Below are 72,089 nucleotides of genomic sequence, written 5' to 3' on the forward strand. Positions count from 1 at the left end.
TTCTACTGGCATTACTTTTAGAGGTAAAAATAGGATAACTTAGTTGGTCCTACCAAGTAAAGCACACCAATTAAAGTCATGCCTTTTTAATTTCCAATCTGTTTCAATTTGCTCTTTTGGGTCAAACCATGAGTTTAAAAGATTGACAATTGATGTGGGAAACATACAGCTTTTCATCTTGAGGAACTCAAGTGGCAGTTTCATCTGAAAGAGGAGTGGCAACCAGCTTGGCATATTGCTTCTCACACTGTCAACTGGATGCCTTTCCATGGCTTCCTACCTCGGAAAACACCTTCCTCACGATAGCATTCAACATCGTGTTTTATGTTTACTTGTCTCATCACACTTTACACTATAATTTCCCCAAGCTGAAAACTTGTTTATGTTCTAGAATGGGTTCTAAAAATATTGTGCAATGATATTAATAACTATAGATTTCTGAAAACTGTGAGATGGGTTCTCCTGGGAAGTTTAAAATTATAGCTAGATAACTCTCAAAGCAAGTCAGTCTGGACACTGGGATCAGAAAACAACTTAAACTTAACAACATTTTTGGAATATTTCTGAACATTTTATTGAAAATTTTTTATAATCAAATAAGTAATACAGCAATCAGTATTTACACATATACAATGTTTAAACCTAGGTAAAAAGTGATATGACAAAGACAATAACTTAGAGCAATTATTACATACAAATGTGAGAAATATATTGAAGAAATGCTGAAATTTAGAATCTTGAAGTCTTAATTGCTTTAAGTGGCCCCAGGAAGATTAGAAAATATTGAGAAGCATTGAAAAAAAAAGAAATCAAGTTACTTACAAAATTTGTTTCTATTTTTACCTGTTTGATGGCCCAAGTAGTTTAAATAGTTTAAAATAGTATAAAATTTATTAAGAAGCTTAGTAGTGTTTCAAATGAATGAGGTAATATTTTAAACTTCTCTCAAAACACCGAATCATACAATAATACTTCAGAGGTTATACATAAGTCTATTAAACAGCTGAAGAGGAAAACATTTTATAGTGAGTAATTATTTATTTAGATTTTTCATCCATATTACTAGGTCAAAACAGTAAATTTGTTTTTCTACTTTGCAAAATGTAGGAGAAAAAGAATTAAAGGATCAAGGGCTCTTGTGAAAAGTTCTGATTGCCTTGATGCTTGTAGAGGAAAATAAAAAAAACCTAAAGGGCTTTTAGTTAGAAATGGTGAATTAATTAAGTGTTTATCTCTTCTCCTTTCACTAACTCTGCCAAAATGGGAGGCAAAGAATAATAAAGATTTTTGCCTAAGAAAAGAAAATGAGTATGGAAACAGTGATGGTACTATCTGGAAGACAGAGCAGATAGGGCAGTGTAGACAGAGCAGAGAGTGGTAGCTGGGTGATCTGACAGGTTGTCCCGAGAGATTGAACTCAAGGGAGGACGAAGCACAGCCCTGAGAACTAGAGCAGCAGAGGAGTCTGAATACAGACAGGATGGATGGGACTACCTGATCACCTTCCTCTTGTACTCATGCGTTCTCTCTCTCTCTCTCTCTCACACACACACACACACACACACACACATACACACACGCACAACCACCTTCACACTCTCTCCAGCAGAAGAAGGGAGGTTGTTCTCAAAAGAAACTGGAACAACACTGGCTCAGTTTCAAAGTCTCCAGGCATAAAACAGGCCTAGGTTAAGACAGGATTGAAATGAATGCAAGTTTCATGATGACCTGTAAAACCTCTGTCCCCTTATCTGCCTCTGTTCTCAAAATGCTAGCAGTCAGAAACAGACCTTTCTATGCAGGAGACCTCAAGATATTAATCTGGATTAACTGAATGGCTCCCAAGAAAAGATCTATGCAAACTGTAAAATTTGGGGTTTTCCTGGGAAAATGCTGCCTCACCAGCCAATCCTTTTACAGTGTAGTTTAAGCATCAATAAGCTCTGACCATACAGGCAGATGTCTCAGCTTGATGATATCCTGCTCTTAAAAATGCAAGAACATCTAAGGATCATTTGATACATTTAAGTCAGGGGCAAAATATCTGGATGGAAAGAAAGAGAAGAATTCAAAGTTCAGAGAAAAAAATTCAAAATAATTTACAGTTATATCTTCAAATGCTTAAGAAAAATATTATTACCAAAAACAAGAACAGAATATTGTGAAAAAGAAACATAAATGAAATAAATAACTTTTGAATGTGAAAACTATAACCTTAATGTAAAATTCAACAGTAAAAAAATGAAAAGGTAAAATTAGAAAATAATCCACTCAGAAAAATGAGAAATTATATTCCATTTATGTATGATATATTGAAGTATATAGATGCAAAAAAGAGAAAATAATCTAAAATATAGAGAAAGACAATTATAAACCAAAACAGAAAAGACATATTTTAATGAACTGTCACCCTTTATTATCTGTGGGATATTGGCTCCAGGACTTCACCTGGGATACCAAAATCAGTGGATACTCAAGTCCTTTGTATAAAAACTTCAGCATATAATTATTTTTCTTATTAACTTGAAAACTTTTAACTTTTCACTTAAAGAAAGAATTTTATTTCTTATCCTTGGCCTATTTAAGTTGTCAGCATGATTATTCTTAAATGTTAGGGCCATTATTAAATAAAATAATATGAATGAAGGCATTGCCATACCATAATAGTTTATATAATAAGCCAAGTGGCTACTAAATAGCTAACAGATGGGTAGCATATATAGCATGGATCCACTGTACAAAGGGATGATTCATATCCCATGAAGGACCACAAGAAATATCATCAGCCTACTTAGAACAATTTGCAATTTAAAACTAAAAAATTGTTTATTTCTGGAACTTCTCATTTAACATTTTTAAATATTTAATATTTTTAGACTATAGCTAACCAAAATTGTGGAAAGCAAAACCTTGGATGAGGGAGAATGACTGTATATCAAAATATTTCATTTATAAATTGTTATTGAAGATGTTATTTCTACTAATGTTTGAAATTAAATGAAGTTTTTAAAAATTTTTTTAGTTGTTGATGGACCTTTATTTTATTTTATTTTATTTATGTGGTGCTGAGAATTGAACCCACTGCCTCACACATGCCACGCAAGCTCTAAGCTCTCTTCCACTGAGCTACAACTCCAGCTTCTTAAAAAAAACTTTCAAGAAGTCATCTGTCTTTCTTCTTTTTGGAGAAAACTTTGCAGAAACAAGAATATGGTCATCTATGTGGCACCTACATTCTTTACTTCTCCTCAACAAGAAGTATACTCTCTTGTCCATCCAACTTACTGACAGATCTCATTTAATAATTCTTATTTCACTTCAATTTTTTAAAAATATATTTTCCCATAGAAATGATGTTAAACATAGTAGTGGGATCACCAAAATATTCCTCAGAACCTTCTTAACCAGAGAATTATTCAGTTTAGTATTCTCAAATTACAGAACACAGTCCACTTGCATGAGAAATCCCAAACATGGGGCTTAGTGGAAAAATGTGTTATGGCTTCCTGCAGTTTAACAGGGGAAAAAAGAGGCTCCAAAGCTTTTTCCTTTTTGTTTTGTCCTGGTGACCTAGATATATCCACTTTTTTTTTTCCTATTACTGCTCTCTTTGCACCTGCTTGCATTTATTTTTTTTTTCTTGGTTTACACAGACACATAACTTACTTCAGTAGCAATAATAATAGCCAGAGCTTTTTGAGCGCTTATTACATACCAGACGCTGGTCTAAGTATCGTATGTGCACTCTCTCATTTAATCCTTATAACGGCACTGTGTGTAAAGCATTATGTTATTTCCATTATACAGTTGAGATAACTGAGGAGCATAGAAGTTAAAAAAAAAAACTTGATAATCATGTCGCTAGTAGAGAGGGGAATAAGAATTTAAACTTAGGCAATTGTACTCTAGAGCTCATCTCTTTTTAAGATGAGCATAGATGATTAAAAAGTACACAGATAGGAAGATATATTGACAGATAGATAACACATGCAAACACACACAAAATTTTACCTCTACAAAAATTGAAAACACGGGCTGGAGTTGTGGCCAAATCGTAGAGCACTTGCCTGGCATGTGTGAAGCACTGTGTTCGATCTTCAGCACTGAATAAAAATAAATAAAATAAAGGTATTGTGTTTATTTACAACTAAATTAAAAACAACCTGATAACAGGTGGAAATAAAACCCAATATAGCTTATTATTATTTTTTTAAATTTAACAGTGCTGGGGAAAAAAGCAAAGCTCCAATATGTCAGCAATAACGTATGCAACTCATCTTCATTTCAAGGAAAATACCTGGTGCTTTGTAATGAGACAACCGCTCTGGGTAGACAAAGATAGAAGTAAATATACTCTAACAGTAAGTTCTGGCCTCAAAGTGGAAACCACTGCAATTTTTTGGGTGGATCTGAAGGGAGCAACCTTTCCTTTTCCCTTCACTGTGGGACCATCTGGTCCATACAGACAACACCCAAAGTCAGCCCTCAACAGACATTGCAAAGGACAAAAAGGAGATTTTGAGAAGCTAAACTTGCCAGGTAGGGAGGATGCCCAGCTTCATGACACTTCTAGGTTGGCAGTGTGAGAAGCAAAAAAGAAGGTAGGAAGATAGAAAAACACCAAATAACACATATTTGCTTCTATCTTTTACAAAAACAATCGACAAATTTTATAAAATAAAATTTGCAAGTATATTCTTTTCTATAGAATTTAACACAGTGAAAATTTCTGAAGTTGTTTAATACTAACGTTACTTCATTGCTTTAATCCATCGCTGATAGCTAGGAACAGAGTCAAATGTCACAGACACCTCTTGAGCTAGTTGTGAGTGACTACATGAGACTAAGCTGTTCTCAGTCCAGAAATTAGAAATCCTTCTCCAGTGTGCATTCTTACATCCTTGCCAAGGAAAAAAAAAGATCCATTTACCCACTAGGAACTGAACAAGGTCACCTTGGCCCAGGTTGTCAGGAACTAAACAGTAACAGACACTTGTCTACAGGAAGATGACAATATTGCCATTAAAGACTTCTAACATTTTTTTAAATAAAAGACAAAGTACCTTGTAGAGATTTAATGAAGATTTGATATATATGAGATAATTTGTCTCATTTAAGATTGCTTTATAATTTTCTTATTGCCAACTAAGCAAATTTGTTAAGGAAAGAGAGAGAAAGTAAATAAATGACTATTCCAAATGCAGACCAGGAGTCAGTTGATTTTTTCTAGGTAGACAGAAAATCAATAGTTGCAATATGAAATAAAACCCAGATGGTGAGCATTGAGGCACAGATGGGACAGGATATGTCTTCATAAGAGATGCCTAGAATATCTAGCTTCTTCCACAATGGCTGATGTTGACCATTGAGGAAGAAGCTAGATATTTATAATGACAAAAAAGCTTTTCATGTGTTGATAAACACCATAGTGGTATCATGAAGATGAATTAGCTTTGTGACCTTGAAAAATTAGTTTCCTCTATAAAATTAAAGAATTGAAAAAAACAACACTATCCAAAGAGTATGATTTTGGAGTTGCAGCTTTGTGGGATATAAATACACACATTTTTTTTTTAAATACAGAGATTTTTAGTCAAATTATGTAACAGTCAGGATTCCTTAACGCTATCAATGACACAATATCTGCTTCAAAGCAATGCAATAAAAAATAGAGTTTATCCTTTCACAACACTGAAAAGTCCAAGGGTCAGGATAAACTTCAACATGGCCAATTCAGTTGTTTGAATGATAACATTAAATCTGTCATAGGCAGAATAACTGTCCCCCAAAGATGTCCATACCCCAGTGACTAGAAATGGTGAGATGTTATCTTACATGGCAAAAAGGACTTCACAGTTGTGATTAAAGTTTGAGATGAGAAATTATCCTGTACCCAATCTAATCATACAAATACTTAGAAGTAGAAGAGAAAGGTATGAGGACCTGAGAGATGCCATGAGAAGAATTCAATGTGCTGTTCTTGGCTTTGAAGATGGAGAAAAGGGTCCATGAGTAAAGGAATGTGTTGGTTCCTAGAAGCACAATCCTCAGCTGAACAGCCAGAAAGTAAGGGAGAGCCTCAGTTCTTTAGCCACAACCCGATTGAGTCAAAAATGACTCCCTCCTGGAGCTTCCAGATAGAAACAAAGCCTCATTGATGCCTTGATTTTAGTTCAGTTACCTGTATCATACTCTGACCTCCAGATCTCTAAGACAATACATTAATGTTTGTTTGTTTTTGGTACTGGGGATTCAATCCAGGGCCACTCCACTGCTGAGCTATTTCCCTGGTCCTTTTTATTTATTTATTTATTTTTTACTTTGAGACAGGGTCTTGCTAAGTTGCTGAAATTTCTGCTAAGTTGCTGAGGCTGGCCTCAGTAATCCTCTTGTCTCCACCTACAGAGTTGCTGGGATTACAAGTGTGTGCCACCACATCCAGCTTTAAATTTGATTTGTTTTAAATTTGATTCTGCTAAAGTTTGTGGTAATTTGCTATAGTGGCAACAGAAGACTAATAATAGCTGGTACTTTTTACTTTTACATTCTGCTTCCTTGTTGTCTCTTTTTGCAAGTCGTGTGGTCCTAGCAAGTCCAATCTACTTCCTATTGTTGGAACATATTTCCTAATAAATTCTGGAAAACTTCCAAGTCTGATTTCCATTCTTTATGAGTGGGTCAGATGCCCTTCCTGGAGTAGTTAATATGGCTGTTGACATAAATCTCATGCCAATTATATACAGCAAGAGAGGGTAGGTGTCATTTCCATGAAATATACCAAGGATATAGGTAGCAGAATTAGTGCTGGCCAACCCAAACAGGTGTCTACTAAAAAAGTCTTTGGAAAGTTCTCTGTTATATGGGTGCAAACAGCTTTCTTTTTATAGCTTTTTCTATCACTATTTCTTTTTTCTTTTTTTTACATACATGACAATAGTGGAATGCATTACACTCATTATTACCCATTTACAGCACAAGTTTTCGTATCTCTGTGTATAAAGTATGTTCACACCAAATTATGCCATTATACATATACTCTTTTGTTGCATTACAATTCTTAATACACATATATACCACAATTTTTCATATCTCTGTTTGTATATAAGGTATGTTGACACCAACTTCAAACCTTCATACATACATTTTGTATAATGATGACCATCACAGTCCACCATCCTTGCTAATCCCCTTCCCCCTCCCTTTCCCTCCCATCCTTATTCCCTATCTAGAAGTTAGCCAATTCCCAATAAACAAATGCCAAATGTTTTCTCTGATATAAGGGGGGTTACTCAAAGTGGGGTAGGGAGGGAGAGCATGGGAGGAAGATTATATCAGGATTTCTTAGAGCCAGGAAATAAACATAATGAAATATCCAAAAAGGAGAATGTATTCTTCCATATTATCTAAATATGTTTCTAATTACTGCTGTAACAAATTACCACACATTTAGTGGCTTAAAACCATACAAATTTATTATCATAGAGCCTTGGAAGTCAGAAGTCCAAAATGGGTCTACAAGATGCCATCTTTTGTAGGATCTAGGGGAAAATCTGTTTCCTTGCTTCTTGGAAGATAGATAACAAAATAATAAACAATAGATTATTATTGCTTCTAGCTTCTTTTCCCTTCTTTCTTTTTCATTTATGCATTTAATGAATTTTACTGAGCATCTATTTGTGTTAGGTGCTGTCCTAGGCATTAGGAATATAAAAATATAAATCATAGCTTCTGCCTCAAACTGCTTACAGTCCATTGAAAATATGTGTGTGTGTGTCTGTGTGTATTTATATGTGTGTGTGTGTGTCCGTATGTGAGTGCAAAAAAGTGGTTTAGCCTGTGTGGCAGGAGCTGGGGAAGAGGTCAGGAAGCTGTAGAGAAACTTTTTGTTGTGTATTCTTAGCCCATGCACCGTTCTCTGGGAACTTTCCATTCTAGGTATGGAGTTAGACATATACCATAATTTCTGCAGTGACTCAGACCTCTGATCACTGGTAATTAGGCATGTTTAGCATCCATGCTAAGGCAGACTTTTTTTTTTTCTCCCAGGAATTTAAATCATCAATCACAGATGCTAAAACATCTCTGTTGGTGCTGGGAAGGAACAGGGAGTTGGGGTAGCTACATCTGTCCTTATATGCTTAAGATATGCAGAAAAGGCTGTGTACAAAGAATAGAATGCATAAATATTATTGTGAGAAAAGAGGAAACCAGGGAACGTGTAGTCTTGAATGATGGAGTTTTTTCACATTCTAGGTCCTCATAACCACTATCCATGGTGCTGGAGCAGGTGCTTTGGAACCCCCTGGTATTTAGTTCCAGTTTGTATGGAGGAGTCCAAAGGGAGTAGCTATGGTGACTGGGTTGGCCATTGTGGGAACTCAGGCAGTGGCTACTTATCAATTATTATGGAAATATTTCAAGATTCCAGCTAATGCTATGGCTGTATCTGAGTAAACCTGCTTGTATATATATAATAAAGCCTCCATTTTCACTAGAAATAGTTGAATGAGTTTCTGTTACTTGCAAACAAATAACCCCCAAGAACAGCAGAGATCTTGAAGAAGAAAAGAATACATTGTACCTTAGGGAGGCATGATGTTGCAAATCACACCTAGGTGAGTCAGGAAAACTGCGAAACACATGTGCCACTAAGAAGGTGAGGGATGCCATTCCTTCAGTAAGAGCAGAGTTATAAAATGACTCATGCCAGCCATTGTATTAGAGGTTGTAGATGTAAAGACAAGCGTAACAGAGTTGGCCAGAGCTGAAATTTATAGCAAAGGACACATATGCACTTATAATTACAATACTAAGGGATGCTATTTGGGGTAGAAAAGTATCTATGGATGATTTATATATATATATATATATTTTCTTGTTCATTTATTTTATTTTTTTACAAAATACATGCAAAGGACAATTTATCCAGACTTTGAGGATCAGGGAAAATTTCCAGGACTGGTTTACATCTAAATTGTAAACTTAGAATAAGTAGCAATTAAGTAAACAAAGATGGCAGGGTGGCAGGGGCTGGTGCAGGGGGAAGGACCTCAGGCAGAACAATATGAAGAGGTAAATTATATTCCTCTGCTTAAGACATTTAGACTGGTGTCTTTTTCCTTTATTGAAATTTAACTTTCACATGGCCCATCTGTTAAGCCAGGAACACAACAGGAGGAGTAGCTGGGGAGGGGAAACATGATAGGCTCAATTTTGGACAAGTCCTGTTTAAACTGTCTGTGAGCATCCACCTGGTTTTCTCAAGAAGACAGCTAAATATTCAAGTAGAAATCCTGGAGAGTGGCCTAGCCTGGAGAAGAGATTTGAGAATAACCAACATATCATGAGTAAAAGCCTGAGTGCATGAGATTGCCTGGACAGTGAATGTAGAGTAGGAAAAATGCCCAGCATATAACTCGAGGGAACAGTGACTGCAGCTAAAGAATCCAGAGGAAAATTCTTTAAATGCAAAGGAAAATCAGAAAAGTGCAATGCTATAAACTCCATGCTAAGAAAACACGTCAATGAAGAGGAATGCTCCAATCTGTCAAATGCCACCAAGGTGATCAAGTAAAATAAAGCCTAAAGGAATCTGCTGAATTTAGCATCAAGGAATTTTTGATCACCTTGAAGGAAACAGTTTAGGTTCTTTATGGAAGCAACAACAACAAAAGCCATACAACAGTTCCAAAACCAGCAGAGCAGAGGTGAGAGCTGAGGATGTGAGTGCCACACATCACTCAGAGAAACCACAGAACAAATGTAAGCACAGTGTTCAATCTATATATGAATGTGTAAATAATTATAAACAGAACTGCTAATAGATCATAATTTTTATATCAAGATAAAAGCAACTTGGTTGAACTCCATAGAAAAGCATGAATCCCTACCACTGAGGTTACCTCTTTTACTGAATAAAAAAATGAGAAATGAGAAAAATTGTACCTTTTCTTTAGTCATCCAATGATTGCTATCTAGGCACATTTGTTAGGCAATTTCCTAATCTTTTAATCTTCATATTTGCATAACACTTTAAAATTCAGAAATGTTTACTCAGCCTCAGAATCTTATCTCCACTATTATTATTTTTCTCCATTTTACACATGGGGAATCTGAGGTCTAGAGAGTTTTAAATGATCTTCATAGATCACTCAACACTTCAAAGAATGGCCAGAATCACTCATTTGATTCAATGAAACACCCCCAAACACCTATTTCAAAGTTGTTTTTCATTATATTTGATTCCTTAAAATCCTTGGGGAGACAGATAGCATGATATTCTTATTCCTCTTCCAAATATGAGAAAACTTATATGTAGGAAGTTCAAGAGATGGAGCCAAAGAATGTGTATTGTAATGGACAAAGGATGGATCTTTCCAGAAAATCAGATGGCCATTCACTTAGGAACAAATTCCATCAAACCACTGATTCTCCATTTGCACGGTTTTTAAATGGAACACGTATCTGCCTTATAGCTGTGAGGATGAACCAAGATGAAAGGTGGAGACATCTAGGTTAGACCAAAACATGAATAATCAACATATATAATCCCCCTTTTCCCTTCTTCTCCACTTAGATCTCACGGGCAGGCTATCTGACTCCAGGATGGCAGTAATAAACTGCGTAACTACCATAATCATTGACCCATTTACTCATTTTTAAATCTATGTGCACTCTAGTTTAATGAGAATCCAAGAGGTTTACTTTGTAGAAATTAAGTTCCTTATCATTTTTTATAAAGTCCCTCCAATTATGTCATTATAGATTTGGAATACTTCTAAAAATTACCTCTTTTGCTTTCTGCAGATATATTCTGAGAAGTAATAGTTCTGTGACTCTTAGGGAATAGAGAATGAAGAACACTTATTTTGTGTTAAATGATGATATTATTAAGATGTAGAAATTGTTTCAGACTTTATAGCTTATATTTTTGGGCATCATATGCAGTTCTGCTTATATGACTAGAAAACATGAAGACTGATGCGAAATACATTCAAAATCCTTTGCAAACTCAGTGTGAGTTTAACTTAAACAATGAAATATATATGTATACACACACGGACACACATATATTGATGTGGTGCTTCAGTGTCTTAAGCATTGGCTACTTGTGGGAATGTATTCTGGCAACAAAGAATAGAGCATCTTAAAATTGATGCCAGTGTTGTATTTCCAAATGGAAAGTGAATGCAACAGAAATTTTTTTTCATATCTTTAATATAGTAGTGTTGCCAGCATCATTATCCACTGGTCATGCTAATCTCAAAATGCACAATATGTTTGTGTGATCTCTACAATCCAAAAAAAAATGTTGAAAGAAGTGATAATATACAGCTTCATTTTAGTATTTATTATCAGATCATTAAAATGTGCATCAGCCTTACAGAATCTCATCTTGAAAACAATATATACTTCTCTTTAATATTGTGCCACACAGTGTGCTGGATGTGGCTCTGGAGAATTCTCTGCACTCCTGAATCTGTAAATACTCATGAGCAGCTTAGCAATGAAACAGAAAAGAGATGTGTAAACAGCTGCTTTATACGCGTTTTCAAAAGACTTTGTGTTCTGAGTCCTAATATTCATGGAATTTGTTTTAAGTTTAGAGAAAGAAAAATGGAATTTAGTACAGCTGTGAGTCAAAAATTAATTCCAAGGACATGGAATAATATTTCCTTTCCTAAAACATCGCAACAAAACATCTCCTTGGTTTGGATGTGTATATTAATTTGAGAGGCCTTGTTTTTCTGGGGTAGAAAAAAATAGCACAGTACATAGTTTTGCATACAATAAACTCATTAGAAAGAAACTAATTAACAAATTAAGTTTTTCCATGATTAAAATCAGTTTACCAGTGTTTGCATCATATCTTAGAAAATTTATTTACTCAGGCTGCCCCTTACTCCCTCCACCCACATTTGAACAGAAGCCTATCACATCCTCATATCTTGCTCCATTAACAGATATTGTAGTTGAGCCATCTCTATTCCTTTTCCTGTTATATTTTCCACATGCTTCCTGATAACTCATACTTTTAAAATAAGTATTGCAATATCATATTTAAATATAAGATTTGATACAAAGGTATAAAATATGGTTTCTAATAGTTCCCTTTTTATTAGTAGATCATATGGATATATAACTTTCTGCCTATTTCACGTTATTTCAAAGCTCGACTTCAATACTTCTGGTATTTAGTGAGCTACTAAGAAAATTCTGGAATATACTTTACAGATATCAATGAGATTTCACAAAACGAAACGTTCTGATTTGTCTAACATTATGATTACATGCTAGAATCATAACACAGACTCAAAAAATATACCAGTTTCTTTTAGTATGGAAGAACTAATGTAATGATTAATTCAATATTGTACCAAGTTGTTGCAAACTGACAAAGGATATTTTTCATAACTTTTATAACCCTTTCTTCTAATGCATGTATTTATTCATAAAAATAGGATATATGCTTCTTTCTTAATCATTCTTTCATTAGTTGATATCCTTGTTTGAAATAAACTACAAATGCCAAAGAATAAAACTTAATGTACCAGCATTATTAATAATAGTACAATAAGACAATTTAGAACTCTAATTATCAGGAATGGTTTAAATAAGTTATACTATATCCATACAATGGAATAGTATATAGTCATTTAATGGATGTTGTAGAAGAATACTTACTGAAATAGAAAATTGGTCCTGCCAAGAAAAGTAGAAGCAGAATACTTGGTATAACTTTATGAAAAAAGTATCCAAGATCTTAGTAGGGGTTATATTTGAATGGCCATATTAGTATGCCATAAGGTTCTGTTCCAATGTGGATGAAAGGATTAAGGTGCAGCCTGAGTAAATAAATTTTCAGAGATGTGATGACTATATGTGATTTTAATCATGCTGACTTTTAAATCTTTTCTTCATGTTTCTCTGCATTGGGTATTTATCATTTTTAAAACTATAAAAATATCCCAAAGATAACATGATTAGATAGAAGAGGGGGAAAATTGAGCACAGAAGCATTGCTCAGTCCATTCCTGCCAGAGAGTATGGTGCTAGGTTCATATTAATCCACCATTCTCTGCCATCAGACTCCATCAGTAAAAAGCTAAGAATAAGAAAGACTGATATTAATGGCAAAAGGTCCAAAAGACATAGAATGGATGACTTTTTTCTCTGGCTCCTCACTATGAACTTATACCAGACACATTCTCAGGTAAAATTATTATTCTTCAACCTATTTGAAAAAAATTTATTATCATTATCTGGTTTTCCCACAAATTCTGGGCTTGACCATTCCCTTTTACTATTAAACATATGCTGGTCAAATAGCTGTGTGACCAGTAGTGTATAATATTGTTATAGAACATACCTAAAAACCACTATCTTGGTTTTCAAGTGGAATGTACCTGAGAGATAGCCATGTGCAATCCCTCATACTTTGTATTTTGCAAAGGCAAAAAGCACTTTTAACTTATTTTGCAAATGAAGAAGACAAGATCATCTCTGTTAACCTTTATCTTTACTTGATATTAAATCATCTGGCACATTTGTCATTTTTCCTGCATTTGGCATTTTCTGCACGTTGTTAATGCTGATTCTATCTGGTCATCTGCCAGAGGGAAATCAGGTGTCAACAGCCACTTCTCCATTCCAGAGTTCCTAAAGGAAATGAAGATACAATTTCTTAGTTCAAAACATTCATTAAAAAGCAACAAATTCTTACAGCATATTTAAAATATCTCTTTAACTTAAGGATACTGAACTTTTCTTTTTTTATAATGGGATTGGATCCCAGGGTAGCTTAACCACTGAGCCACATCTCCAGCACCCACCCCCCCTACCCCTTTTTAAATTTAGAGACAGGATCTCGCTGAGTTGCTTAGAGCCTCACTAACTTGCTGAGGCTGACTTTGAACTCATGATCCTCCTGCCTTGGCCTCCAGAGGCACTGGGATTACGGGTGTGCACCACCACACCCAGCAAGATACTGAACTTATCATATATTTTTTCAGTTTACATGTTATTCCACAATTATGTGATCCAGAGGTAAAGATAGGTCTAGAAGTCAAGAATAATTCTATGACTATTACGGTTTTTATCAAATATGGCAAATACCATGTTAGGAAAAACAGTACAAATTTCTTGCTTTATTTCTAACATGTGATTCTAGAAAACAGTGGAAAAAGTTTAAATGATAGTAAAAATAAAAAATATACTGAAATTAATTACGTGAATGACAAAAAAATAATCTACATAAAGTTGTAACTAAATTGGCTTGAAATATCTCATAGAGACAGAGATATATTTGTGTTAGGGGACCATTACCCTAAGAGTTAAGAGCCACACCTGTTAGGCCCTAAACCAAGAATAACCTTGGGCAAAACTCAGGATCTCTCTGGGATAAGGTTGCTTAGGCATACTTAACATAGGAAATTTGATTAGTATATATTTAATGGTAAAGGAAAGAGTTAAACTCATGATAATAATGAAGAAATGGACTTGGAAATCTAGTGGGTGCATTCTGCTCAAGTTTTTTTGAAAAATACCAGCATGCATGCGCGTGTGTGCGCGCACACACACACATTCTCCAAACATTTCTAAATTTTAAAACATAAAGTTATACTAGAGATGAAAGCTTATATACTGAACTAGCCAACCTTTCTATTTGCAGCCAATTACCACCCCAATATAATGTTTCACTTTATATAAATTCATTTATTCTTTTATTCATTTCAACTATGTGATGATATAACTATAAAATCAACATTTGGTTATTTTGAATAACCCAAAATAGCAAATAATTTAAAAATCACTTCCACTTGACTTTCAAATCTATTACATGCATTGTTTTTTCCAGAAAATTTACCTCATAATTATATTGTGTGAGAATGAAATGAGTTTCTATTTCAAATTCACACACTGAATTCTGGCTGCTAGATGATGAGAAGCAACCCAGGGTTAACATTTGCCATGTTCCATGGATAATTAGAATCAATCGCATGTGCCTTTAACCCTAAATTTTGTATCAACTTTTTTAAATTTTTAATTTTTTAGGTACTGGAGCTTAACCTCAGGGGTGCTTTACCACTGAACTGCATCTCCAGTTCTTTTTAGTTTTTATTTGGGGACGGAGTCTAAGTTGCCCAGGATGGCCTGAAACTTGTGATTCTCCTGCCTCAGGCTCCCGGGTAGCTGGGATTATAGGCATGCACTACCATGCCCAGTTGGTATTAACTCTTTAAAGCACAAGTTGCCATCCACCATTTTAAGTCCTGTGTTGGACCTTATCACAATCTCACCTTTCCTGCACAAAGTCTTCACACTGTATGTATTCTTCTGAAGGATTTGGTTTTCACAACTCTAAGAGCATTATCATCTCAGTTTCTATGAGAGTTACTTCTCACAGTACAAAGATAGGAAAGCCTTTAGGAAAAGAACTCTTACTCATGCTTACAGCGCTTTAAAATTATTATTACAGGAGTATACCTTTTATTTTCTCCCCAACCTTCACCATAACTGGATTCAATTCAGGTAAAGATTTACTTAAAGGCTTCTCTTTTTGCTCAGTGTATTGACCACTTCACTGGTTTTCATTCACTTCAGAACTTCGAATGACTCACATGGTTCACTCTATATATATATTTGCTTTCTTGTCAGCCTTTTTTGCCCCATCTCTAGATTCTTAATGTGATTTATTGTATGTATTTTACATATATATATATATATATATATATATATATATATTTGTTCATGGTGCTGAATTACGTCCCCAGCCCAAAACATGGATCTGGGGATCAAACTCAGGGCCTTGTACATGTTAAGTAGATGCTCTATGCTGAGCTATATTCTCAGCCCTTTTTTATTCTAAAGAGTTCATCTCAACCCATAACTTAAAAATTTTTGGTTTTGTGTATTATAATACTTCAAGGCCCCACTTCCCAGTGCTAGTACAACATATTTTGACCACCAACCTACCACCATCTGGATTTATTAGGCCCTTTGTAGTTTGAAATATTAGTAGGTGATTATTCCACAAAGGCTCAACATCATGTTACTTTGGGCACAATGTTATTAATTACTAAATTTCTGTATATACTCATTCAAATTTCTGGGACTTCCTTCATTTATTTATTCAACAAGTATTAATGAGTATATATTATGGGTCACCAATCTTCTAGCTGTTATGGATACAGTAGTTAATGTAGCAAACTGAATGCCTATTCTTTTGGAGGTTATTTTTTATACATGGACAATAACAACATTAACAAAGACAAAACAGACTGTGAAGAGGGCTGTGAAGAAAACACAATGGAGAAATGGATAGGAAGTGTTTAGGTGAAGATTCAGATCAGGTGATCATGAAGACATCTGAGGAGGTGACATTTGAGTTGACTCCAAAATGACCAAAGGAAATCAAACAAGCAGTCAGACAAATGTGAAGATCTGGCACATTAGCACAGATGGAAGGGCCACATGGAGGTGTGAGTTTGGCATGTCAGTGGTGTGCCCTCTGCTTGAAACACAGTGAGTGAGCAGAAGAGTTGAATGAAATGAGGTTAGGGATAAGGTGAAGTCCAAGTCACACAGAGCATTGTGAGCTATGGAAGGAGACAGCAACAGGAAACCATTAGAGGGCTTTATTTAGCAAAAGCATGTCCTGAATTATATGTTTTAAAAAATCATTTGCTGAATAGAGATGAGACTGTGGAGTGGCAAAGTGAGAGTAGACAAGTTTCTTGTGCACTACAGAACCATGCTTAAGACCATTGGATACTTTCATTCTGTAGTTCCAAATACCACAAGAATTTTTGGATACATGTTATCTGGTTTTTGTTTTTTAATATTAACCTTCAGAACTGATTAAAGATAAAGGAATTATGAAATTAAGGAGATTCCTAGTGCTTTTGCCCAGGCTGCTGAGTGAATGATGGTGTGATGTGCTGTAAGGGAGTTGGCTGTGGGAAAAGAAGGTTGTTGGAAGAGGAAATGCTGTAGCTTGGGTTTTAAGCATCCTCCAAAGGCCCGTGTAAAGGCTTTGTCCCTAGCTTGTCATTATTGGGAGGTAGTAAGACATTTAAAAGGTGAAACCTATTCAGAGTTCTTCAGTCATTGGGGCATGCCCTTGAAGGGGATAGTGGCACTGCAACTCTCTCCCCTCTCTTTCTCTCTGTCTTACATCCTGGCCATGAGCTGAGGTGCTTTGCTGGGTCCTGTGCTTCTGCCATGGTGTGCTGTCGTATGCTCAAAGCAACAGAGCCAATCAGTCATGGGTTGAAAACTCCAAAACTGTGAGCCAAAACAAAGCTTTCCTTTTTATAAGTTTGTATCTCATCTCAGACGTTTGGTATAGTGATGGAAAGCTGACCAACAGAGGCAGGTTTTTGCTTCTTTCTTTGTATTGGTACTGGGGATTAAACTCAGGGGTGCTTTACTACTAAGTTATATCCTCAGTCCATTTTTTTATTTTTTGTTTTGAGACAGAATCTCACTGAGTTGCTAAGGGTCTTAATAAATTGATGAGACTGATCTTGAATTTGCTATCCTCCTGCCTCAGCCTCCTGAGTTGCTGGGGTTACAGGCATGTACCATCATACCCTGCCAGATGTTAACTTTTGGCATACCTATTAAATTTTCAGTAGAACTCTCAAGCACACTGTTGGACTTTGAATCTGGATATTGGGTGACGTCAGGACTAGACATATAAATATGAGAGGACAAATGAGATCATATAAAGAATACATCCAAATCTTCAGTTTTTAAAATGGCATTCAATATTATCTCTTGGCTTCTCCTCACACAAGTGGGAAAAATTGGAAATGATTCTAATCAAGCATCCTGGAAGTGGAGGTGTATGTCAAGAGCCATCTCTCTGAGGTAACTCTTCTCCAAACATGTTTATTTTAAGAGTGGAAAATTCATTATGGCAACTTCATTTTGATTTGCTTCTATGACCAGAAGAAAAGAAACCTTCTCTTTACTCTCAGATTCTGACTTTAAAATCTCTGTAGGAAAACTGTTCATGCAGTAGCTGCAAATATTACTGACATCACAGTATATCATCCAAGGACAAGGGTCAGAAATTCTACAAGCAAACTTATATTCTTGTGAGATTTCCTGGCAGATGTTGTAGATAGAAAAGTTCACTCAGAATTCCAATAAGCAGATAAATATTTGCATGGTTTTATATAGAAAAATATTTATATCTTTAAAATTGCTTCTTTGCTTATCACTAGAGTAGTAGCATCAGGGCCTGGTGCCCAATAAATGTATGATGACATAATAAATATACAGATGATCACTGTCATCCCTTGACACTTTTTAGTAAAGTCTGTCATGTATTGCAGAAATGCATAACTTGGTGCACTACAGAACCATGCTTAAGACCATTGGATACTTTCATCCTGTAGTTCCAAATACCACAAGAATTTTTGGATACATGTTATCTGTTTTTTTAATATTAACCAAGTGAATCTTGCCATATTAAATGTTTTTAGAATATGGAAGTGGAGTTTCATTTTTCTATGCATGATTGTTTAATTCTTATTGATCAAAAATAACTTTGAAAATTCTTATTGACTCTTTCATCATGATTGCAGAGAGTTGGACAAATAAATAAATGTCCAATTCAGTGATTGTATCTAGTGGTAGCTACATTTAAACATTGTTTAAAGTTTGTTTCCTTATGTTTTGTTTTAGTGTGGTAGTAACCCCTTCCTGAGTGGGTCCATTTATAATCCCTGAGGAGATAGTAAACTCTAAAATATATAACTCTTGTAATCAAAGAAAACTGTTCTTGTTTTCTTCTCCAGTCATATGCATTTCCATCACTCATAACACCAAATAACATGCTTTAAAGTTGTGGTGTCTTCACCAGTAGAACTGTTTCTGCCAATTCACTATTCTCTTCTTCTTTTAATGCATATAACTATTAATCTCTTTTTAGTCTAAAAAATTCTAATGCCATAACAATCTCACTCATCAATGTTTCAAATTTTAAGGAAAGCATTCTTGTTATTACTTGACTTATGTGCAACATTTAGTGTCTGGTATTTAACTGCTATTTATTTGCTCTTTGCATTTCAAATTAACTGTACCATTTTTCTTTTCCATTGTCTTAGTAATAATGCTCCAAATGCATTATGGGAAAATAGTCATCTTTATAAGACAATGGAAAATTCCAATTCTTATTACACAAACAGAGAGATTAGTGGATATATTTGGGTAAATAATTAAAATTCATTTATTCATTTAATGCATTTTAAAGTCCTAGTTATTGTGCTATTGGTAGGGATATAAAGATGAATATGATACAGTCTCTGCTCCCAAAAGGCTTAAGTAGTAGAGGAAAGTGGATATACAAGAGTAGGTACACCAAAGTGTCACTGAACTTTAATGGCAATAGGTGGAGGAATGGAGAGAGGGAGAAAGGCATTTTCAATTTAGCTATAATAACCTTCATAGAGAATGTTTTTAAAGGAAAATAAACCACATGATCAATGTAATCCTCATCCCTTTTACTGGATATTTTTATTTTTTGAAAAAGCTATCTTTAACAATATTCTTTTTTCTTTGATGCCAAATCAATTTTTTTTTTTTTTTTTACAAATTGTTGCTTTTATTTGTATAGATACTTGCACTGGATAGATTGGATAAGCCGTTAAAGGGATACAAGGCCACATCACCTTTTGAAACACAAAACTTAAAAAACTTGTGTTTTTATTCACCAGGATATAAATATAAAACTATTGGGTTTTATTGATAATTATGATAAAAGTTAGAACATGGTTTAGATATAGTCTAAGGCTCTTTCCTAGAGGTCTCCCTTTACCCTGTACTGGGGATTGGTTGAATTTAGGGCCTGGCACATGCTAGGCAAAAGCTAAGAGCTCTACCATTGAGCTATATCTCCAGCCCTTTTTATTTTGAGACAGGATCTCATAAAGTTGTCCAAGATGGTCCCAAACTTGTAATCCTCCTGCATCAGGCTTCTGAGTGACTGGGATTGCAGATGTGTACCCCTGCACTCAGTTAGAAGACTAACTGGATTTACATCTTTTCACCATTGTTCTGCCAGATGATTCTTTTATGTAGTTGAATTGAACTCAACAATAATTTGAGTGCTAATCTATAACTATAACTATAACTATATATATATATATATATATATTCGTATGTTTATTTTGGGACCAATGTTAATTTTCCTGCTTTTAGTTTCCATGTAGACCTAACAATTTTCATTAAGGATTTGTCCTTTGACTTTTCTTTTAGAGAAGAAAATAAGTTCACTAAATAATAACAGAAATTAAACAGGATTTCCAAGAAAAGTGAAAGGAGAACAGGTATAAGAAAAAAAAATTTTTAAAGAGACAGAGATAGAGAGAATTTTTTAATATTTATGTTTTAGTTTTTGGTGGACACAACATCTTTATTTTTTATTTTTATGTGGTGCTGAGGATCGAACCCAGCGTCCTGCACATGCCAGGCGAGCACGTTACCGCTTGAACCACATCCCCAGCCCCAGGTATAAGAAAATTTGAAAGTTGATTTTTTTTTTTTTAAAATAAATCCTTGTTACTTATATTGGAATTAACAAAGAATTTTTACATTTTAAACTAAGTTTCAAGGTCACCTCTCTTATCTTTCTCTTATTCCTCAACATAATGTTTTTTGCTCCAATCAGTTCATTTTAAATTGTTCTTGATGAGATCACAACAACGACCTGAAAGCAAGCCCACTTACCTTTTATTTAGAGCTTTTGGCAATATTTGACATCAGTGACAGTACCCACATCCTTGAAACATTGTCACCTTTGCCTCCTGATCCTAGACTTCCTTTCATCTAATTTGGTCACCACTCCTTCAAAAAAACAAAAACAAAAATTAAAAAAACCCTCTGCACTCACTGAGATTAAAGGGGATTAGAGCTCACCCTAATGATCTCATTTTAATGTGATTACATCTGCAGGACCCCATTTGCTATATACGGTTCTGTTCATGAATATGGGAGTTGGGACTTTGACTGCCTTTTGGTGACACAACTCAACTCATAATGTTTAGTAAATAGGAATATAGAAATTTATTGACTTTTTTAAAGTTACATAGTGTTCCAAATACTTCATATGACTTACCTAGTACTCACAATATATCCAATACTATTCACCTTCATTTAATGAAAAAAACTGAGTATGGTGCCTACAGTCACTTAACTAGTAAGTGACATGATAGGGATTCCAAACCAGTTGAGTGAATAAATTAAACAATGATATAATTGCCTATGTGGTTTATAGTAAGCATAGGTTGATTGATGAATGAGGGCTCATAAAACTATTTCAATGACTAGTTGTTGAATGAAAGAATGAATGTGTTTCTAGGTCTTTTAGAAGCTACCTCTTATAACTCTAGGCATTGTTTCAATGACCCTATCCTCTTCCTTAGCTCAGTACTATAGCCATAGTGATCTTTTGTCTCTTTGAATTATTCTCCATCATTCCCTCCCTACCTGTTCACATTTCTTCTGATGCTTAGTAAAAACTATATATCTTCTATATTCCTCTAGCCTTTTAATTTGAGGTTTAAAATTGGTGTCCTTGGCATTTGTTCTTGGCTCTCTAATGCACTCTGCTCTGGCTTCCTGCTGACCGTTTCTAAGCACTAACCTGGTAAGATTGAGCTCCAGCCTTGCTATGTGGCTGGTGCCCAGCTTCTTCGTGAGGTGTTGGTTGAATGGGATAGGCAGATACTGAACCAAATGATCAGGCATTGGGCTTTCTCCATGATCTGGGGGAAGGCATCCGGACTCTACAGAGGGATGGACAGTAATTAAATTTCACAATGATGTTTCAAGAGGACAATACAATTCTTTCATTTAACAAATGCTCATCAAAAGAGACTTGGAAGTCCTCACTCTGGGGATGCAAGCCACTGAAAAACAAGAACCAAGTGGAATCCTCAACTTCATCAAGAGTCAAGAGTACACAAAAGACCACATATTGTATGATTGCTTTTATATGAAGTGTCTCAAGTAGGCAAATCCACAGAGACAGGAAGTAGATTAAAGGTTGCCTAAAGCCTGGGGTTACAGGGAGGAAGAGGATGTACTGCTAATAGGTACTGAGTTTCCTCTGTAGGGTAATAAAAATGTTCTAAAATTAAAAAAAAAAAAAAAGAGTCAAGAGTAGGTTACAGAAGAAGGGGTTGAATTACAGAAAAGCTCAGACACATTCCAAGGACTGCCTTTTTCCCTCACTGAGCTTTAATTGGGCCACTTTTGTGTGAGGGGATTTTTTCCTCTCGGCATTTAAAAGGTGAAATTTGGCCTCTGACATTTGCATAAGAATGGAAGAGATTCTCCTCACACACTTAAAATGCTGATAAAACTAGTAAAATATATATTTTAAGAGTTTATGTCCACCAACCATACACATATTATTTGAACTGAAATATTTGAGCTGAACAGCGTTGGTAGTGAAAGAGAGAGAAGGATTTATGACCATGTGTTCACACACATAAATAATAAAGACCAGGTTGAAGATGACCTGAAACAGTTCTTATAAATCAAGAGAGATATCAAAAATCTGAGGTTTGAGCTATTAGAAATTTTCATTCATGTCTTTTATTGACTCTGAAAATTATTTTGAACATGTTTATTTTTGTTAGCTTTCATTGCTTAATAATTTTGCACTGTGCTATCCATTTACAATATAAATTTTTATATCTTTAAATTAATTAGTTTGTTAACTAGTACATGCACATACTTTAAGGGGATTGATATATTTCTATTATTTGTGTGTGTGTGGTGCTGGGAATCAAACCCAGGGCCTTATGCATGTCAACAAGCACTCTACCAGAGAGCCACATTCCCAGCATGTATTTTTAAATAATGTGTGAATAATACTTTGTCTTCACTATCTTCCAAAAAAAATACAATATTTAATACTTTACAATAGCCATTCAAATGTTTCACAGTCAAATCATAGAGTATGATTACTGGTTTTTTCCTTATTTTATGTGTGCCTGAAGTTATTGATTGCCTTATTTTTTTACATATCCCCCCCTTTTTTAAAATAAATTCTTAGTACAATTATCCTCAAGTTCAATTATATCATAACATTTCTAGTAGCTCATATTATTTCTGGCTTGGAACAAACGTTCTCCTTAAACCTGAGCTGGCTGCTGTTTATGCTGTCTTCTTAGCTGTTCCTTTGCTGTTATCTATGGAGTCCTCTTTGTCTTCTCCTGTATTATTTCCCGTTTCCTTTATTTAGTTTCTTCTCTTTCTGGGTCTGTTCCTTTATTGTTATTGAAGATGTTCTTTAGAACTTTTGTAGGTTGAAAAGAGGTAAAGATTATGAGGATGGGACACTTCACTGTGCCAGTCATATTGCCTAATCTGTATTGGTTGCCCTCCACAACTGGTACACAAATTTTATCTTGGCATCTCCAAGATAGTAAAAAAAAAACATCTGTGAGATTCTCTTGTGTGTATATTCTGCTTTCTATTACATATGTATATATCTCTTAGATCCATAGGGGATTGACTCTATGACTCGCTTCAGGTACCAAAATTCACTGATGTTCACATCCCCTATATAAAATGGTGCCACGCATCTCATATACTTTAAATCGTCTTTGATAGTATTTATCATAACTAATACAATGAATGTGCTATGTAAATAATTGTCATGCTGTATTGTTTAGAGAATAAATGATGAGAAAAAAGTCTGCACGTGTCCAGTACAAATGTATTTTTTAAAAACCATTTTCAGTCTCCAATTGGTTGAAATGTGGAATCCATTCATATGGAGGGCCAACAGTACATGTATCTATATAAACATAGAGAGTGGGGAAGAGTGTTTAATAAATTTTCTAATTCAATTGTGGCAGCTGACAAGTTGGAATTTCTAGCACAAGTCAATGCTGCAGTGTTGAGTTCAGGGGCAGTCTGCAGGCAGAGTTCCTTCCTCTTCTGGGGATCTCAGTATTTTCTCTTCTTCCCCTGACCCCCACCTTTTATTCTTTTCTCCCTCAACCCCTCCTGGATTCTAGCTCCTTACCCTTGGTTCTTATTTACCCCATTAGTAGCTCAGGATCCAGTTTTCTTGTAGCTGCTTAAGTAAGTAGTCTCTACTTGCTTTCCAGATTCCAAATTTTTGTTCCTATTATCTCCTGTCCTGCTCTTTCCTGACACTCACAATTTATATATTTTTAAAAAGTTATTTATAGCAGTTACAGTAAGGTTTTGAGGATGAGTGGAATTGTGTTGAAACAACAATGTAACAGAGAACCTATTCATAGAGATCTAGCATCCAACATATTTTTTTAGTTAGAAGAGAATTTACACATGGAATGTTTAACTGATTCTCTTGTCACCCAAAAGTCATTCACTGAAAATACTGAATATGGATTGGTCTTGTCCCTGACTACTTCTTCATATGCTAAGTGTTGCGTTTAAACTTGTCTTTCCTGGGATTTATGAGGAAATACAATGTGGCAGTAACAATCCTAACAACTTCCGTTACTATAGTGCTTTACAATTTCCAAGACATTTTCATGTATGTTTTCTTTTAGTAAAAGTATGAGAGTATTTTGAAATTATGAAACTACAAGGTAAGAACACTTTTTTATTTCCCATATAATATTTCATATACAAAGTCACTGAGAATCAAGGTGATGGGACAGGAAATCATACTGCTGTTTCTGAGGTTTGACCCTTGGTAAGTTATTTCCAAATGTCAACAGACAGTACTCTGTGCTGTGGTAGGTCATCCAAGGAAGCATGGCTCCCTCCTGTATGTAGATGGGCTGGGTAATTATGGCACCAAGGCTGCCTGCACTGGTCCCTGAAAAGTCACATTTAGTAGAATCTTTAATAAGTATCCTCTTTGTTCAGAAACTATTCAATCTGGAATATGATCTCTCTCTCTCTCTCTCTGACTTTCCACTACTTATGGGAGTAATTTTATCTTTCAGTAAAAAGCCTTCAAGAATATTATGTCCTTGGAGGAAAGTGGGAAGGGGAAAGAAATTCCACATCATGGTGAGTGACTCAAAAATTATAAAAAATTAATATAAAAAAACCTGCAGAAAAGGGATAGAAATGTATGTACAAAACTGCTATTTTCCTTTTTTAAAGTGGGTTTACTTTTCTTTTGTGGGAAATTTTGAAAAGATTGAGAGAAAGACTTTTCTGTTTCTAAGCCACTTTGAGATGTTTGGAGTTCTGAGACTCTGCAGTGGAAAAATATGGGCCTGGAATAATTTTATCTTTCTCATTCTCCACAAAGTCTAACCACAGCATCCTATTGCATTTGAAAGCTCAGACAGAGGAAAGATGTATGTATGGGGCAGGAGGAGCTCTTGACGGCACTTTGTACCTATGTCTACATGAAAAGACATCTGTGTTCTAACCAAGAAAACCCAGAGTCTTCACTATAAGCAGCAGTTGCCACTGGAGTGACTGGTGTCATAGTGCATTGAGGATACCACCGAGGGATATGAAACCACCGTGACATGTGGACAAGTTCCAACTGCTTTCACGAAGCTTATCCAGCCAGTGGCAGGAGCATCATGAGGAGTGAGCAGAGGGTCCTTTCAAAATACTGGACTCACAATCACAATGATCTCAAATTCAGACTGGACATTATTTCCAAATGAGGTCATGCGTGCAGTGGCTGAGCCACACTGACAGGACTGAAAGAAGTCCATTGTATTCCTTTAAACTCTTGCCTTGCCTCTGACCCGTCACTGCTGACAGCCCGAATCAAACTCCCAGCATGTCCCACCTTGACTTCAGAAACCTCTCAAAGGTATTCCCTGTTTCAGTTTCCACAACCCTACCACCTATTCTCCAAAGAGCAACCAGAGTGATATTTTAAAATGCAAATAGCATAATCCTGATCACACCTTCCAGTGTATTCCCATCAAACCTAGAATAAGTCCTAAACCCTCAATACAGCCTGCATAACCCTACATGATCCGAACTTTAACTAACACTACTTCTTTTCAATCAATTTCACTGCATTCCAAGCAGACTAAGAACCATGCTATTCCTTGAAAATGGCAGGGATATCCCATCTCAGGGCCTTTGCACTTGCTGTTAGCTTTGCTTGGAAAACTTTTCTGCTCAGATACTTAAATGGCTTGCTTCCTCCTTTCATCTAGGTCTTTCTTCAAATGTCATATCCACAGATAGGCATTCTTTGAATAATCTACATAAAAGCACATCTTTTTCCTTCAAGATGCATTGATTTTTTTATAGCACACACATAAACATTTATTTGACTTTTTTTTCTTCCTTACAAAAATAAAAGCTTCATGAAGGCAAAGGCTGTATATTTTTCACGGCTAAATCTATTATGCCTAGAACAAAAGCACATGGAATAGCGAGGCACGGGGGTACACTTCTGTAATCCCATCGGCTTGGGAGGCTGAGGCAGGAGGATCACAAGTTCAAAGCCAGCCTCAGCAAAAGCAAGTCGCTAAGCAACTCAGTGAGACCCTGTCTCTAAATAAAATACAAAATAGGGCTGGGGGACTGGAATTGTGGATCAGTAGTAGAGTGTTTGCCTGGCATGTGTGAGGTCTTGGGTTCCATCCTCAACACTACATATAAATAAATAAAATAAAAGATCCATCAACAACTATATATATATATATATATATATATATATATATATATATATAAATTATATATGTATATATATATATAAAATAAAAATTATATATATATATATATATATATATAATTTTTATTTTTTATTTTTTTTAAATAGGTTGGGGATGTGGCTCAGTGGTCAAGTGCCCCTGAGTTCAATCCCTGGTACCCTTCCCCCCAAAATGCATGAATTATAGTAGCTGCTCAAAAAATAATTTGTGAATGAATGAATGATTGATCATTAGATCATTGCACATATGGTATACTACTCATTGATTTATTTCTTGCTAATGTTTTGTAACAAAATCTATAACCCAGAACATGGCAACTTAGGGAGTCACACCCTCTCCTTTTCTATCCCCAGTATCCTGTCCCATCCTCTGGCATTTTGGGGGGCCTCATACACCTGTATGGAAAAATGTAGGTGCATGTCTATGCCCTGGCCATTCTTGCCACCGTTGCAGCAAACACCCTTTTACACACTCCTTTGACTTAGGATTTTTACTCCAGAAGCAAGTCTATTCAGGAAAGAGGACTTATGGGCCAGGAAGTAAACACAACTGGGCAGGCAAATCCAGAGTTCTGGATGTCTGAGGCATGGTCTCTCATAGGGATCATAGCCTGTCATGCACAGATTCTCTGGCATGAGGAGGAGTATGACTGGAGCAGAGTGAGAACTATTAGTCAGTCACTATGGCTATTTAAGTTAAAGTTTGAATTAATAAAAATTTCATGAAACTAAAAATTTATTTCATCAGTTTTAATGATTACATTTGAAATGTTCCATAGCTATATGTGACTAGTGGTAATCCTGTAAGTCACTATCTAATGATAGAACATTTCATCAGAAGTGTTTTGGTTTTTTTTTTCCTGGTGCTTGGGATCAAACCCAGGGCCATGTGCATGCAAGATGCAAGGCAAACACTCTACCAACTGAGCTATATCCCCAGCCCATCTTTCTTTTTCTTTTCCTTTTGGTACTGGGGATTGAACCCAGTGTCATTCTACCAATGAACTATATTCCCAGCCTTTTTAAAAGTATTTTTTTTGAGACAGGGTCTTCCTGAGATGCCCAGGATGGTCCGGAACTTGTGATCCTTCTGCCTCAGCCTCCCCAGTACCTGAAATTATAGCCCAGCACCACCTCATCAGGCACATCCTGAAGTTTCTATTGGTAACCCTGTCTGGAGCAAGGGACCCTCAAACCTCAGTCCAGGTTCAAGAGCCAAACTCCACAACCATTGTTAAATCTATCTGATATATTCAGAAACCATTGAGCACTCACTATGTTCCGTGTGCCATGTGAATTATTGGGAAATCAGAAGTGAACAAGGCACAGTTTTGTCACCAAACAGCCACCAGCACTGTGAGAGAGGTTCTGTGGCCACACAGCTATAGATGCCTGGTGAAATCAGGCGAAGTTCTCACAGCCAAAATCTACCCCGCACTTACAGCTAAGTAACCTTGGGCAAAGCATTTGTGTTCCACTCGGGGAAAGGCAATACAGAAAAAAGAGGATAAAGAAATACAAAGATAATCCAGCAACATTTAAACCAAAGGAGCACTCATCGATTTCAAGATCCAGCATCCCTTATGTTAACAGAAACTTGTGCCTCTTGAATTAGACTGGATGTTAGAAGAGGGTAGAAATGGCCAATAAGTAACTCATTTTACTTCATAAAAAAAAAAATTAAGATTGACTGAAGAGAAAATACAATGTTTTTTTTTAAAAAAACACATCTTTTAAAGTTTCTGTGGTTTGATGTTTATAGAAAAATGACTTATTTGTAATTCAAAATTTCCCAAAGTATATTCTTTCTAAGTTTTCCTCCTTGCTATTGTCTGACCATGACATCTAAAAGCTAAAGACACCTCCCAGAAGCGTTTGAGAAATCAGAACTAAGGAAAAAAGAAGTTTCTTAGCAGCTCCAGGATTGGGGGACTTGGTTAACTTTTCTTGGTATTCAGTTTCATTTATACTCCTAATTAGGGTTAAATTGTTAACTTGATTCTTCATTTCATATAAACTTCTGGTAATCGGCAACTGTCAGTCAGGCAATGTGGAACAAGCTATTCTGAAAGTGTAAGGACACAAGGTCAAATACACATTTTCCCTTGGGATGAATGCCCAGGCCCAGAGAACACCAACCATTGTCAATTGTTGTAAATCGCCTCTCATTATCATAAATGCAATATTTCATCCAAAGATATTGTCTAAATAAACTAAATTGCCATTTATAATCTATTAGCAATTCCACATGTGTTTCACAAAATGGATTTTTACCCTTATCTGATTTAGATTCTAGACTCTGGAATTTCCGTATGCTTCCACTCTCTATGCTATGTATCTGTATCACCTTAAATATTTGTATTAAGTCCACATTCACACTTCTATTATTCCAGAATATTTACTCAATTTCAAAATGTTTATTTTCATAAATTTTAAGCATATTTAATATGCACAGACAATTAAATCCTTTAATATCATTTTCTAATGGGCTGAGTATAATGAGTTTATTCTGTAGGAAAACAAATGGAAACATTATAAACGAGTTTAATTCTATTTATGTGGCCTATAAGGAAGATTTATTTGAGGTGAAGAAAAATTGCCTTTGGAGAATTGGTGACTATGTTCTGTTTTCAGTACAATATCAGAAAGATAATAGTAATAGTTCCATCATGGAGGCCTTTTTTTGGGGAGGAGATTCATAAACTTCCCCAGTTGGGTCCTTCTTCCTTGAATAATGACACAGATCTATAGAATACTATTGTTACTGTCATTTTCTGTTGAGTACATATTTAAATTTCCTTTTAGTCTAACAACAGAGGTTGAATTGACAGCCAAACTGTCACTTGTTCTGAGCACCAATTTATGTGGTTCATAAAAAGTAGTTATGCTCGAAGACAACATATTTCATTGTAACATTAACTCTTATAGGGTAAAAACAAAACTTCAAGATTTTAAAATAAAATATTGGGAATATCCTATTTTCATAGTCTATATCTAGTCATTGGCTAAATCAGTTTCAGGATTTTCTTATTTATTAGCCAGATTTCAATTTCTAAAAACTTCAGACACCTCTATAAATCTGGACATTAAACACATTTTTTAAGAGGAGTTCCAAATATTTTTTTGAAAGAGACTATGTCTTAGTAGAAAACATGTATCAATTTATTCAAGAAATAAATTCTACCTTTATGTCTACCTGATTGAATCATTTGATCAGTTTTTGTACATGTAAAAATCAATTTTGTGCTCATCAGTTCTAGCATTATAGGATTTAAACTTGGTACATTCAAAACTTTGATTCTTTAAGGATTCCATGTTCAAGAAGTATAATGTACTTGCTTACTATTAGTGTTACTCTGATTTAAAGTCTTCTAGTATTATCATTAGAAATTTATGCAACAAGAATCTTCCCAACTCCTTTCTTTTCTTGATATTACACCAATAATTGCTGAACTTCATCTTTTAGTACTCTAGGATTTCAGATGTCCTTAGTTGGTTTCATTTTGTAAAGGGGGCTTGGAGAAAACAAAAATTCCAATAACTATGGAAAATATGAATGAAATAAGGACTATCTCAGATGTTGTAATATATTGGATAGATCCTCCTTGGTAAATAGAAGATGCTTATTATAGTTCAAAGAAGGGAAATATAATACATAGCATTTCCCAAACTTAATTGACATCAGAACCCTTCTTTTAAGATTCTCCTATTAATATCTCAGAATCAGTGCTAAGCGCACAGTATATTCTCAAGAAATGTTTGAATGAATGAGTGAATAAATGAACAAATAAAAAAATGAGTTTGAAAAGTGCTAACTGAAAAGCATGTTATTTTATGAAATTTCCCTAAGGTCAGAGTGCATTTGTAATTTATGTTTTTTAGATACCTGTACCATCTGATATTTTCATGAAACTGATAAACACATGATAAATATTTGCTTTTATTGTTGGTAAAAGAAATCAAGAGATGTGACTTGTTAATAATATTTTTTAAAATGGCCTGTGAGGTGAGCACTACTGCCCTTTAAACCTGTTCTCTCACAAGCTAGTTTTCAAAGGACGATATAGGTGTCTTCACAGTTACTACAGTTGGAAGTGAGCTTGGTCAATGGTATCAAAACGAAAGTGACAATTATAATATCATAGCACACTAGCACACTGTGTATGGTTAATATTTTGACTATCCAAAATATCACAGAAATGTGTGATCACAAAAGGGCTGCAGGAAGGATATGATATGCTGCAACAATCCAATTGAGGCCCTCTTTGTTGGGAAATAGAGAAATCCCTTTGACTTCATGTCCACATTCTCTCTTTGAAGGCAAACATAAGTGAGTGCCAGTTTCAACACCCCACACCACTGCTCTGAGTAGACCACAGAGTAGACCCAAGTGGGTATTTCCTGGCCACCTCTGTCTTTCCAGGAAAATGCCCTGGAGTGCACAGGCTTCATTACGGCCTTGGCAAAACACCAGCATGCACCAGCTGCGTGTGGGACTGCTCAGCCCCCTGCCCAGCAGAAAGGAACAGAAGTCGTCACTCTTCCTCTGCAGGTTTTCATTAACTCTCTTCTAATCTAGAGCATTAATTCTTGGACTTCTGGGAAAACAGAGTTGTCTAATCCTAAAATCTTAAAGGCAAACATCTTTCTTTTCAAATCTACTTCTGGAATTTGTGGGCTTTCAAAAGTAACATTCACAGCATATTTGAAATATCCACTATTTATAGAGGACAAATCAGTGGTGTGAGTTCCATCTATTACCTGTTATCTGAATGCACCAAATTAGAAGGAAAACTAGGGGGGCTGATATGGGGGGCAGGGTGGGAATCTGTTACTTCAGTTAGATTTACAGGGAGTCCTTGTAAACAGGGTGCTAAAAAGTGTGTTGGATTTTTTTTAACCTTTTGTGACACACAACAGAGCTGTGAAATCAGTGAATTAAATAGTTCCAGTCCCCAGGGCACACATGAGCAATAGCATAAAAATAGACAGCACCCATTATAACATTACTGTTATGGAGCAGATGGACAGCTTCGGTTTCAGGCTTTTGTCCTTACTTCAGAATGGGGCAGAACTGGGAAACGACTGTAAATTTTCTCAAAAGAGATGAATAGGAAAGCTGTTAACTTTTTTCTTATTAAAAAAAAAAAGAAACCTGGAAAAATTCCAAATTACACATTTTGCAGCTCTTTGACTGCAGTTCTTTAGCTTTTGCTGCAAAACATCTGTAGGTGGTTAAGCATTTCCCACCCTCATTCCCCAAAATGGAATATCTCATTCCTGGCAAGACATCCAATGCCTGCAAAGACATATGTTTACCAAACCAGTTCACTGCCATATGTGTGCCAGTTTCTCCAGAGCATGCTGCATGTGAGTTGATTGGCTTAGCTTAAGAGATTCAGAAAGGAGAAACAAGCAGCAAACAGATATTGAGAAAGAAGTAAAACATGGGAGGAGAGATCAGGGCTGGGGATAGTGAGGGAGGGAGAGAGTACTTCTCATTTTATTTTTTAAACTTAATCTCTTGATTTTGCAGTAAATATTGATGAGGCATTTTCCAGTCATTTCACAGTAGTTTTTCTACTGCTAGATAATTTTCAAAGGTACTGAATGTCAAGATAATGGGTACAAAATAGGTGAGCCATAAGACTCTGAGAAAATTTGATATCTAGTCTTCTCTAAGTTTTTTCTATGATGAATAACAGGAGATTTCTCTAATAAAACAAATATTAAAAATCATTTGATTTCAAATTTTACTTTCAGATTTAGAACAATTTCAAAATAGAATCTTAAATGTAAGATCACCTAGATCCAATGAGTAATATTATCCATCAATGGAAAAAAAGGACATGATTACTTAGATTTATTGAAATAAATAAAAATTTTAAAATAATTGTACAGAATTAAAAACTCTTTTAGCAAGCAAACAAGGACATTATATATTTTCTTTTTCAAATGTTTTTGTTCTGCACATTAATTAAAATATTTTAATAAAAATATAAAATACAAATGAACAAACTGTTGGTCACAAGTATGATCTAAATGCTAATAGAAAAATACATTAATAATCCCCTGGGACATGTAATAATTTTATTTAAAGTTACTTTAAATAAAAAATATCATGTAAAACATTCAAAAGGACAAAAGTTTGATATGATTATCTGGTATGAAACTGATATGGTTACAGATTCATTCTTGACACAGACTTTTTTCTAATTTTTATACCATTCAGAACTATTTAGAGTCAATGGATAGATCTGGATAAAGCTTTGAAATAGCAGAAATGTAGCACTACCAACAACTCTCATGTATTCCCAGAGAGTTTGCTTTACTTTTTGAAAAGATTCTGCTATTTAATAATTCTGCTATTTTAGATTCTTACTTTTAATCTCACATTGCCATTTCAAAAAAAAAAAAAAAGATCTAGTATTGCTCTGGCATTTTGCAGTGTTGTCATGGATACACAAGGATGGCACATCACTTCTACCAGTAAGCAAATAAGATTCTCAAAGAGCACTTGGTAGGACACACTAACCTTGCAGTATTGTTGGCTACAGAGAACTTAAAGCAAACAGTTTATGGTTTTAAAAGAAGACATACTATTATTTAAAAAAAAAAAGACTAATGGGCAATTTTTGTATGTGTTCAACAATATTGGAGGAATTTAAAATTGTAAACTTCCTTTCATATTGCATATCAATTGTTATATTATTAATAGAAATCATCATGAGGATGATCAGTTCCTGTTTTCTAAGGCAATTGTAGTACTTTACAAGTACTAATTATTTCTAAAAAGGACAATGAAATAATCTTTATGTTATATGAGGGTCTTCCAGCAGGCATTTGAATGATTACATTTTACATCAGACCTTTTAATGGTATTTAAGATTTGTTGTATATTTTTGCTTTGTTTAATTTTATTTTTTGTTTATTTCTATTGCCTTCAAAGCAAATTCTGCTGTACATTTCAGACTAAAAAGTTATTATTTCATTACAAGGAAAATAGGTTTGCTTGATTATAGCAAATCAGTGTCTTATAATGATAAAGGAATGGTGATTAAAACCTTTAAAATTACATTTCAGATGAAAGAAAATACATGGATTATTCAGAATGGGGTATTAGTTCTGTGTATTAAATTTAGCAGCAATAAAATTCTGTTCCACAATTAATTTTACCAACTTATAGAGTAAAAAATAAATTGATAATGTAGATACTTTAAATTTTAAACTTTTTAAAAAACAGGTATACAGAATAAAGTATAATTATTTCTATGTGCATCTTGTGTGAAACCATTAACAACATTCTCACTTGGGAAGTTCTCCTCTAATGCAGTTGGAGGAAAGTTCCAATGCCAGTCATTTTACATGTTTCAAATCTCCACTGAATTTGATTGTTTGAATAAATGGCTATATCAGCAATTGGCAAAATTGTCAAAAAATAAAAACTTATCTAGTGAATTGCATAAGCTTTTAAGAAAAACGAATAAATCCAAACAAACTGGGGGGAAATAACTCCACTTCAAAACAGCCAAGAACAGAAATCAACATATTAGATTTAAAAGTATAAATTTTGTGCAACCTTATGAAATGTTACTCTGAATCTTCCAGCAAAGACTAATTAATATGGAGAAATAAGGAAGAAGATGGGTTAATACCCTCATAAAGGTAAAAACCTAGTTGAATTACAGATTCTAAGTGAAAAGATTTTGCAATAAATCTGTATCTACAAAGAGATTGCATAACAAAATGCAGACTTGTTTCTAGTTATTGCAAATAGAATTTTCTAAATTTAGTCTGTAAAAGGCTGGTTACACTGCAGGCCTACATGAGAACCACTGCAGATCCTTGTGAGGACTATCTTATTTCCATCCTCCAGATACATTTTCCACTTTCTCAACTATTTTAAGTGTCTTAAGTAAGCAGACCTCTAAAATTCAAGTTCAGTGTGCAGAGAGTTAATTTAAATTTGATAACAAATGGCTCTGCTTTTGAAATGAATGTAGCCTGGCAACTTCAACTGGGAACCCTTTGGAGGGCCTCAATTATGTATGCAGCTTCTTTGAGAAATAGTTTCACACATCTGACCCAAGGACCACTATGTTGTTGCCATGAAATAAAACTGTACGTAGGCATTGTTTCATTTCTGCACCCTCTACACACTGCCAGACACCACTCCCTTCCCCCACTCTGCATATGTATGTACACACATACACACACTCACACACACTCCTTTATTTCCATTCTGCTTCTATTTTTTTAGTAGACTGAATGTATCAATATAATTATCATAGGCATAATGGACCCTGATTACTTTTATTCTTTATAAAAATATTCTGATTCTAACTGCCAAACTGTTCTGGTCAAAATCAGAAAGGGGAAACCTAAAAGATAAGTAAGGGGTTAAACCACCCACACCATCTCAATTTTTTTTTCAAAATGGCTGCTTTGTCTGTGTGCATACACCAATAGCAAATGTCCTTCTGTTATTGTACAGCCAATTTGATGTGTCAAGTATTCATATGCTAATAACGGTACAGTTTCTCACTTTTTCACAGATAAATGGTAAAGATTGTTACAGACAGTGAAACACAAGAATAAACAGCTTTTATTTCAGACGCGATAAATTACTTTCCATTCAAATAACATGCGACACACGCTGCTGACCATTTTGTTTCTATTCACCGTTAGTTTGCCTTCTGGGTGTGTTTTTTTAGAATAGTTTGAAAATATTTAACAGATATGGACAGAGTTGTTACTAATGACTTGATTGCATTAATTTGCTTTCTAGTCATTTCATCACTCAAAGTTCATTTTTATGCTCAGTTATTACAGAGGGAGAAAGTTTGATGGAAAATCTGACACTGTTTCCCTAACATGGTACAATCAAGTCTTTTTAAAGCTTGGTAATGACAGTATTTGAAGAATGGATATCTTCCTTTCCAGGTTAGCAGAAATGTCATTTAGTAAATAAAATCCTTTGCTAAGAGTATCACCTAAAGAAAGACACTTGAATGAAATGTAAGTTGTTGTGTCAGAACAAAGTGGAATCACTTTGGTTTTCTAAGACATAAATACATACTTTTAAAAAGGCTGAGTTGGTTAAATATATGTGATTAAAACATACATTTATTGTTGGGATAGACAAATTAATGCAAAGGCAAGGCTGGGGGTGGGGAGTGGAATCAGACTAGGAGAAATAATTAACCAGTCCTTTAGAAATATTTCAGAAAGAAAATACCATGAACAAGCATGTACTGATGACAGAGTTATAAACCAAAAGAAACATTTATGATTTATTTTTTATCAACTTGACAAAATGTGCTTGTACACTCAAGTTCTCATACTTTCTTTCTAGGGACAACAATTAAAACAACTTATAAATAAAGCTGCAGATTCATTCTTTCAACTACTTAAATTCACTTTATTGTGAATTTAGCAACTCTTTTGTCTGAGCTTTATAATATGAGCATTTTTGAGTTTATATTTGATCCTCTGCAATTGTTACATATGCTTGGTTTAATTGCTTGTTTTGTTGGGAAAGTATTCAAAATAAACATGAAGCAAGGTAGCTCAATTCGCTGCTAGACTGAAAGCATGGCTTTTAAAAGTGGGTCATACAAAAGGCTCCCCCCCCTCAATTGCTCAAAATTAAGTGTATACACACACAGACACACAAATGCAGACAAAATCAAATTAGAGAATGTTTAGAGGCACACCCTTGACCATGCAGAAGTCTGCCTTGAGACACGAAGGATTCCAAAGGTATCTATGATATCAGGTTCATGAGGCTGCAGCTCCCTAATAGTGTAATCAGCAGATTATATTTTTTTATATAATTATGGCATGAAAGCCAGACTTTTAAAAGCAGTCTTATATCTGTTTTTTTATTTGAACTCCAAAATATGAGGGATGCTGATTATATCATATCAATGAAGAATAATGAATGCAAGCGACCAATTAAATCAAATATAGACAATCAAGAGATTTTTCTACTATAAGGCTATACAAATAACCTAATAAAACCTGTTCCCTCAAAAACATTGTTAAACTTATAATCAGCTTCAAATATCTATTTTCAATCCTGCCTTTTTACATGTAATTTTTTTTTTTTTTTTTTTTGCTACAGGAAGAATAGTTAATGGCAGTTGAAATACTAATTTTTACTTTATGGGACACCCATCAAAAAGTGACTTTAAGCTAATTTATCAAAATTGAAATAAAGTAGGACACTAGTAACTATTTCAAGAATTAATTTAAAATATGATATATGCCACATATACTGTATTACTCAGATTGTGTTATTAATTTAAATGTTTCTCAACTAATTATGAGACTAAAAGGAGAACTTTTTACTCATTGTTTCTCCCCACCCTCCCACCATCTAGTCTCTCTTTATCTAAGTAAATACAATTAGGCCTCACTTAGAACTCTGGATCTTTGTTTTCTCTCTTTTAATTCTTGTCCTTAGTGTAATTAGCACCTTGGGCACAAACCTGGGAATACACATGGGGAGTTTACTTTCACTGCCTATTTTGATATTGCTTCTGTCAGTTTCTGTCACTTCACCCTCAAGCACCATTTTCAATTGCTTTGGGAGTTGCTTTTTTAAGTGTTGAGGTTTAGATCACTGGCTCAAAATTTATACCTTGGACACACAGGTATACAGTGAACATGTAGGAGCTGTATAGAATGTGTCTGCTGCACAGAATACTCTTTCACACTATGCCATGCCCATGAACTCCAGGCAAATTGATCTGAGTTAAGGTAGTGGCATTCTACCCTCACTCCAGACAGTTTAATTATAACTGAGGTTTCAATTAAAAATAAATTGAATGGAGTGCCCAATTGCCAAGGGGCTGCAAATGGGCTAGTACAAGCAAAGCTTGGAAATAAGGCCTTTGTCTTTTTTTGCCTCAAATGATGCAAACTTTAAATATATGTTATAAAACACCCTGCAGTTTGTACTGATTGACTAATTTTGAGTAAGAATTGTAGTTTTCTTTTTCAAGAACTATGAGAACTATGCATTTTGAAATTTTAATTTACCAAACACCAACTTTTCTAATGCATTTTTACATTTTTCCAAAAGTTTTCAGCCTGCTATTTAAAGGAAAGAATATTACACAGAAAGGATGTGCAAAACATGAAGGGATGGTTAAGTGCCATACAAAGTCGCTGAGCTTCTCAGTTCCATCAGTAAAATTATGCTCAAGAACTGAGGATGCCCTCTGCCTTGAATTGCCTACATCTGTCTGCAACCACCAGCTGAATGAGAGAGTGACACGCTTACACTTTTTTTCTTCTTGTAATCAAATCAATCATGAGGTGTTTCATGATATTATGGTAAAAATGATCCTCTACAAAAATATTACCTGTACCATGTGGTCTAAGAAATATATTTCTTGGATTTCTGCAGATGTATCACTGTTTCAAAATATGGTGCCTATGTATACACAAAAGGAAATGAAGACTCAAGGTAATGATCAACAAAATCATGGGAGAAAACTCTTACATCTGGCCTTAAATACCTGCATATTTTAAGCAAGAACTTTATTTCACCTTCATCTAGAAACGGGTTTAATTCTGAACTTTTCCACAGTCTCTATATTACTAAATATTATGAAATTGTGAATGTGTAATTATAAATCATATCTCAGATAAATGAACTGCAGTGTGAATTTATTAGGATTAGAAAACACTATCAGAAGACTGAATGTACATGTTTTATATAAGTTGAAGAATTGAGCCATAACCTGAATAAAGTGAGCACCAGTTACTCTTGGAATATGAATTGGGGCTCAAGTTACCAGGACATAGATCTTCACTATTCATTTTATTTGTAATTTAAACTTGAATGACTGTATCCAGATTGAGCCATCACCCAGCAAATTCAACAAACTGTATCTCTGAAGCTTTCAGATTGGTGGTTTTGTTTTTGTTTTGTTTTTGTCATCCATCTTTGAAATAATAATTCTCTACCTCTCGTAGGCACAAAAGCAGGAGAACAGAAATATAAGGTGTTCACCATATGCAAAACCTGATGGTTTTGGTGATTTGGGCCATAAAAATGAAAGTCATGCCTTTTGTTTTATTCAGTCAGAGAGGGATGATGAGTACTGAGTCAACAACAAGCACAGTTACAAAGGAGAGCAGGACTAATGAAAAGAGGGTGCGGAACTTCTCTGATTGCCCCCACATTGATGCACCATCCTGGATAGCTCATTAGGGTACTCAGAAGAGCACAATGGGTCTTTTAAATAAGGCTTCCTTGTTCCAAGAGTGTATTCATCACCTCATGCTTATCCAGGATAGGAGGGCTTTCTCCTTGGAGTCTTAATGAAACAACCTGTAATCATTTGTATGAAGATGTTGCTAAACATATTTGTGACCTCAAAGACATCTTCATTCACTGGAACACGGACAACCTCAGAAAGAATGGATTTTCCCAAGGGTACCACTTCTATTTAATGTGTTAGTACCTTTGTAACCTATTGGACTGAGGATACTGTGGGAATAGTCTGGAGAGACTTCCCCATTTACAAAGGGAAAAAAAGGAAACTAAAGGAATAGGAGCCTAGCGACAAAAAAAAAAAAAAAAAAGAAAAGAATAAAAGTGACTCATGTATGTCTAATGGAGCAGGCACCTAACTAAGCAATAATTACAACTTTGCCCACAATTCTGTGGGAGGGGGAAGTCACCAGCTGGATTTTGGCATGGAGTGTTAATGTGTGAAAACAGAAATTACTCTCAAATAAAAAGAAAGCCCAGGAACATGAGGCAGAGGCTCCGTGACTGCATTACTGTAAAAGCAACATGGTCCTTTGAGTGAAATGAACTATATTTCTTTGTATCTTGGCTATGCTGCTTTTGTCTTTTAAGTTTGAAACCAAAAAGCCATAGGATTAGTCTTACTGCCAAAAAAGAACAATATGGCTAAAATGACACCAGCAAGGAAAGCTTTCCTGAATCAATGACACTCTGCTTGATTTACAATAACTTGAAAATAATGGTAATTATTAGAGGTGGATAGGGAGACATTCTGAAGAATTGTGCTGAAGAGTTGTAAACTTTGTGGAGCTAATAAAAATTCCTGCAAAGGTTTTCAAGTTAAACTAAAAGTAGAAGGCATAAGTCATTATGGTGGTCTCACATGGTGAAATCTCAAGTGATAAAGCAATGTATTTTGCAAAAAGCATCTTATGGATTCAGTTGGTGAATAAGTTAAGCACCTGCTATTGGGGGCTGGCTGCCCCAATATAAAATGATTTACAGATGGATTCTTGTTTTTTCATTGTTGAAGTTTGGCTAATGAACAGTGAACTAGAGCAAACTGGGAGTGAGAACATATGATGAGAATATGAAATGCAGATAGATCCTTTATAAAATAGTTTTAAATTGAAAACATCTTAAAATATTATTGTTAAAAATAATTCTTTAGGTATTGCTCAATTGTGCTCATTTTCTGATAAGCTTCTAAGTATATCCAAAGAAAAAGAGTGCTGCCCTGTCTACCAGGGGCTGCTGCTGGAATTCCGCCTTACCAGGCTACCTCCAAGCAGGAGAGGTTGCAACTACATTAGAAAGTGAAAGTGGTTAATCCTTAGCACTTATTTAGCAGCATTCTTATACCAACTCAGTATGCACACATTCTCAGGGCAATGTGAAACATGACCGAATGAAATATTCAGTCGTTATTTTGCAATTTACAGTTTACCATAATTTAAAAAGAGGCATCAACGAAGACTCTAGATGTAACACTTTCCAATTTTAAACTTCAGGTGAATTTTCAGTTTTCATATTAAGAAAAAAATATTTAATCAATCTTTAAAATATGTTGCCTCCTGAACATTGGGAAGACCAAAAGAATAAATTGAATGCTGATAAGGTCAACATAATATGTGTCTATATATACATACAATTATAGCCATATATATATATATATATATATATATATATATATGCAAATATATATATATATACACACACACATATAGAGAGAGAGCAAGAGAGACAGACATATGTGTATATATATATATATATATATATATACATATATGTATATATATACACATACATAGAAAAATATGTGGATAGTAGATAGAAACATAAATAAGTAGATAGTTGTAGATATGTACACATATGCATATAAAATCTATATGTACCTACTTTATATACATAGCTATATCTCTACATATAATTTAAATGCTTTTATATTATATCTTATGCCTAGTATAATTCTAAGCTTATATCTTTGTTATACATAAGCTTGAACTAGAGATTTTGTTCCAATTATGTATTTAAAAATCTTTTCAAAAAGGAAGAAAATCAGTGTATATGTAAAAAGGAAGAAAATCAGCAATGATTGATTATTTTTTATTTAGGAAATAAATTCCTACTGAGTTCCTAAAACTTGGATTAGTTGCTACTTGGTATGCATGTTTGTGTGAGTGCTGCTGAGAAATCCTATTCCAACTAATGCCTGAACAATCAAAATATGCACTGTATTATGTTTTAGATATGCAAATGTTTATTATAATCCTAGCGTTAGGATAATGCTAGCAACTGTAAGTGTGAACTTCCTGCTATTGTGAGGGAAGCTTGTAACTTTGAAAGCTCATAAGTTTAAAGAATCAAAGGATCATACGACTTAGAGAGAGCACAAATAAATTTCCCTTGGACCTTTCTCCTGGTGGCAAAAAGAAAAAGAAAAAGAAAAAGGTCTTGAAAGATAACGATAAAATTAGGAAATTCTATAGTAAGATTCAAAAGAACTGTTAAGTTACATTATGAATATTTGAAAGAGGAACACTCCAACTCATAGGGGACACTTTTCTTAGCTACAAGAATGTACGCTAGGGGAGGCACAAAGAGGAAATGAGGAAGAGTAAGGGAGTGATCATGAAAGCTAAATATGTGAGTGACGTGAGTGCTGAAGAAAGGAGAATGGAGCCCATGCTCTCAATCATCTTCCATCACCAAACAGTCAGCCCCAATATCTTCACACTTAACTTTCTAAAGTAGGTTCCATGAGAGACACAACAGGGTCCGGGAGATAGGTACAAAGCCAGAGCAGCATTTTAGGGAAATAAGAAATGTGATCCCTTACTAAACTGATAAGCTTGAGATAGCTACATATTATGTAGATAATTGTCTGAAGCTGTGTTCTATTAAAATCAGTTTTAAGATTGGTGAAAGATACAAAAGATCCTACCTAAGATCCTACAATTCTTTCTTGATGTGTTTACTTTGGGGATGATTTTCCTAACTAATCATAAAGTTTTTTTTTTTAAAGTAAATTTAAACTCCACTGATTAGAATAGCAGAAATGTCTTTCTGAGGCTAGAATCACATATACTTTGGAAGTGACTTCTTATTAATAGTGCTTTCAAACCTAAGAAGCCTTATAACATGCAAGGTCTTTCAACTCAGAGCTTTTCTGTAGGTATCTAATTTAGAGACAGCATTGTTAACAATGTTGACATTTAAGTAGCCATAGCTAAAGCTTTGCAAGGAACATTCCATTACAATAAATGTGAATATCTGAAACTTTTCCTAGTGTTCAATTTAACAGGATATAGGTGTGTTGGTTGACAGTGTGAAAGCTAAAACATCCCTCATAACTGAAGTTTACCTGATAATTTGAACTATAAGTGCATCTTGACTTTTGGTACAATGTAAATACAGCAGGAATGGAAGACTTATGGAGTAGTGAACCTAATTATCTGAGCTCTGTATCTGAGACCCTAGTCAGACCATACAAGCTCATACTTTCTTCTTTGTACAACTATTTTGGCCTCACGACTCTAGCTTTAGTTTGCTACATGATAAATTTAATTGGATGCCCTATCAGATTAACACAATTTCCTATACCTGAGCTGGCCATGTTATACATATCTGCCAAACAGAAAAAAAATCCAAACGCTTTTCCTTTCTGACTTCCATGTGTTCCAGTTGGATCAGTTGGCAAGTACAATGTTTAAATTTTTTCATAATATTTCACTTCACAACCTTTTATCTGTTACTGTTATTATACTCAATTCTAGGTCCTTAACAAATCATACCTAGACAACTGATAGGCTCCTAATAAGTTTTTCTGTCTCTTTTTCCACTACCTTCAGCTCTGAGATCCACTGACAAGTTAATTTCCCAGAACTTCACTTTCAAGTTGGTAACTCTTGCTAAAAACACTCAATGTCAGCCCACTCCCTCCTTAGCCTGAAAACAGTGACTCCCACAAGCAACTAATTTCCTATTGCTTCTCATCACCAATGACTGAATTTAACTCACAATGTCTATTTTTCTTTGAAAACACCTCACCATTTCCTGCTTTCCTTTACACTGGCCACTCTTGTCTCCTTTCCCATCTCCTTAGCTTCCAAATCTAACTGGAATACCAATTCTTTCTATCTGTCGTTTGTTGACAATGTCAGTCTTCTGTCTTCAGCTTTACTTCCTACCTAAGCTTCATTGAATCTTGCAACTCAGAGATTACCTTGCAGGGGGCTTCATGTGCAGGAATTAATCAATGTTTCTAATTTGTTCATTTTAATTACAGGAAATAATTTTACACTATTATTTGAAAAGCAGTGAGACCCTAAAAAGTAATGTAAAATGGAAATTTACTAATCAATTCACATAGTTAACATGAGTAGAGCTTACTGATTAAAGGAAGTTTGTAAGAACTACTTTTAAAATTAAAGAAATTGTAAAATTAATAATCATTAGCAGGTATGTTTGGTTTGCTAGAAATTTAAATATTCACAAATAAGATTTTAAAAAATGTTGTACCATGATTTGTAATATTCACCAACTTAATGGCTTGATTAAGTTTGGGAGTGAAGCAAATACTTCATAGAGTTTCTTTATAGGACAAATGTAAAAATTACTGATCAGAGATAAATTTAATGATTTTAGAACTTTAATGATAACAAAAATTAACATTTGTATAATACCTAGCAGCTTTTAAAAGAAAATATTCTCAAAAGTATTATCTAAATTGGCCTTCATATCAACATTTTAAGATATGTAATAAATAAAATTGCCATTTTAGAGATGAAAACTAAAACTGAATAATGTTATGTATTTATTAATTTATTTGATTCTCAATGCTTAAGAGTAGTTGTTCCTCTTTTTTATTTTAGAGAAAAAAAATGAACTGAAGCTATGAGAGTTTGAAAAACATGTCATGGAACTTGTGAAAACATAGTCATCATACTGGCAAGCATCTCGTAGGGATTTGTAGATCTCAATTTACCCAATTCCAAATTTTCTGATTGTTTTCATACTTGTTCCAACATGTTCCATGATGTAATGCAAATAGCATATACCATGACTGGGAACAAAAATACTTTTAGTGAGTGTCTCTATGTCAGGCTTTGTCAGTTATCTTAAAGATAATAGTTTAAAGTCATTTTCTTTTAGAATAAGAGTCTTTAATTGCACTTAATATGTAGCAGGCATTATATTAACAGATGGGGATCAAAGTCTGAAATACTTTACAGAGGACAAAACGTAGTACAATTAAATAAATTGTCCAATCATATTACAATAAGTGGAAGACAGGATTTGAAACCAAATCATCCAGAATCCAAAGAAATAATTAATATATAATCCTCTTTCTAATTTTAATCATGGCCAAAATAAAATATAAAATTCTCATCCACTCAATAACTTCACTTAAAATTTTTGTGTGGGGTTACATTTCTCACAAGTAAAATTTGCACATTTTTTTTCCATGAGACCATTATAGATTATGGACCTATGAAGTTTTGATTTCCCATTAAGTCCTATGTTGGAAAAGTAATAATTGGACTCTCCTTTCTCCCTTGACTATTTGATGACCAGTTAGATATTCATATTATTCTTGCTTACTAAACTTTTTTTAATATCTTATTTTTAGATGTAGATGGACACAATACCTTTGTCTATTTTTATGTGGTGCCAAGGATTAAACCCAGTGCCTCATGCATGCTAGGTAAGCACTTTGCCACCGAGCCACAATCCCAACCCCTGGCTAAACTTTTTAACATATAACTTCAATTAGCTTATTATCCAAAGTTACGGTGCTTTAATAAAGCAGCACGTCTTATATTACTATGTTAGATATAAAGAGGAATATCATTGGTCATATATACTTCCTACAAAGTCTTTGAAGTAAAAGCACCACATATACAGGGGAAAACATTTCTTTTTGAGTTAAGCCAGGTTTTTCTTTTTTTTGGTACACAATTAATAAATGAGAAGATCAAATTATGTTGGAATACCTCTGTCTCCAGTAAAATACAAGCTAATATAGCAATCTCTTTTTTTATTATTAGTTTTTTTTATTATTATTAGTTGATGTAGCAATCTCAATGACCAGATCACTTTGCATACATAGCTCCTAAATAATTGGAAAATATTTGTACTTATGGGAAAATAAATAATATACATGTAGGAAAGAAAAAAAATCCTGTATTATAATCCTGATTCTGTCAAAAACTTGCAGCATGACCTTAAGCAAGAAGCTCTTTGAGACTTACTTTTCTTTTTTTATATAAAATAAAATTGGTGTTGACCTCAGCCAAAGTGGTGCATGCCTGTAATCCCAGCAACTCCAGAGGATGAGGCAGGAGGATCACAAGAAACAGGGATCCATATTATTTTGAGGCCAGCCTAAGCAATTTAGAGAGACTCTGACTCAAAAAATAAAAAGGACTGAGGATATGACTCAGTGGTTAAATACTCCTGGGCTCAGTCCCAGGTACATAAAACAAGCAAGCAAACAAAAAATGGTGTTAACCTCCACCTACATGAAAATGTTGGTATATAGCCTCCAAAAGAAATCTTCATACTAAGAAACTCTCCAGGCCTCTTTGGAAAGAGCACCTTATACCGTGCAATTTATGCTAATCTTTAGAGAAGGTAGACGAAGTGGATAGCTAAAGAGGCAGAGAATAGGTCAAGGTAGGAAATGCTCTTTCCAGATCTTACTATACCTCACTAAATGATCACAGAAAGGTTAGAGTCTCTCTGTTTAGGGTTGCCCTGTGGTATCAGGGAGCTGTCTGGCTTTTTTTTTTTTTTAATTCTCAAAAGCCTGGAAAAGGAAGTTCCAGAAAAACAACAAATAGTCTTGCCAGTAAATTTACAACAATTAAAGTAATACAAGTTTTTTTTTTAACATGTCGGTGGCCACAAAAAAGTTTTGAACTGTACTAAGCAAAATCTACTCAGTTTATTGAGAGATTTTTAAATCAGATTTTCCATTTTATATGGTACAGACTTCCCAAATAATTATTCTTCTGAATTGCACATGGGATTTGCATTTATTTATTTCCGCCTTCTCTCCTGCTTTCCTAAGGCCCACCCTCCCACTCAGAGTAGATGTCTTTGGTGCTCAGTGACCTTCAGCCTTCATCATTTTAGTGCACACTGAACTGACTTACAACTGCCAGCCACTCTTTACCTGAGGGCTTTCTTTGACCAGTGAGGCCTGTCCCTCCTACACATGCAACTGATTGGAAATGCCTAAGAATTAGTGGCCCTCCTGGAGTAGCCTTCATTCAAGACTGTGCAAACACCTGCTCCCTCTGCAGCACAGGGCCATCAGCAGTCCCAGAGTTCCTTAGTGGAATGAAGCATGCCACCCATACCCTTCATAGTATGCCTCCTAAGCCCCATCATGCTTTTCCTAGGGAGTTTTCTGGAATCACCTACTAAATAAACTACTTAAACATGGCTTTTTGCTTAAGAGTTGACTTCTAGGAAAATCAAAACTATACAGTGTCAGTTATGTAAGAATGGATGATGGGTTATATTATGAATTGATTAATGTCCCCCTGACTACCTCCAAAACATGTTTAAGTCCTAACCACCAATACCACAGATTGTGGCCTTATTTGGTAATAGGGTTTTTGCAGATATAATTAGTTAAGATGGAATCATTGGGGTGAGCCATAATCCAATATGACTGCTGCCCTTATGAGAACATGGAGAAGATACATGAAGGGAGAGACACACATGGAGATGCTCAACCTCACTCCCTCAGACAGTGATGACTTTCTCCACCCCAATTTTCCAACATCAACAGAGGAGGGGTCTCAGAAACAGGGATCCATATTATTTTAAAACTAGTGTCACACTCAAATCTCAAAGCTTCATGATGCCAGAGGTCACCAGGAGCTTTTGGATTTGTCTCACTGCTTGGATCAACATCTTAAACACTGCTGTCAGATTCCTGTTTCTCAAATGCAAACATAATTGGGAAATGTCTTTGATTGGTTATTTTTTTTCAGGTTGAAATTCTTAGCACATCACACACAAGATTCACGGTAATCTCGCACTTACCTAATCCCCCAGTCTCATACCCCATTTTATTTTATGGTGGGAATAGACATAAGGAAACATACCTCTTATAGGTCAGCATTGTACTAGTGGTATTGTTATGTGTTCTCTCATTAAGTCATCACACAAATCTCCAAGGAAGACATCCCTGACTTCAATCAATTAATTCAATTAAAAGGAAGAAATCGAGGCATAATCAACTTCTTAACTGACTGAAAATGGATATCTGCCTCCTACCATCCAAGCCGATATTCACAGCCCACTCTAAGTGATCCCAAACCTTTTCCTCCTACCTTGGGGTGACAGAATACCCTGGATCACCTGGGACAAGTCTTATTTATTTCTGTCATCCCAGTAACTCTGAAAAGCACTCCTTTTCATTTTCAAAGACCTCATTTTGGTTTTGTTGGTGAATTGCATGGCCACTCTGCCTGTCCTCCAAATCCACCAAGCTACCAGCTGTTTCGGGAAGGTGCCATACTTATTCATGATTCCATTTCTTTCCCTGCTCTGCCTTCTGCTTAGAATGTTCTTTCTTTCATTTGTCTTCTGGAGCAGCTGACCAGTTCTTGGATTCTGGGAAGTCTCTCTATTTCTCTATTATCAGGGTGGTGTTAAGTACACTCCTATCTTCTTTCCACACTCTGTGTTCACCGCTATTTTTCCATAATTTTTTTAGTATTTGGTTGGGTTCTTTAGCCCAAGAATTTTTTAAAATTTGAACTGTACTTTAATTCTTTGTATATTCATGGTGCTTACAATTTTGTCTAGCCCTAAGCCAGTGTTTATTAAATATTTGTTGAATAACTGAATAAATGAAATAATACAAATTAAGAGCTGTAGCTATTTGCAGCAATTACAGGAAAAAGTAGAAGTGGCCCCTTCCAAAAAGAACAGGATTTCACCTGCTACCTTTGACTTACTTTACCTGGCAGCTGCTTAAGTTCTACACAATTATACAGAGAGACCTTGACTTTGCATCAGTAGTCATATCCAGGCTGTCCTATTTTATGAAGTGGTTCTCTTATTTAGAATCTGAGATATGTTCTCATTTTTCTGGACTTTATTTCTACCATGTTCCTCAGGCGCTATTACAGTTTGGGTGTGACATGTCCCCACCAAAGCTCATGGGTAGACAACATAAGAAGGTTCAGAGGAAAAATGATTGGGTTATAAGAGTCTTAACCCAATCAGTGAAATAACCCCCTGATAGGGATTAACTGAGTGGTAACTGCAGTGATAGGGTGTGGCTGGAGGAGGTAGGAATTGGAACATAGCTTTGAGATATATATTGTATCTGGCAAGTGGAGAACTCTCGCTCTGCTTCCTGTTCACCATGTGAGCTACTTCCCTCTGCCACTCTCTTCCACCATAATGTCCTGCCTCACCTTGAGCCCTGAGGAATGGAGGCAGCCTTCTATGGAGTAAGACCTCTGAAACTGTGAACGCTCAAATGAACTTTTCCTCCTCTATAATTGTGCTGATCAGATCCTTTTAGTTACAGGAGCAAAAAAGCTGGCCAAAACAGGTTCCATTTAAATATTTTTCTGTTCTCTTTTGTTCTGTGGTTAAGTGCCAAACTACTTAGGTTTTAATCTAAGCTCCACCATTTCTTAACTGGGTAAATATATGAAAACATCTCAAGTTTCCTAAGTCTCAGTTTCTTCATCTGAATGGAGCCTGTAGTTCAGGGGGTTGTTATAATATTTAAAATCCTTTGTAAAGTACTTAAAATAATACCTGGGATACAGTACAGAACAGTAAATGTTAGTTATTACTTTTATTAATAGTCTTGTAATTTTTTCTTGTTTATACCTCTACTTTTCTATCAGATTGTGAGCGTTGTTTCCTCCAGTGATCTATATTTTTTTCATTTTTGTCCTTTGGTACTTATTAATTCTAGACATCTCAATGTGTGTTGTATTGCCTAGCTAAGCCCAATAGACTGTAAATTGCTCTAGATATTCCCCCCCAGTCCTCTGGGTTCCTCGTCTCTCTTCACCTAGCACTAACACTATGCCATGGAATCTCTTTAAATAAAACTCTGACTGACACGCATCTACTTAACTGACTGTCTTTGTACATTTATTCTAGAAGGCAGAGCCTGGGGCAACGATTAGAGTGCTGGCTGGAGGGACTTGTAAACCCAAGGTACTGAAGATGAGGAGGAAGGGAGAAGTGAGGCCACAAAAGACATCAAGTAATACATGTCATTATGGTGATGGTCACCACTTCACATAGGGTTCAAGAGAGATAAGGACAGTTCCCTAGGCAGACATGTTTATTCCACACAAAGGCCTTCTCCTGAAAGGCTGAAAGAGAAGCTTGTCCATGGAGGGAAGAAAGGAAGAGAGATCTGCCTGCCAGATCCCTCCCATCTCTCATTTCCTATTGGTCATGATTCACCTGAGTTGTCTTCCCAGCTCTTTCTGTGACCTCACTTGGACTCTTGGGAACACTCAGAAAGTCAGATCCCATGGCTGTGATAGGCATTTCATTCAAATCCAAAGTGGAATGGTAACATGGTGTGAATTTGATGCCACCCAAGAGAAAGAGGGAAATGTCATCTAGGGAATCTGAGAGGGTACACTGGATTTGTGTTCAGTAAACTAATTCTCTAGGGCCCTGTGTTAAAGGTTCCAAATCCATGACGGATAGGCTATTCCCTAGAATTCCCTGATCTGCTCTCGCCTGATGAATTATTTCATCAGAATTAAAATCAGTTACATTCATTCCTAAATTGTTTTGCCATCTGTACTTGTTATTCGAATTATCTAATTTAATTAAATACCACATAAGCTAATAAAATGTGAGTTTGAAAAGAATGAGAAGTATTCATATGAAAATGAGAAGAGTGTTTTGAAAAAATTAAGGAGAGTAAGTCTCTTGAAAAAAGTGCTGTTGATGTAGGCCTGGTAAGAGAGACAATGGTAAAATACTTTCAAGAGACATGTTAAAGAGCCAGAAGAACCAGCACCCGTCGCTTCATCCATGCCTCTGTGGAGAAATCATACAGAGTGTGACCTTTGTGGTAATGCACAAAACATAATATGCAAGTCCGGTCCGGTCAGTGAATTCATCACTGAAGATAAGATTTGGCTAATAACAACAAAAGTGCTGGTTATGCTATAGATAGCGACTTATTATTATTTTTTTTTTAATTTTTTATTGTTGGTTGTTCAAAACATTACAAATTTCTTGATATATCATATTTCACACTTTGATTCAAGTGGGTTATGAACTCCCATTTTTACCCCATATACAGATTGCAGAATTACATCAGTTACACATCCATTGATTTACATATTGCCATACTAGTGTCTGTTGTGTTCTGCTGCCTTTCCTACCCTCTACTGTCCCCCCTCCCCTCCCCTCCCCTCCCCTCCCCTCTTCTCTCTCTACACCCTCTACTGTCATTCATTTCTCCCCTTGTATTATTTTTCCCTTTCCCCTCACTTCCTCTTGTATGTACTTTTGTATAACCCTGAGGGTCTCCTTCCATTTCCATGCAATTTCCCTTCTCTCTCCCTTTCCCTCCCACCTCTCATCCCTGTTTAATGTTAATCTTCTTCTCCTGCTCTTCGTCCCTACTCTGTTCTTAGTTACTCTCCTTATATCAAAGAAGACATTTGGCATTTGTTTTTTAGGGATTGGCTAGCTTCACTTAGCATAATCTGCTCTAATGCCATCCATTTCCCTGCAAATTCTATGATTTTGTCATTTTTTAATGCAGAGTAATACTCCATTGTGTATAAATGCCACATTTTTTTTATCCATTCGTCTATTGAAGGGCATCTAGGTTGGTTCCACAGTCTTGCTATTGTGAATTGTGCTGCTATGAACATCGATGTAGCAGTGTCCCTGTAGCATGCTCTTTTTAGGTCTTTAGGGAATAGACCGAGAAGGGGAATAGCTGGGTCAAATGGTGGCTCCATTCCCAGCTTTCCAAGAAATCTCCATACTGCTTTCCAAATTGGCTGCACCAATTTGCAGTCCCACCAGCAATGTACAGTGTACCCTTTTCCCCACATCCTCGCCAGCACTTGTTGTTGTTTGACTTCATAATGGCTGCCAATCTTACTGGAGTGAGATGGTATCTTAGGGTGGTTTTGATTTGCATTTCTCTGACAGCTAGAGATGGTGAGCATTTTTTCATGTACTTGTTGATTGACTGTATGTCCTCCTCTGAGAAGTGTCTGTTCAGGTCCTTGGCCCATTTGTTGATTGGGTTGTTTGTTCTCTTATTGTCTAATTTTTTGAGTTCTTTGTATACTCTGGATATTAGGGCTCTATCTGAAGTGTGAGGAGTAAAGATTTGTTCCCAGGGTGTAGGCTCCCTATTTACCTCTCTTATTGTTTCTTTTGCTGAGAAAAAACTTTTTAGTTTGAGTAAGTCCCATTTGTTGATTCTAGTTATTAACTTTTGTGCTATGGGTGTCCTATTGAGGAATTTGGAGCCCGACCCCACCCAATGTAGATCGTAGCCAACTTTTTCTTCTATCAGACGGCGTGTCTCTGATTTGATATCAAGCTCCTTGATCCATTTACTTATTATAATGTTTTAAAAACTTCTTCCTTTAAACAGCTTTTTTCCCCCATTTATCTCTTATAATAGCATGGGCTTGATTATGCTGTGATAGCAAACAACCCCCAAATCTCAGCGAATAGCACACACCAAACGTTTCCCAAATCTCAGCGAATAGCACACACCAAACATTTATTGCTTGCTCACCCTCAGTCTGAAGACCTAGAGCCTGTTTTCCGTGAGTCATCTCCTGTACTTAGCATTATGAAGCACACACCTTACTTTGACACAGGAGGGAAAAGAAACCATGAAGAATGCCATGGAAGCTCTTAATGCCACTTGGGGTTTGTGTACTTCTTTTCTACACGTTAGCCAAAGCAGTCATGGAACAACACCTAACTTCAAGGAGATACAGAAGCATTATTCACCCACATTCCAGGAGAAGAGGAGGGCTGGAAAAACATGTCAGCAGCAGCCACATTCAACTCACCAGCCCACCTCGCCAGGCATGTGGAATATGAAGGCTTCTGCCCAATTCGATGAAGGAGAAATATGCCATCTTTCCTCACACAATTTACATAAATATTTAAAATTGATAAGTCAGTGACTATATTTTCAAATTTCTGGAAGTTCATAATTAAAAGTTAAGGAAAAAGAAATTATATTCCTTATCATCTTCCTTCCTTCCTTCCTATACCCTTGATTCCTTTTCTCCTTCCTTTCTTTCCTGTAGTAGGGATTGAACCCAGGGCTTCACACATGCCAGGCAAGTGTTCTACCACTGAATTACATTCACAGTACTTTCTAATTTTTATTTTGAGAAAGGATCTCACTGCTTGGCTGAGGCTAACCTTGCAGACTCTCTGTGCCTCTGAATTTGTGATTCTTCTGCCTTAGCCTACCAAGTAGCTGTGATCACAGGCATGTGCCACTGCACCTGGCTCCTTAACATTTTTCTTTCCTCTTCTTCTTTGTATTTTACCTTGTCCTCCTCCTTTTTCATTTTTTTTAATGCCCTACATTTCAATGTCTGCTATTAATGTAAATTTTTTAAACTTAATTTTTGGATTCATAAAGAGGTGTCTATTTAACACACTTAAACATATTTTAAGCTGATTCAGCTTGTGAATTACCCTTTTCTAGAATGCTTTGCCTATAAATTTGTTCTTTGGTAAATTAAATATTTTCTGGATGTATGTCTCATGTTTCAGCTTGTGCCCATTTATGTCCTACAAATGAATATAATTTTTTGTGTATATTTATTCAGCCATCTACTCCATATTCACTACCTCAGGTCCAAATTCACTGACTTGAGGCTATTTGCAATAAACTACAGCTCCAGTCCAACAACTGGGTCACAGAGGGAGACAGGGAGTGGAGAGGGGGTGACTTTTGTTAGCCATTGTATTTCCAATATGATGTCTGTATTACCTAATGATGTCTTCTTTATTAGAAGCAGTAATACTCCAAATTACATTTTGTCTTTAGAAAGGATAATGAATTTGGTTTTAGTTTAGTTATTTTTACTAATTGGTATACTTTTCAATTTTCTTATAACATTTTCTGAATCATTTATTATATCAGCCAACCATTAGAGTATAAAAATGTCAAGTCAGAAGAGGTAGAGATGAGGTCTATTTAGAGTACTAACAACCCACTTTTCCTCTGGTCTAAGCAGTAGCCAAGAGTAGAATGGAACCTGAGCGGTTTGGGACAGGGAAGGAGAAGGGGCTCATTGGCAAAGCTGATTGGCTATTCCTCACTAAGGGCAAGCAATGGAGGAAGGAGTCACAGAATTTAAGATACCCTGACTGGACCACTTACCATGATCTGAAGCAAATCGCCTAACTCACAGTCACAGTTTCTTCATCCAATAAACTATTTACCTCACAGTGTTAATGTAAAGGTTAAATAAGATAACAATCATAGAGGGCTGTAATTCTGTGCTCATTCACCTGAAAACTGGTTTTAAATATCAAGGAGTTAGTTATCATTAAGATTTAAAAAATCATCAATTAAATCCACTACTTAAAATAGAAAGAACAAAACATCCACTCTGTTTTTTGAACTTAGGCTCATGTCTGCTTCTTAATTTTCATGAAGTCTGAATTTTTTCATTCCTTTGGGTTATTTTTTTTCAAAATCTAGAAAAGTAGTTTATAAAATGTATGTCTCTACCTATTCGTGAGTAATGAAGTACATGGGATGGGTTATAACCAACACTTTTAAGTGATATAAATAGAATAGAACAACCAGAACACAAAACATGGTTTCTTAGCAAAAACTGTGTATACTGTAAAAACTAGGTCATAATGTAAAAATGCATTTTGTATTGTATATTTTTAAAGAAGTTTGTAAAACACTCCTCTGGAATAAGTCCAAATGAAATCTGGTTACATTTTTCTATTAATTAAATCTGATTTTATATCTTTATCTAAGAACAACATGATATAAAACATTGTAGCCATCTTTTTAGCCAAGCTTTCCTTTAGTAATTCATCTATCATTATATATCCTTTAGAATTATTTTTACTTAGCTGGTATTTCAAGACAGGCAGATCTACATGATATTGGACAACTGACTCCACAGTACATCCCTGTTACTAGACACTTGGAGAAATTCCAGGGCGTTGCATAGATGTGCCAAGGCACCAAGGAGATGGTGTATCCAATTAGGTTCACACTCCTCACGGGAGGGACTTGTCCCACTTAGATGGCTTCGACATGTCCTTCTATGTCCCATAAAGGTCAGAATGCGGCACCAGTGGAGAGAAAACAGCTGTCACAGAGACCAGAGGCAAGGGGAGTCTGCAAGTGGCAAAGTGAGTCCTGAGGCAGTAAAGTCTCCCTGATTGTGCCTGAGACCTGGGGACAAAGTCACCAACCCAGGACTCCCAGACTGGGACAGCATAGAGATGCTTCCCTGAACCACATGGAAGCTGACTGATCACAGGATATATTATATTAATCAAACAGAACATTGTAAATCCTTGTTCACAAACACCCATAGTTTTCATTCTAGCCATTAGACATTCTCAAGAAACCAAAAAGTGCCATTTTTTTAATGTTCTGAGTTAAAGAATCTTCCCCCACACAGAAAATGAAATCAGAATTTTGATGTCTAGTGAGGACCAAGCCACATAGGCAGCCCAAATCTTGCTTCAAATCCTGCTTCACACAGGATCTGGTCTGCATGGGTGTGCTATCCATCTAATGCAGTGATCCATCCCATCAGACAGGAACTGTTTCTGGGTTTTCATTGCACTGCAGGATGTCATGAGGGGAATCACAGACTGTGACCTCCATGAAGCCTGTGCCAAACTTCATACCCTATTACTTGTGTCACTTGCACAAGGATTACATTTGGTGACATTGCTGGATACAACCAAAGTCAAAATTTGTGTGACATTTTTGCAGCTGCCTCTTTTCACCAAAAATGTTATTTAACATAGTTTAGCCACAGCATGGTGCTTTAGGTCTAGAACTAAACCTCAGGAAATCTAATGAGGTTGAAAAGAAAAGTGAAAGTTAATGGCCAAGGCTTTAACAAAGGCTCATCCTCCCTCAGGCTCTGAAGAGTCAGTAACTAAGTTCAGGGACTGAAAATTAAATTAGGAGAAAATGCTGCCTCTGCAGCTATAACTACCTTCAGCCTCAATGGTAATGTCGAGCGGGGGCTGGGGTTCTGCTAGATGGAGTCAGAGTCGTGGAGGAACTTTCAGAACCCCAACACAGCATGGCAATCTGATCTCACGCCATGGTATAAGCTACCCTTGGCTTTACATTTTGCCCTTTCTCAGTTTTTCTTTTGTCTCTATTACTTCTTTACTATCAATAGCTTGTAGTATTTTACCTGTTCTTTTCTTTCTGTTCATTGTCCCCTGTTAGGTTTAATTTCCACTTTTCTCTCCTCCTCTACTGCCACATCTCTTTCCTCAACTTTCTCAGTGTGTTTTTTCCCTACTTCTACATTTATATCTGATGACAAAGTTTGTGTGGTTTGCTCTGTGTTGAATCTGGAAGAAAACAGCTAAGGATTCTCCAGGGTTGGAAACGCAGACAGTTTTTTACTTTATCTGGTCACATCAAATTGACAGGAACATATTTCTCAGAATTGTGTCATCACAGTGAGTGATAAGGATGAGCAGGAAAAACTCATGAGCAATGACCCAATTAAAAAAAAAAAAAGACTGGGGAAAGGGTGGCAAGAAGGAAAAACAAATTAGACTATCAGACTCCTCCCTGTTCTTCAAATAAGCCTCCCTATATGATAGTCAAGTGAGGATGTCAATTTGGCTCAACCTCAGCAATGCTTTAGTACAATAAGACAATACTGCCACCCTTTTACTTTAAACAAACTGCTAAAGGTCCTAACTATGTTATACAGCTATAAAGAAATAAAGGCTATTTTATCATAATTTGATTATTCTACAGAGCACTATGCATAGCAATTCATGGATCTAATTTTAGTTGTAATAATCTTTTGCCCTGTTATGTAAATGGAAAAAGACTTTCCATAGGCTTCAGATAGAGACAAGCCTGAGATGGAAAGCATGCAAAAGCCATGGTTCAATTACTACAGTGATCTGCATCGTATGCCACAGTACATCTGCTTTGCACAAAAGCTGGTATCTGCTGCAAATTAACCACCCTTTTCTTAGTGATACCAGTGCCCTCTGAGAACTTACAGATTCACATGAGGCCCAAGTCCCATGACTACAAAATAACAAGGACCATTCAAAAAAATTCTCAAAATACTTTCTCACAACTTTTCCCTGATTTTCCCTTTCTTTGGCTGAAAAGATATGTGAAACTTTGCAATTAAGTACATTTTAGTTTTTCCTTCCAGCTCTTATGGTTCCAACTATTTTGTGTGAACATTAAACTCATTCCATGTAAATGTTGCAGGCCACAGAATGCAAGCTCTAATCAAATGCCTCAGATTCTGGATGGGCCCTAAAGCAGGCAGGGCCAACTTCACCTCTGGCATGCAGGTAACTAGAAATAGAGCATTTTCCCATCCCAACTCCCCAGGGCTCTTCAGTTGCTCTTTGAAATGCAATGCATAGTTATCCAAAAGTTAGCTGGAGGCACCCAGTGGGACTATCAGGTTTCCATCTTGGGCCTTGTCCCCCTCCCCTCCCACCCACCACCCACCCCCACCCCCACCCCCCGCAGCTCTCTAGAATTTGTTTTTATTCTCTCCTCTGGAAGACATGGCTGTGGACTACTGTCAACCCTTCACCACATGGAAAGGAACAGCCCTCTGCCTCAGACACATGTATGAGATATGGGGGGCAGGGAGGGGGGATTCCTTGGCCCTGCTTAAGTCAGATGTTCCCTCCTTGTGGGTCCTCACTGCCCTGCCACCCACTGTGGCCTGGGCAATTATTCTGTAATTAGTGTTCCTCACTAGGACTGATTGGAGTGGAATTGCAGTCCCCCACTGAAAGAGGTGGGTTTTACCCAGAAAAAAAAAGATTAAATAAATATATTTCTACTCTTATATGGGCTGTGGCTTTCTCAGTTTGTGTGAAGATTGAAAGAGCACAACAATGAAGAGTTAGATATTACTTCTTCATGCCAAGCACATCTTTTTCAACCTTTCCCCTTCAATTTAAAAATTACTGTTATTTCCTAAAGTGTCCCCTTAGTCCAGGGTTTTATACCTATTGTTGTTCACAGTGGGAAAATTATATGTATATTCTATATCTAAAGATTTATAAATATACAACCTTTTGATACTGACTTTCATTGATAAAGATACTAAATATTTCTACAGAGCATAACTGCTATTGACTCATTTAAATTAGAAATGATTATATCTAAGCAACACATGAGCAAATACAGAATGCCTGTTGCATAGATGTATTATTTTACTCTTTGATTTTTCATTTCTGTTACTTGTTTAAGATCTCTCCTCACTCAGCCTTCCCTATCCTCTCTACTCTTACTGCAGCAAGTACAATAATATAAAAGAGCAAAGAATTTACTTAATTTAGATTTAATTTTTTTGTAAATATTGGAATTAATTACACAATTTAATCTCTCAAAAGTGGAATTCTACATAATTTTTAGGAATATAAAAAGAGAACTTACTCTTCCAACCCAATTTGCAGTATGTTTTTTTCCTTTATCCCCCAATAAGTTTTTATTGTACTATCATAAATATTTTTCTACAAACACATTGCCATTATAGGCAACGTGGTCAGACTGGGGTGCATGAGCTTTAATTCAACACTTGATTAAGCCTACTCTACAAATGCCAAAGATGACCCTATAGTTGTGTGCCATCAGTTAAGTCCTTTAATGTTTCTGGGCCACAGTTTTTTATCTATGACATAATATAATAAAACATGTAGATGTGCTTTGCAAACCATAAAGTAATATACAAAAATAGTAAAAATAAAGTTAAGTTTCCACCAGTGAAGAACCAACATGTATATTCTAGATGCATTTTTGTATATGTTCATAAATACTGATACAGATACATAAATATGTATACATTGTTATTCATACATACACATATAACTATGTGTGTGTGTGTGTGTGTGTGCACTTGTGTGGATTTATTGCATGGAATTCTTGGCTCTGCAGCCTTTGTAAGGCTGTCTCTCCTAGAGACAGCCTAGAGTGCACAGGCCAGTGGGAATCCAACAAGAATGGACTAGAACCCCATAAGGATAGACCAAGGCATTTGTCAATTCAACAAGGATATTCTGCAGAATCTGGAGCAGCTTCAACATGGAGCTGAATACATTCTTGGCTCTGGAGTCAGGGAAACTGATGGATGATCAACAGGAAGAAAGAACAACTGTAGGTCTGACTGCTGCTTTATTCCAAAGAGATGAATGTAGAACTGTTTCTTCCCACCCTGTGCTTCCTGGAGTCTTGCCTTCTCCAGATTGCCCTCGTCCCTCTTTAAGTGACTTCCACCTGATTAAGTTAGAACTTTCCTGGTTACTCTCCATTTTACTTGACTCAAAAATCAATGGCTTGGGACTACAAGTGCATCTTGAAAGCTCTTTCAGAACAATACCTGGACTAACATTTGAAGACATAGAAGAAGGTCTGTGTGCCTACTAAGTGCTGTTGCCACATTCCTGACCTCCAACTTTTATAATCTTCTTTGAGGCCCACCCTAGCCAGAAGCACAGTTGAGAAAGTGTGTTGAACTCTAGAGAGAGTCAAGCCTCACCAAGATGACACATCACAGAACCATCCAAGGTACGGGTACTGATAAAAATAATTTCTGTCCTAGAAAACAAAATAAGCAACCTACTCTGCAAATGCAGAGATGATGCAGGGATTTACTCTCTGTTCTTGCTCTCTGTTCCCCGATGCTCCTATATGGTTTACTGTCCCCAGTAGATGTGGAGCACACTGAGGGAGATTTGCCTTCCCCTCCCTGATTTCTGTTGATGCTGATCTAAGTATTCTGAGACATGTAGTCATTTAGTTATGACCTTCTTATGATTAGGAAACAACGTTGCCTTATGACCACATTTTTGCTTTAGTTTTGGATAAAAGATGCTTTTCTTTCTCCTTTGGAAGTCATCCTGCAGGGGAATGATATTAACCAAACTACATTGTTATATTGTGTACATGTATGAATATGTAACAATAAATCCCACTATTATGTACAACTACAATGCATCAATTTTAAAAATTGGGGGAAAAAAAGTCATACTGGGCCCTCCTACTTTCTTACAGTGTCTTTACCCCCTTAGGCTTTGGCTTTGAAGAACAGATTAAATGTATATTTTTAAATAACATTCTCTCCTTCACCGTTTCTTCACTGAATTATAGAGAGCACACAGGTTAAAGTACAGTAGGGAAGGGCTAGTTAAGGAATTCTTTTTTTAGTGTAGTCACAAATATATTCCCTAAATAGACCTTAGGTTATTTCTTGGCAATTCATAGTGGTTATTAGAACTTAGACACTATAGCTGACTAAAACGAAGTTTAATTTATCATTCATAATCTCTCTAACATTGAGAGTCATTCTCAAAGACACAGCTTCCCCCTCCCCAGTGGTTTCCAGCTCTGAGCCTGTAGAGACAGAGACTGCATTCAATATCCCCAGCATCAGCAGGATCTCCTGGCAGCCCTACCATAATCTTGCTACTACTTCTGTAAGTTCTTGTTTTGTCCATAGTGAGACAGTCTCTGCCACACAGTCCTGTTCTGATACCCTGGATCTCCATCCTGCTGTGCCAATTTTCTCCTTGATCCTCTGCTTCTATCCTAACATCCACAAAGCTAGAAGTTTGACTTGCCTCTCGTGCCATGCTTCTGACAGTTGTCAACTGCCTTTGAAATACAAGTTCCTGTGAGTCAGTGCCCACTAATTCTGGATGGCCCACCTCAAAGTTTTCATATATCTGTTTAATCACTTCTTTCAATGTTAGTCAAAAACCAGCCCTTGTCCTCTCCCTCCCGCCATGTCTTGCTCTACTAACCTCCTGATGCACTTCCTGCCTGCTTGTGAGTTATTCTCACAATGACTGTCTCAAATGCCTCTTAATATCTTAGGAGGCTACCCTAAGGGTTTGTTTGGGTTCTCAGTTCTACACCTTACCAGGCACGACCATTTTATCACTGATCAAACAGCTGTGTTTGATGATTACAAGCATGTGGGGTTTTTTTATCCCACAGGTGTGTAAAAGTCGTGCAAAAGCTAAAGTACATTAAGAATAAATTTCACAAAATCTTAATGTTTCTAAATTGACAAAATAATTATCTAAGGTCTCATAGGCCATAATGAAGAAATCAAAGATTTAATTAAGATACAGTGCATAGTCAATATAGACATTCTTTGTTCTTTCCCTGTCTCCCCATATCTCATATTTTTATATATTTATTTTGTACATAGAGTATTACTAAATTGTCCAGGATGGGGTAGAAGTCAGGATTTTCCTGCCTTAATTGTACTATGCATTAGGAACACAAGGTGATTTTATATATTTCTTACATACATACAAAAACATTTGTTATTGGCCCTTTAAGTTTTCACATCCTGGAGAATGAGACAAAGAGAAAACAAATGATTACAGCTCAACCTACAGAATGAGACAAAGAGAAAACAAATGGGTGAGAGTCCACAGAAATGAAAGTGCTTGAATTTATCTAGAAATGGGGGAGAGTGCTTTAAAAGAAAATGAACTTGAGTTGACTCTTGAGGAATGATCAGAATGAATTCAGCCGGCAGATAAAGGTGAGAAAAAGATTTTCCAGGAAAGTTGGATAGAAAAGTAGAGACATGAAGAAGAATGCAGTACATTTTGAAAACTGCAGAGAGCTCCATATCTCTGGCTCCTGTGATTGGTTCAGGAGCAGTTTTCAGCAATGATCCTAAAAAGATTGACAAATCTGAACTCATAGTTTCTTCATAGTCCTTCTAAGAAACCAGGACTTCAGATCATGGTGAGTTAGTAGAGGATTCTAAAGTAGCAAAGTGGCATGATGTTTGTTTTAGATTGAAGAGGGCTACATAGAAGAGGGGATGGGGCATAGTTAGAAATTTTCTGGAAAATTTCAAACAAAACGTTTTGAAAGTCTTAAAAAAAATGGTGATCCCAAAGTAAAGTATAACATAATACATGGAAATGAACAGCCCACAACCCCTTCCGAAGGCCTCGACATGTCCGTACCATGTGGGACTACTCAGAAGCCGTGTTAGATCCAAGGTCCTTGTAAGTTGGCTGACGGTACTGGGCCTGCATCACAGCTTGACTCTCTGCTCTATTAATCCTGCTTCCTTCATCACCCTTCCATAGATGTTGATTTTAGGTGGAATCTTCATCCTAGAGAACCCAGCCTATAATAGAGGAATCAAGAGGAATAGAAGCAAATTAGATGTGAAACTGAAGGAGATGAAGGGATCTCAGAAGACTCCAAGATTCAGATTGGTCTTTGGAGGAATATGATGCAACAAACCTAAGTGGGTCACATCTGAAGGATATGTTTAGAGGAGAAAAGAATTGTTTTCTTCAAAGTTCCCCTACATTATTTTCATAAGAATACAGGATACATTTGGCTACAGAAACATGAATAAGCGTAGGGCTAGAAAGAAAACTTTGGTGTCTACAGACTAAAACTAGTAGTCACAGGTTTAAGTGAGTATAAGAAGAAGAATATGTAGAATAATATAAGACAATTAGGGAAGTCAGACTTCTAGAAAGGTAGAGAATCTTACCCATGTCCACTAACAGATACAAACTCCAAGTACCATGTAATGGTGGCTGTTCAACTTCCTCTTGGTAATATTCTTTCCTTATTTGATCTAGCCATGTTTGATGGAATGTAACATCATTAAAAGAAGTACCTGTTTTGTCCATCTTTCTAGTTCTGAGCATCCTGAAAGAAGGAAGTCCTCAATATTGAATAGGATATGGTGCAAAATAAAATATATCAAGTCAGTGTGTGACATCCAACCATGCATTGGAGTCTTCAGCTCTCTCCAGGCTGAAGATGGTAGCTCTGAAGCCTTCCAAGCCTGAGAAACACCCATTCTGCTATGTAATCTGTTTTAGATTTTTTATATCAAAAAATCAGGTAATGGTAGAATTTTATGTCAGATTTTTGCTCAATGTCCAATCGCTGCCTGTTTTCTGTGCTGGCTCTTTAGAAAGTCCTCTTTTCATTTTGGACGTGTCTTCCAATTCAGTCATCAGCATACAGTAGTCCCAAGTGACTCTCTCAACAACTGTTAAGGATCCTCACAGCCAGAAGAACCTCTCAGAGGATCAGAAGCACAGTCTAATACCGGCTTACAGATTCCTTATTACATCCTTACACATGAATAAAACAAGCTAGACCTATTATGCAGCTATTTTCTCTCCATTGGTAACTGAGAATTGTTCTTTAAAAAAAATACATCAAGCAAACCCAATACCCCACCTTATGTATAACATTCTCTCAGCAGCTGAATTGTCAAGTCATAGCAACTGTGCCATACTCCTGCCCAAAACACCCTTACAATTCCAGGACTCCACAGTGGGCAAAATTAGAATGTAGTCACTCCACAGCATCCCTGACAAGTACTGTGCCAGAGCAATTCAACGTCTAGACTAGTTGTTTCCGTCAGGAGATTAACTGGCTTATCTGAACCCCAAGGGCAACCTTTGGCTCACATCCAGGAAGTCAGCAGTTTTCAGGTTACCCCTGACAGATCAAGCCATCACTTGCGTGCCTAATCCCAGCATCATATACAGAATTACAGAACAGGACTTTTTTCCATGCCATTTTAGGTTTTAGCTACTGATTTTTCTAAGGTTTAATATATCATCTGAAAAAGCACTTTTTCCAACTAAATATTGGTTGAACTTTTTCAGAACAAACGGTGTGCTCTTTGGTGATATCATAACAATACTTTACCTATAAAGAAAATTTTCATGTATGTATAAATTTATAAAATGTCTTCTGGACACAACCTTAGGAACAGTGTTTTGCAAAAAAAAATAATTATTATTATTATTCAATTTTAAAAAACTGAAATATGCTCCTATTCTTTCATTATTTATCACATTACTCTTCATGGTCATCTTCTTTTCTTAAATGGGCCACAATGATTTCAGTGCCCCTCACAAAATTTCACATAGTTGAGCCGCTTTGGCTCAGGATACCTAATATTCCTATTTGCTCAGAAATTCTTCTTTAACCATTTTGAAAAGTTTTGTGGAGCCAGCAGAGTTTTCACTCTGCCACTGTATGATGGTTAGCTATATGCATGGCAATATTAATATATATTCTCAAAAAGAAGCTTACTTATAACATTAGAATAAGATAATTACAACTTTAAAATTTAAAAGTACTATTAGAGTACGTGGAATAACTGAGTTACACTTTTTTATTTTTAATTTCTGACAATATTTTCAAGACCCAAAATTGGTGTGCATTTGAATTTTGTGCCATGGTAAAATGCTGTATAAAGCACAGTGATGGGCTATAGCACATTCTCTGTAGGGGAGACAGCACTCACTATGTCAGGAAATCTCTCTCTGAATGGCTGTGTGCCAGGCACTATTCTAGGTTCTGGACACCATCAACACAGACATGCAAGAGTTCACAAATAAATTATTTTGAGTAATAAATGAGTACCTACCATGTATGATGATTTTTCTCCATAATAGACGTAAAATGTGTGCATTATAAATGGGCATTTTGCATTTACACACAACGCTATGTAAACACAAAAAAACTTTTGTCTGGCATTTGAAAGAATGTGATTAACAAAAACCTCTTAACTAAGTTATGTTTAGCAATAACTTTGGCAGAAGATTATTTGTCAAATCTACTTTCCTGTGTACAAGTGGACTATAATAGCTTCAGTCTCTTAGCACACCTCAGACAGAATATAGAATATTTATGTATTAAAAATAAAATCAGTCTAGAGACCAAAAAATCTGTAAAGCATGTAAAATTTATTTCAAAATCTTGAAAAAATAATATTTGCATATAAATCAAGACTTGTTTGGAACTTTAGGGATAATCTGAAATGTAGCTTTTAATCAGACCCAAGAAATGTAACATATAGGAACAACATTGAGCCTTTGCAGTTTTGAAGACCCATATATGCAATGAAATGAGCATAGTGTTAGAGTTTAAATTCTGACTCAGTAGAACGTATGCAAACCACTAACAATCCCCACCTCTGAGACTTGAGATTCCTTCTTCTCTTTTCATAGAAGGTGGTAGGTTTGGTAAGGATGTAGTAGGTGAGCTATCAGCTCTCACTCTCTAGTTCTAAGCATTCTACTACCTGAGGGAGTGGGAACAGAACCCAGCCTAGAGCAGAGTTCAAGTGAGTATCTTAGAAAATATGAATACATGAAGACTAGAATAGATGTTGTGCTGCCAGTGTTATAGGTGTTGAAATATCAAAAACCCCAGATAAAAAGAAAAACTGTTTTTTTATTTTCATTGTGCTAAACATCTGCATGTTTGAAAATTTCAAGTGATACTTCATAAATAGGCATTTAACCTGGGTGTTTATGTTCTATAAACCAGGTTATTAAATCAAAAGATCAATGCTGAATAAAGATACTATTCTGATGATGATTAATTATAGTTAATGTGTTTTGACCCCTCACCTTTTGCCAGGTACTGCAGTAAGAGCTTACTTAAATTATTTTGTTCAATGCCCCTAACAAACACTAGTTCATTAATGCTATCCATGTGGTAGGTATTATTTTCATCTTCATTCTATAGGAAAAAAAACTCATCCAGAATCATTCAATATCACATGTGAAATTTTGTTCCAAGTCTGTCCAGTTCCAAAATGCAGGCTCTTAACCATGACATTCAATATCATTGATATTCAATATTACTAAATTCAAAAAAAAATTTAAGTTATATACAATGGCTCTTTTTAAGACAGAATGAAACCTGTAATACATTTATCAAATTACAATGCTACTTTATGGGACTTTCATTGGGACTAGCTAAAGGGTTTTATGGACTCAAAAATTGGAAACTGACTACAGCAATTAGTTGTTCAGAATAAAAGCCAGGCTTGAAAGTCCTTCTTTGCATTGAATTTCAAATGTTCCACTTTGAATGAAACAGATGTTGAACTTTAGATTAGTTCAATCTGCATTAGATTTATCCTGTGCACACAGTAAGATAGCACTAACATGGGCACTTACGCTACTTTCTCTTTAGGGACACCTTTCCCCAGACCAGCTTCATCTGCAATTTAAAAGAGGTCTTTTCAAAGAAATAGAGGATTTTAGTTAAAGGCACAAGAATTAGTTCAGTGGGTTTGAGCCATGGTCCATCCAATATTCTGTCTATTCTAGGAGCATAAAGGGGTATGTCATGTGAAACTCAAAAGATTAGGGATATACTCAAGACTTCTTGATATTTTCCTGTCATCTGTGAATTTAGATTAACCTTTCTTAAAGTCTATGTTTTAGGTTTTCATGATACAGAGTTCCACTTATATGCTGCTCTTTGAGTAAACTAACATAACGAACACCTTGGATTTGTGAATTCCAGATCTGTTATTGCAAATATCTATGGTGTCTCTGATATGAATTCAGTGTTTCCTTTTTTTCACCTCAAACTTTGTCAAACCCACGCATCTTCCTTGTAAATTCAGTTATTTACTGAACTCTCATTCTCTGTTAGAAGGATGTGAACAAGTGTTACATGTTAAGGAAATATTAACACAAACCTCAGTCTTTCTCTTGACATAATCAGGACTGAGTAATAACTAAAAAGTAAAAAAGAAAAAAAAAAGATTAGCTTTGGAAGTCAGCAACTACGGAAAACATTTTTCTTAGAATATAGTACCCCTTCAAATGATTAAATTCAGTGCAGAGAATGGCAATTGGGACTTGGGACTTGAATATCCGCACAGTCCCCCCAAAATCATTTTTATTGTTCAAGTACCTGACATTATCAGGGTTAATTGGAAAATTTGACTTATAATTTTGTTCCATAAGTATGAAACAGAGACATATATATCAAAATGAAAAATGAGAAGAAATTACTACACACACACATACAAAAGAAAAAAAAATCTTGGGCATCTTCTCAAAATATTTCAATGAAACTACAACCAGGGGAGAAGTTGTGCTGGTCTTCCTTTTTCAATATCTTTTTTTGGGTGTGTGGTGCTGGGGATCGAATCCAGGGCCTTGTGAATGTGAGGCAAGCACTCTACCAACTGGGCTATATCCCCAGCCCTGTCAATATCTTTTCTGATGTCATGAGATTCAGCTATATCTTCTCTAAGTCTTTGCCTCTCTAGTCTGAGATAACACTGTTTTAGTATCACCTCATTTCTTTGTTATTTTCATTATAAAAAATAATCTAAAAAGCTGGTGGTTTTTAGGTTTCTACCTTGAATGTATTATTTTAAGCAGGTCTTAATTAGTACTGGACATATTAAGAAGTTTAGCTTGAACTGATTTCGTTTTCTCAGCCTACAAATAAATGAAACCTATTGCAGTGTTTTCTCAAAAAGAGCCCACCTCTCAGTTCTTTAAATTCCCTCTGGGACCTTCTTCTTTAGCATTCTATCTCACTTCTATGCTTACCTTAAAACCCTCTGGGACTTGATGTCGAAAATATCAATGACAGTCATGGGGCCTCTAAAGTCTCCAATACTGCTTGATAATGTTAAAGTGCAGAATGAGTTTTCTCTTGTCAGTTATACATGACTTGTCTAAGGGTCATTTTTGGACGGGTGTCTCAACAATTCGGATGCCTCCCTCCCCTCAGGTACTTAAATAGGGGATAATAAGGCAGTTTGAAATAGTGCAAAGATCAGTACCCTTGGAAGTCATCCTAGTTCTCCACCAGTCACTTTAACCCAAGAAGCAGAGAACTGGGAATGATTTTGAATTTTTCTAGAAACCCACTGGAATTTCTTTGGTGCCTTTCGCAGGCTGTTAGGGAATGAGAAGAAGGGAGGGGTGATTGAGTGGGCTGAGTTGTGGGCACTGCACTTCCTCACCAGTCAGAACACCTTGCAATCACTTGCCTTACATGTTCTTTTTTTCCCCTTCCAAGACTACTTAAAATAAGACTTTATTGGAGGAACAGGAAAGGCAAAGGAGAGGAGAACAGGGAAGAGGAAGGAGGGGAGAGAGAAAGAAAGAAAGAAGAGAGGAAGGAAGGAAAAGATTATATAACATCTAACTGCACCGGAATACATAAACCTCAATCTTCATAGACTTGATAAAAACAGTAGTACCTAAAACTCTTTATTCCACATATATTATGTATGTTTCATAAAATTGATATTCATTTTCCATGTAATTCACATAAAATATATAATTCTAATACTTCTATCCTTTTTGTGTGATTTGCTGTGCATCAGATACTTTGTTAAGGACTCTATTCACATATCCCTTTTCATTTATTCCTCACGGTATCCTTAGAGGTATCAGGACCCCCTCCTTATGAGTGAGCAAACTATGGCTTAGTGGCTACGCAATTTGCTTAAGGTTAAAAACCTGGTATCTTACACTGCTTAGATGCTATAACAAATTACCACAGACTGAATGGCTAATGAACAACAGAAATTTATTTCTCACTGTTCTGGAGGCTGGAAAGTCCCAGATCCAGACACTGGCAAGACTAGGTTTCAGCTGAGTGTTGGCTTTCTGGTTCATAGATGATGTCTTCTCATTGCATTCTCACATAATGAAAGGGACAAGGCAACTCTCCGGGGCCTCTTCTATAAAAGGGCCCTAATTCCATTCATGAAGGCTTCACATATTAAGCTCTTAAATGTTGATGTCATTAAAATATTTCTCTGAGCAGAAGTCATTCACATGGGCAAATCAATACAGCTTAAGTAAATACAGGTCCAAATGTTCATATTAGAAAAGCATAAAAATTTTATTTCAGGAACTACGCTGGTAAAATAAATAAGAGAATAAAAGCTGGCTCTACAACTAAAATTTCATTTTGTAGAAACTTAGTTTATCATAACAAGCCAGGGTCCTTGACATATACATTGGGTCCTAGTCTAATTTGGCTGCTATAACAAAATGTCATGGTCTGAATGGCTTTTTAAAAACAGAAATATATTTTTACTCATTCTGGAGAGTGAAAGCCCAGGATTAAAGCACTGGCAGATTCAGAATCTGATGAGTGCATACTTTCTCATGGCTGTCTTCTCACTGTAACCTCCATGGTGAAAGGAGTCAGGGGTCACTCGGGGGTGTCTTTTATGAGGACACAAATCCTACTTTTGAGGGCTCTGCCCTCATAACTTAATCACCCCCAAAGCCTCCTTCCACCTCCTAATACCATCACCTTAGCCATTAGGATTTCAACATATGAATGGGGATGGGGTACAAACATTTAGTTTATTGAAATGGCTAGACATAGATGAACTTGCAAAGGAATAAATTCAGTGGTGTGACTTGTGTAGGTGAAAATACAGTTGCTTTCTCCCCCCGCCCTTTAAATCACTGTTTCAGGATATATTGAGGGATTAAAAGAAGCAGTTAACCACAGTTCTACAAGTGTTCCCTATGCATAGTTTAGAGAGCTATAATCGAGTAAAAGATAAAGGCTATAAAGTTGCCTAGTAAAAGCCATTCTGTACACATAATTTTGGCATAGATGTGTATTGCATGTGCAATTACTCATGGATATAGAGTAAACACTTGTAATTTCACCAACAATTGAGCAATTGTGGGTCAATCTCATGTGCTTCAAAATGATTACTATGATTTCAAGTGACCAATTGGAATGAGAACTAATTGACTGCTACTTATTTAATCTTCGTATCTCACTCCTCTCTAACCTTTCCATTCTCATAAATGTTGCTGTCCCTTATCAATTCCAAAAACATTCCCAGACTATTTCTCAGAATGTAGGATGATTTTCCCATCTATATCCACCTCCTTTTCTGCACTGCACATTTCACAAACTTCCTCATATATACCTTTTTCCCATAAAAATTTTCTTATTTTAAAAATACATTTCTTTTTCTGCCAGGCCAATTGCACAATATAATCCATAATATAATTACAAATATAGCTTCTGAATGAATGTATTTGTCTATTCATAATATAATTTTCATGTCAACTTTTCATATTATTAACTGCTTGATGTGGCAGACTAGTTGACTGCTCTTCATACACATCTCCTTTTCTTTCTGGGCATACAGTTGGCTTTCATTCTTAATGCTGCCTTAAAGTTAGATATAGTCATATAATGGCATTCTGGCTGGTGGAATGTGACTAGAAGTGATGTGTCCTTCCAGATAAGGCCCATAGAAACTTTTCATGTACCATTTTCCATATTCTTTCTTTCTGATAGATTTGTACAGATGAACATGATCTCCTGGGAGGTCAAGCATTGAAAATGGTATAGTCCACAAGCTAAAAAGAGTCCAGTACCCTGAATCACTTAGCCCATCAATAGGAAAACCTACTTTTGACTTACATGAGTGCCTACAGTGTATAATCCATAGTAATTCATTATACAATATATACTTTGTATGCACTATAGATTAAGTGTCTTTCAGTATGGTAAAAAGACATATTTTGCTACTGTATAAATGTTTGTGAAAACAACCATTTTAATAGAAGATAGCAAATAGTATTTGTTGAGGATCTACTGGCAGTCACTAACAGTGGTATGCTAGGCATCTCACGTACATGAGCATGTTAAATTCCCTCTATTAACCTCTTAGCTGGAATAAACTAGGGTGCCCTCCAGTATGAGAGAACCAGAGCTATGGAAAGTTACCCATAGTCAGAGAGCTACCAAGTGGCAGAGCTGATATTGACACCATGTCTTTCTCCACCAGCCTGTATTCTTCCCATTACACCATGGTTATTCCTTTTCCCCTTAGCTTCTTAAGGCCACAAACTATGGCAACTCCTTAAATTGGAAAGGTATTCCCTAAAACACATTACTTGAGTCACATCCAAGAAGAAAACAAAATGAGGAAAATAAATAAAATATCTTAAATATAGTTTTGCATCTGTGCTTGATTTTTCCATTGGGCAGTGTTTTGGTAAGTTTGGGCTGTTATCATAAGTTACCATAGACTGAGTGGATTAAAGGACAAATATGTTTTTCTCACATTTCTAGAGACTGGAAATTCCAAGATCAATTACCTGCAGATTGCCATCTGGTCAAATCCCAGTTAGGATTGCAGATGATCTTCTTCTTGTTGTACCCTCACATGGCAAGGAGTAGAAAAAGAGGGTCAGCTTTCATGCTGAAAGAACAGTAACCCCACTCACAAGGATTCTATTTTCATGAACTAATTACCCCACAAAGGTCTTACCTCCAAATATCATCACATTGAGGGTTAGGCTTTTAACATATGAATTTTGGTGGTACACAAATATTCAGTCCATAATATTCCTCCTTGCCCCGCCCCCCAAATTCGTGTCCATCTCACATGCAAAATACATTTTTTTCCAAAGGTCTTCATTCATTTTAACATCAATTCTAAAGACTAAACCCAAAGTCTCATTTAAATATAATCTAAATCAGATGTGGTTGAGACTAGAAGTAAAATATACCTCGAGGGAAATGTCTCCTCTAGACATTAAGTTGTAAAACCAAACAAGTTTTGTGTTTCAAAAATATGGTGGTGGGATAGGCATAAGATAAACAAGTGGCATAATAATTTGAGGAAAACCTCCACAACAAATTCCATCTTGGAGTCTTCAGATTTAGTCATTCATTGGTAGGAGTTCATTATAAAAATTAATGACAACCCAAAAAATATATAACACACAATCCTAGAAAAGAATAAAAAAATGAATTAGAACATTGTTTTTTCACTATATTTACAATAAAGTTGTTAAAAATAAGAAAAAAGTAACTGCTAAAGTAATACTTGTATTTTTACAACCTATAGATACATTGCAAAATCTATCTTGTTCTCTACAAGGAACCAACAAGTTTCTCTTGAAAGCATATAACACATTATCTACTGGGTGGGAAAAATCTACTCAGAGAATGATTTAATGTTTGTTATAGCTTGGTACAATGAATAGTCAAAACAAGCATTTTTAATTATCTGAAATAATCATTTTATAATCAGATACTAATGGGGGAGAAATCTAAGTCTTTCCATCTTCCTCTATTTTAAACTTATCCATCAAGAATACATATACACCTATTTCACTCCCATGAGCTCTTTGTGGCTCAGGGAAAAGATACTACAATTGCAACCTCTTTTTAAAAGGATTCATTTTCAAAGAAGAGCTCTCCTTTACCTGCTTGCTCTTTTTTCCCCCGATTCTCACTAAGAACAGAAATAATCTTAGAAAAAGTCCCCCAATTTTCTACTGGGCTCTTGTATGTCTATTTGACATCTCTTACTCATGGTAAACATTCTTTTTGAAAAAAAAATCTTATTTTTTCTTTTTGTTATATATAACAGTAGAATCTATTTTGATATATTTATACAAGTATGGAATATATCTTATTCTAATTAGGATCTTGTAGATGTACACAATGTTCAGATTCACTGGGGTGTATTCATATATATGCAAATATTCTTTATGTGGTGTAATTGAAAGTTTTGCAGCTCTTATCCTGAAAATTGTACAAAACTTAAATACCTTAATTGGTAACAATAAGTAGAAGTTTACTGAAATAGTTGGCCATTCTAGTTCACCCTGCAGAAAACATCTATACCCCAGTATTTCTAGATCAAATGTCACCTATTTGTTTAGAACGTCATTCTATGTTTTGCAAGAAAACCGATATAACTCTTGAGGACTTCCTACTGGTGTTATAAAAGAAGATATTGTCAGTTTTTTTTTTTGTTTATGTTCTTGTGTAAATTGTACAATGGTCTCAAAAATAATTTTATGCCTACAATTGGAAAATTTTCAGGAAATGAAATAATCATTCTCATTTATGAATCATGTACTCCTTGAATATATGGGCAACTACAACAAAATATGTGCAACTTTTCAAAGATAGCTAATTGATTAAAGGTGGCTCCACAAAATAATATGTATATAAAATCAGGTTAGTTTCAGTGTTCTTTGGGAAGAGGGAAATAGTTCACTAAAGTTATTGTGCATAATTTTTTTAAAAAAGGTTGATAGATATTAAGGTGATCTGGACAA

At 35.7% G+C, this 72,089-nt stretch overlaps 1 long non-coding RNA gene across 1 annotated transcript; it reads right to left on the reverse strand.

The window, feature by feature from the left end:
* Positions 1-4,011: 4,011 nt before the first annotated feature.
* On the reverse strand, positions 4,012-21,835 carry LOC131423576 (uncharacterized). The gene is made up of 4 exons (XR_009225301.1): positions 21,656-21,835; positions 20,740-20,856; positions 13,512-13,659; positions 4,012-4,103 (listed from the first exon to the last, which is right to left on the reverse strand). It is a non-coding gene; the product is annotated as an uncharacterized LOC131423576 (long non-coding RNA).
* Between the last annotated feature and the right edge of the window lie 50,254 nt (positions 21,836-72,089).

This window comes from Marmota monax, unplaced genomic scaffold, assembly GCF_021218885.2.
Source record: "Marmota monax isolate L192 unplaced genomic scaffold, Marmota_monax_Labrador192_F-V1.1 WCK01_AAM20220418_F8-fsc00018, whole genome shotgun sequence".
Classification (NCBI taxonomy): Eukaryota; Metazoa; Chordata; class Mammalia; order Rodentia; family Sciuridae; genus Marmota; species Marmota monax.